This window comes from Bacillus rossius, chromosome 1 (genome assembly GCF_032445375.1).
Source record: "Bacillus rossius redtenbacheri isolate Brsri chromosome 1, Brsri_v3, whole genome shotgun sequence".
In the NCBI taxonomy this organism is placed as follows: domain Eukaryota; kingdom Metazoa; phylum Arthropoda; class Insecta; order Phasmatodea; family Bacillidae; genus Bacillus; species Bacillus rossius.
Genome location: NC_086330.1, coordinates 160,222,765 through 160,294,853, shown reverse-complemented (window position 1 = coordinate 160,294,853; position 72,089 = coordinate 160,222,765). Strand labels below are relative to the sequence as shown.

The following is a 72,089-nucleotide window of genomic DNA, read 5'->3' as shown; positions in this document are numbered from 1 at the left end:
CACGTGTTGCTTGCAGGTAAATAATATTTATTTCTTTTATACGGGATGCGGGATGCTCACTAACGATCGCAAACGAAGGATGGCTTCGCTGGACTCCAAGGAGAAGAAAGTTTGTCCTTCCTGTTAGTGTTTCTCAGATTTCTCAGAGCTTATTATTATTTGACTGAATAATGATGTTTATTTTTAATTCCACCTGATAAATATATTATAAGTGTTGATTTAGTAGTAGACATTCACTAATTAAATGTAACCTTGAATAAAATTACATGTCTCATTAAGAGTAAAACTCCTTCATGGAGAGATCGGTTTCTCAGAAATAACCAGAAGCACTTGGAGAAACCACAGGAACAATCGCGAGCACATGGAGAATACCATTACACGTTCTCTTTTATATCATTATATTACAGAAAAAATTTAAAATAATGAAAAATTAATTACAAAAAAAATGAATGAAAAAATACAAAATCAGCTTCTGATAGCTTGTGAACTTCTCAATGTTGAGGAAAGATCGAGTTCTAGTAAAAGCCAGAATTTTTTGTATTTTTTCATTCGTAACAAAAAATACAATGCTCTTGAATCTAATATGGTATGCATAACGAAAAGTGAAACGATGACATCATACTCAACCAAGATGACGGGCGTAACGAAAGATGTAACATTTATAGAATCCAAGAAGGAGGCCGTAACGATATTTGCAACGGTGTTTTTAAATATTTTTATCAAAATTAATTTAATTAATTTTTTATAAATTTTAAAATTTTTTCCCGAATTTCTAGCATTAAAATTAAGGATGTTTAAGATGGCGGACATGACGTCATACTAGCTGACGATATATATATAGCTTGACATAAGTGGTGGGGGGTCATTATGCCTGCCGCCACCATAAGGGAAGGATCGGTCGCCATTTTTTTTACCTCACTGGCTTCAAACCGAGGATTCTGAGCTACTTGTCGTAGGTGTATGTTTTTAAATTTTTTTTAAAATAATTTATCAATTGATTTTTTTATAAATTTTAATTTTTTTTTCATTAAAATTGCATATTAATAAAGATTTTCAAGATGGCCACCGTAACGTAAATTGCAATGGTGACGTCATATTCCATGATGACATATTCCATGATGACGTCAGAGGCTTATCGGAGACTGTAGACATGGATGCTTAAGCCTCAATATGGACATTTCTAGCCGCTGGTATTTTTAAGAAATAAAAACGGCAAATTTTCCCTCGAAACGGGAAATTTCCCTCGAAAACAGGACATTTGGAGTCATTTTGAGTCATTTTTGAGGAATTGTGAGGAATTTTTGAGTCCAAGATGGCCACCGTGACATAAGAGCAATCGGTCATTGACCCGGCACCAGCACCACAACCCTGAACCCTTTGCCCGGACCGGCCAATAGATACTAATCCGAGGCCCTCCTGCCCGCACACGACTGGACTGTCATGTCTAGCCAGGACTTTCTGCGGTCGCCGCCGGATGAGTCTAGGCACTTCCGGGCTTTTACGGCTGTAAACCTGTCGGACCGAGGTACGGCAGGTCGGAGGGTAGTCCGAGGAGACGAGGACATCCAGTGGAGTGATTCTGAAGAGTGGCGGTCGGCTAGCATGTTGGCGAATGGTCTTACGCCGTATAGACGCCAAGTTGGTAGTAGTACGGGAAGAATCCATGAAAGATTGAATGTGCCCCCGTTGAGGTTCCTCCAAGGCCAAGGATTCTGATTGGGTAGGACTAATACTTGGTAGTGGTGCTCCGATCGCTTTTAGCAGGCTCCAAGGGTTCTCTAGCCCGATGCGGAGTCGATGTGGTGAGTGACGACACAACTCCGGTACTAGCCTGGACAGCTAACAGAGGTTGGATAGGCCTCCACCGGACCACGGGTTCACTGGGTGTTTTGAGGGGTCCCAGTGTGATGTGGGAGATCGGCGTAGGCGCCAGAAGTGCTGATAAATGCTTAGGGCTCAGGACACAGCCAACTGTCTGGTTAGCTGAGTGTGGTACGGGGCTGAGGCGGTGACTATGCTGGGTTGGTGGCCCTAGCCATTGGTCATTGTCGAAGCTCTAATACCTTCTCGATCAAAAAGAGGGAATGATCCCTAACTGTTCGGTTTAATCTATATAGCTCTGGATTGTATCAAAAACGAACTGAAAATTTTTCCCACCCTACCCTGATAGGGCGCATATGTGGGAGGGGACCGTGAGAATGCCGGCCGTTGGTCGGAACAATCTGCCAGCAAAGCTACATAGACTCGCAGTCACCGCACAGCTTCATGTCCCCAGAGCGGGGTCCCTGGATCAGTGGGACAAACCCTCACACTGGAGACGTCTTAAAGGTGCAGAGCCCAAGCTCAGAACATTCCATTCTGCCCTCCTCGCCACCTGCTGTTCCATTACTTCCGCCGGACAACGAGCAACTTTGCTAGGAGGAACGATGGAAGAACCTCGGCTGCCTACTTGGCGAGTGGATAAAATACTGGAGACTGTTATAATGTGCACTGGCACAACAAAGCAGGAAACGGAATATTAAATCTTTAGTATGATATAGGTACAGCAAAGACAAAATAAATCCCAATAAAAATAACATATTAACTGTTATGATTTAACCTTGGGTCGTCCTTCATGCGGAAACTCAGTACTTAAACACATGAAAACGATAGTTTAACATATTTACAGATAAAATACACATATGGCGCTGAAAAAATAATTAAGTTAAACATGTTTACAACACCAATTATTACTTCACAGGGAAAACGATTTGTAGCAGTCGGTCACTATCAATAACAAGAAATTCCATAAATTTATGTGATATGCTCAAAAGAGTAAAGTTTTTTAAATATAAAATATGTAATTTTTTGACAGTAACATTTGAAGCCAAGATGGCGTCTTTAAATCAAGTCTCCTAAGAAAAAATTGAATTTTATCGATGATGCTCTTGATGAAATACAACAAGAAAATCGATTTCCAAAAATCTCATACAAAATTTTCCTTGAAAATATACAATGTTTCAGATACATTTCAAAAAACTGTTCATTACACTACAAAATTGTGCCTAAATCGTTTGTACTCTATGACGTATGTATGGAAACAGAGCACAGGGAAATAAGGACAGCGCGAATGGCAGAAATTGTGCATTGGAAATATAGAGTAAATGCCCATTTAAATGCACACTGCAATCTAAGCATGAGATTCTCTATAGAAGTTAATTTTCTGTGTTACAACAGCGGGGAAATGGATGCCATTTTACTTCTATAAATATCAGTATGGTGCAATGGGTAGAACATGCGCCTCCCGCACTACTCTTGCGGGTGCAGAACCAGAAGTTTTCGTAAATGGAAAACTCTTACGTCACACAGTGGGGATTTCTGTGAGTTTTCCTGTCCTTCACATTACTTCGCACTCCATCTCTGCTTAATCATAGGGATACCATCTCTTTGGCGAGTGTTCCTTCCTGCATAAAGTGGATTCTCCTACAAATTTCTTAAATTGACTGGAAATCAATACTTAAGTTTAATTAAAATTAAAAAAAATACATAAATTTAACCACATGTTTATGGTGACAGCGAGGGTAAAGATTTCCCGCAACTGAATTATTAATAAATTGGAAGAAGCAATTTAATGGAACACTGGGAAGAATGTACCTTTTAATAAAGAGGGAAATGTGAGAGATGTTTAAGTGTGAAGAGGGGAGGGAGAGAAAAGTAAACACCACAGTTGGCGGGACAATACCGAAGCTGAAAGAAACCGACAAGCTGCGCAGTAATAAGTACATAAATAATGGACTCGAATTTGGACTTAATACACTGGAGACTCTAGTGTATTTGCTTGAACAGCTTATTCGCCAATAGAACTGTCAAAAACACCTGTCATGGTGGACGTAGTTAGCCCAATTTTGAGGTTATATAATTACACACCACATCGTACACCTGAGTTTGAACACCGTAAGCTGGAAGTCTAAAATATGAACTGCGTCATAACAAGAGCACTAGGTTTTTAGAGAACAATTTGTAAACTATCGTCAGTGTTTGCATCAGGAGATTTTGATAATTATATTGGCAAAACCTAGACAATTAGGTGTTATTGCGCAGATGATAAGAATAAATCTATGTACATAATCATCAGTCCATGGTGATGACTACCGGGAAAGTTGGAGGTATACATACAACGAGAAGTTCTGCCAAACAGATGGAGTAACATAACTCAATGTTTCAATTCTAGAAAACCTAAAGTGAAAAATAAGTGACATAGGTAAATTTTCATGTCTTTAAGTGTTTACCGAACCCCTTCTGCTATCGCCTCTCTGTTCGTATGTCAGGGAAACTCTCAAGAGAGGTAAGCAAAAAGGTTCCAATTTCATCAGATCAATCAATGCTTTGAATACAATCGGGAAATATATGTATTTTTTTTGCAGACGTATTTTCAAGGAAAAGTTATATTCCTCCCTAGACATGTAGCCTTTAGTTATCTACAGCTCAAGTAGAAAATGACATCCGCATTTTTTTTAGGATGACGTATACAGACGTAAAAAGGATTACTAGTTTTCAATTTTAAATGTTCCTTGTTTTGTATTTAACTAAAGAGGCGATAGCTAGGAATATGTGATTCATGTTTACTATAGGACATATTCTATATATGAACAATTAATACGAATATAACTTACTGTACATCATAAATATTAAAAAGTTCATAACAAATACATTTTGGTACGGAAGCCTTGAAGCGTTAGTAACACTTGCAATTGGATAATTTCCCCCCCCCCCCCAACCTGGCCAGTTTATTATTCATTTTTCCTTTTTCTGTGTGTTAGTTCTTTTTCTTTCCCCCCCAGTGATCCAATAAACAGCGTGCTATGAGCCGGCGAGCACACGGGGGAAAACATCTCACAACCTCAGACAATTTCAAACTCGTTCCGGGAAAGCACGCGGTAATTGAACTTCTGCAGTTCGCAGAGTTTTGCGGGTACTGAGTTAATAACTGTAAAATCCCATGTGTGCACCTTGATACGTAACGGTGCAATTCGTTCATCCTAGATAGCCACTCCTCGTTGTGAACAAGCTCATAAAACTTTACTGATGATTATAGCATATTTTACAAATGAGTCCCTTGGAAACCAGTTGCCAAGAAATAGTTTGTAATACCACAAGATACGGTTATTTTTGCATATATGAAATAAGTTTATCGAGATAATACTGATTATTTCTCACGAAATTTGGCGCATAATTTTGTATTTTAATAGATGTTACATTCAAGCATAATATTTTTAAACGATGGAATAGAAAATCGAATATTCAATAATTTGACTTTTTATTTTATTTTACTTAGTAATGTACGCAGTTAATGCTGGAAAGCTATTCCAGGAATGGTTTACAAATAATTTTAACTATTGGAGGTACTGGAACAACACAAAGTATGAAATACTGGGCAAGAATCCGAACCCAGCATTACTGCGGACAGTATTTTGCAGTGACAGAGTTGTTCTCGCGTAAATCTTCACATTTACAAGTATCTTTAATTTTAACGAATTTTTTGTTCCATTTACAAAAAAAAATAGTGTATCAATTGCCAGTATTGAGTTTTGTTACAGTGTTTGGAGACATGGGTAGTACAGAATGTTAAGGTGATGGTATCTCCAAAATAGCCGAGAGCTCTAAATGACTAAGTGCTTATACACTTAAGTAATGCCGGGATGTTGGCATTGAACCCACACCCCTAGCGACAAGGGCATGACACGCCAGCGATCACAACCACAGAGCAACATTGCTTAGTGCCAACTTCAACTCGGGATGGAAGCACGGAGGTAGTCGTCTACTGAGTGAGTGAGAGATGTACATGGTGACGTCACTCTGGTTAGACATTGGTCAGCAGAACAAGCCGTATCTACATAAAGACTAATGTCAGATGTTTGAAGGAAGAATCGTATAAAAAGTCACTATCTAGTGAGTGGTGATAGACAAACATGATACTCTTGCCCAATGTTGTACCCTGGGAGGCGCAACACTAGACGTAGTTTTTTTTAATAACGAACGAGTTCTAAACGTGAATACTGTTTTATTTTCAATATTTCATTTGAAAACATAAATAATGTAAATGTTCTCTTATTCCTAAAACTTGGTCTTGTGCTCATATTTGTACTCATAAACAACTAACGCCCTGTGAACATAATATTAAATTACAAAACCTGCAATACTAAGATTTTACAACAGTTATTTAAGAAGGCCTTCACTCAAAATGTTACAAACAAGATTCTGAAAACAGAACTAAGGCCACATAATATTATATTTTAGTTCAACTGGACTCAAACAAAGTTGATCATTAAAAATACTATGGCTACCATTCATTCATAAACAGATAAATATATTATTTGACAGCACAAGCAATCAATTTCTTACAAATATAATCCATTATAAACAAAATTACAAGATTAGACTATCAGTTATTTTTCTTGCAATCTGCAATTTGAGAAAACTATTATTTCCAGATTCCAATATCAATATTATTACTTGAACTCTGACAAAATTATCAGTAATATTTATAATTAAATTTCTCACGACGTGAATGTCTTTAAGCGTAAATAGTGCGCCTAAGTAAGAAGTCACTCGCTTTCGATTCTCGCGTCACAGTTGCGGGACTTCGTTAGCGAGTCCTCGCAGCAAATGAAGCCCTCGGTCGCCTTCTGTGCAGCGATGGTCTCGCTGTCTTCGTCCCACTCGCCGGCACACCACGACACCACCCAGGTACTCGTTCTGGTTCTCAGCTGACGACTGCACAATCTTCAACTAATCCACGTAAATAACCTTTTACAAGACGCTCGTGTTCAGTATGGCAATGAACACAATTCTTAGGATAGCGATCCTGTCCTTTCTTCACTTGTCCTTTATCAATCTGATCGTACACAGCATAAACAAATAATTTAGCTGTCCACACCTAACGTCTGCCGACCTTTATTTAATTGACAGCCTTAAACTTTAATGTTATTTAATTCGTTAACGAGTTACATGTAGATTAAAAAAGCCACATTGTCCTGTAGCAACAAACTTCACTACTCATTAGTTGCTAATGATGCTCCCACTCTGTTATTTTGGCTTATTTGTTACCATCTTCCCAACATTTAGTCATACTGCACATGTCCCGTGTAGACATAGCTAATACGACTCCACACTGACGTTACTCGTTACGTTTTCGATATCGAAATATTCGCTCCAGGTTCTGCACTCGTCCTCTGCGAAGATGGGCTAAGACGGTGTTTGCAAATTAAAATTGGTATCTTACCAGAGGAAAAAAAGGTTAAGTCCAGCGGAATTCTCGACAGCCCTCCGTCGGGCAGCGTCACGTTCTGCGGCAGCGGTCGGGCGGCAGTCGGTGCGGTGTGTAAGTAGCTTCTCTCGAGGCGTCGCTACAGCAGCTGGTGCTCGGGCAGTAGGCACTCTCTCCTTCTGCTGGGGCCTCCTATTTATACCAGCAAGCCTTGTGACAAACATTTCTTTCTGGAATGTCCCATACTGTAGTCGCCACAGGGTCACGAGACCATGACGTCAGGACTTACGCAGGCAGCCAACTTCTGAAAGTGACGGCGATATGAAATTTGGAGGGGAAGAAAGGCAGGCGGCCCGCCACCAGGCGGCGAAGATCGGTGCACACCAAAATTTCTTACGCAAACATTTGTGCAGTACGTCACATACGTAACAATACGAAACAACAAATCAGCATGGATTAAACTGAGTTAAATATAATTAAAATGCATTATAAACACAATTGTTTTGCTATCCTTAATTATATGTTGTCATTATGGTTTAAATTATTAACATGACAAAGATTGCAGACACTTATTCCCTAGCTGAATACCTACATGGATTGAAGTGAATAATCCAAATAGAAAATATATTCTATTTATTATTCTAGGACTGGATTGAATCAGGTGTGTTTATATATATATATATATATATATATATATATATATATATATATATATAGCAACTGGATATTTCGTTCCACCTATTTTCATATTCCCTAGGTTGAGAAAGTCAACCCTCGTACAAAAAACAGGATTGTAATTCTGCTTTGATATCAAAACTAATCAAAACGGAGATTAGAATCATGAACAATATTTTTGTTAACCACTGTTAAGGATTGGACTAAGATCGAAATAAAAATTTAATTTTTATGTTATTTTAACTACTTTTTAAAATTGAGATGCAAGTGATAAAGTATATGTAGATTAATAAAAAAGAGAAAATAAATTTTGGTCTCCTAAGGAATTAGAAATACCTATTTGGCATTTTATTATATGCACACGTTTCTAGATATTTTCAGGGCAGTTTGTTCTACAGTTTGACCTCCGCGTCGGTTTCACCGCGTAATTACTATTGATTATACTTAAGTCTAATTTAAATATTATTTTTGCAACACTTCAGGAACTTTCACACTCACGACATTATTTTTAAGTACATTCCCAGCTAAGTTCAACTTGTCTGTATTTATTTGCCTGTATGTGATCAATTTGTTTGTCGGTAAGTACTGTTTTTTAATGCAACTGCCTCGACGTTGTCAGTCCATCGTGATCGTCAGTGCTGTGATATTATCACTAATTCCTCCACGGAATGCTCTGTGGCTTTACTTTGACATTAGCTGATTTAGTCTTATTTTTCTGTGTGTTTGTGCGCTCATCTTTCTGTGTCCGTTCTTCGGATATTCTATTTGAAAAAAAGTTCATCCAGCAATTTTGCGTGAGTCCAAAAGAATTATTTAAATCAATCTTCTCTATTGCATGAATCATTTAAAGAACGTATTCAAAGAAAGCTGAGATCAGTCCAGTCATTAATTTTACTACTCTGCTAATGAAGCTCCCACTCTGTTATTTTGGCTTATTTGTTACCATCTTCCCAACATTTAGTCATACTGCACATGCCCCGTGTAGACATAGCTAATACGACTCCACACTGACGTTACTCGTTACGTTTTCGATATCGAAAGATATCGATAGTACGAAACTATTGATTCGTCCGATTTTCTTGACCAATGAGCCATGTCGCCTCGCACCAACGTGATCCAGCGGGGCAACTGTAAGTGGGAAACGTGGCGGACGTTTCTGTGTCTCTCATAATTGTAGTCCGTTGCTGCTGCATCTCAAACCTAAACCCTCATACGTCTGTAATGACCTCGATGGCATCGATACTTTAAACCCGAAATTAATTAATTAATCCATTCAGTCATTGCTATCGCGAGAGTGCTGTCACGATAGTGATAGAGTGAATGTTGTGCGGGTTACAGGATGTAACCGTTCTCGTAGGCTCCTTTCACAATGTCACATTATCCGGATGCACTGAAGGGAATGAGCGCGTCCACACTACGAACACCCGTCTGCCTCGTGATTCGCCGGACTGCCGCTGCAACGGTCCGGTCGCCGGACGGCGAAATAGCCGGATAATAGCACAGTAGTACCTACACTGCGCAGCATTGGTGCGTTCTCACTTCCCGGCGGCCTTCAGCACGAGTGAAGTGTTGTTCCACAGTGAACTTGACACTCATGTCGACAAGTTAATCTCTTTTAGTTCAAGAAAGGCCTGTTTTTAAGGGATAAAACATTGGAAATTTACAAGATTTTCAAGTTCTTTAGACAGTAGAAACGCTCCTATTTCAACCTTTTTCATTAAAAGAAGCGGTACCCAAAACAGTCTCTTTCGCTTTCTTTTTACGACTTTGGACAAAACTTAGAACACGCTATAACTCTACTGGGTCTATGTCCATGGCTGCAACAACCAATGAAATTAAAGGACGAATGAAGTGTAGTGTGAAAGTGACGAAAATTGTTCTTTGTCCGGCAATATCGTCGTCCAGTTCCCGGACGGTAAAAAACCCTGATTGTGTGAAAGAAAATTCTGACGTTCACGTTATATACACATACATATATATTACGGCAGGGAAGTAGGTAAGTTTTTTGGTATGTTCTGCGAAACCGGGTTCTGGGTCGGGAGCCAAGAAGCCATGGCGGCCATCTTGGATTACGTCGCTTCCGGTGGCCATTGTTGATTACGTCACTGCCGGCGGCAAAAACACCTAAAAAGACCTCATTTTGGACCATGACTTTCCTTTTTCAAGGGGAAATTTCCCTTTTCGAGAGTAACTTTCCCTTTTTAAGAAAATATTTCCCTTTTCCCCACAGAAAAATATCCGGAGGTGCAAGCTCATGAGGGGGGGGGGGGGGGGGGGGGGTCGCAAGATCCTCAGAGGGGGTTGCAAGATCCTCAGAGCAGATGGCGGGACGCAAGCCCTCAAAGAGGTTCTATTCTCCTCATTTGTATAGTGCTAGTTTAACCTGTAAATCCCTATACCTATCATTTAGCCTATTTATTCGGGCTCGGATTTAGGGAGTCACGACGGGCATCTTAGATTACAATTCCGGCCACCATTGTGGATTACGTCACTCCCGGCGGCAAAAAAAGAACTCAAAACACCTCATTATGCACCAAAGTTCCCCTTTTTGAATCACGTCTCCACGTTCAACATTTTGTTGTCTAGAACTTTCCGCCCTTTTAAATCGAATGCCCAACTCCTGTGCGTTGCACTTCATTAAATCATCGAACATTCCACTCATATTCGTTACACTTTTCGTTATGTCCACCAGCTTAAGAACATATTCATTACCAAAATAAAATAGATAATTAATAAAATTATACAGGCACCATATGCTGGAGGCAACCAACTTGTTTTCTTCTGCTGCATATGGTCATCTTGTACAAGGTCACTTCTGGCAGCCATCTTTGAATCCACCATCTTGTTTTCTAGAACTTTCCGCCTCTTCCATCGAACGCCCCACTCCTATGGTTAAACTTTTCGTTACCATGACAGTATAGAACACCCCACTCCTATGCGTTACACTTTTCGTTACCATGACATCATCGAACACCCCACTCCGTTTCGTTGCACTTTTCGTTACATCCGCCATCATTAAAGAATTATTATTTTCAAAATAAAAAAAATTATACCATTATAGTCTGCTGTAGGCAGCCATCCGGATTAGCGGTGACTGCTATGTTGATTTCAACTGATGTATGTCGTCATTGAGTGTTGGTTTCTAATGTACGCCAATGTAGGGAATAGTTTAAAATTCCTAACAGTGTTTTATGAGCCTTATAGACAAAAAAAAACACATAATCGAAGTATTTTTGTTTAAGACAGCCATTTTTCTTAAAGGCATAATAATGTATAGGTTCAAACGATCTATGTTATATATCAAGTTAATCGTACAATCATTTATTTTTAAGTAATGATAATTTAAAAGACAATAATAAATTAATTTAATTTATTTAATCCATCCTACACCGTTTAGGACCAGAAATTTCTTCAGAGTCCTTACTCACAAGTAATAATCTCTTATAAACCACCCCATGTTTCCGTATCTGAGTTTATAAAGCTGCATGGGTGCAGATATTTTAAATGCTCGCGTATATATTTTCATTTCTCAGAGAGCAATTTAAGTGCGATTAGCTTGAGTAATGCAAGTGTAATGTAAAACTAATGAACAATTTGTATTTAAAATATTATTTATTGAAATAAAGTCTGACTTTATGCAACATACAATCTTTAAGAAAACGAAAACTATATCCAAGAAAAGGTAAATTATATACAAAAAACGGAAACTATACAACAAAAAACCGGAAACTATATGTAACAAGGTCATAGCGTTCCGGATGCGATAGTTGTAGTAATAATACTAAATACATTTTCTTCAACAAATATTAATTGATTTGCTCCATCATAGTCGTCACAGGAACCAGAAATTTTTCCGAGTCCTAACCCACAAGTAAATATCTCTTCTAAGCAGGAACATATTCGCATATCCGTGTTTAAAAAGCTGCATGGAAGCAGATGTTTTAAATGTTAGTGTATCTTTTTAATGAAAATTAAAAAAAACATGCAGCCTTAATCGTGACGATAATATTATGCTATAAACTAATATGTCCATTCACATTTGTACAAAATTAGATGTGCCTCCCTCTTCAAGAGAGAGACCATATCCAACACTTATAATTATACATTTCAACTTGATGTCTGTTCGCTATAGTGTATATGAGCCAGTTACAACACTCACATCAGCCATTACTGCCGCTACGAGATACCATCATAACGAATGAAAATAGTATATTTTTTAAAGCCGTGACAAGAATACGAAGTAAATAAATAATGAGAAAAATTTAAAACTATTTAATAAAAAACATACACCCACCTTCACACCATCTTCAACCCTCGCTAACACAATACAAAACAGAGGGCGTTACCGACCCCCTTCACAACAGCCCGTACCGCAGTACTTTCCATACCAGCCATCAAATACTCAGTACACAAAACTATTCGCAAAGTCGATAGTTTGGGTACGTGCCCTAATATTCCCCCACACAGCAGCAATATACTCACCAGTCAGAGTGGAGATGTTCGCAGGTACATCTGTGATGTCTTCCCTGGACTCGTCGTCTTCGTCCATCGCAAGAGCTTCTTCCCGGCCGCTAGCCTCTTGTCAGCACGCATAGAACTCCTCCTAAACAATCTTCTCTAGCTGGTGCGACACATCTTACCAGCTCTGTTGATTACTACGAATGATACGTCCTAGGGGTGCAATGGTTCAACTCACCCCAACCCTCTACCTTTTCTATTTCAGTCCTGTTCATGCATGCCAATCACACGCACCACTGACGCATTGACTTTGATGTAAGCAGACCTACCCCCTCCCCTCTCACAATGCCCTTACCGACCCAAATAGCTGCATCATTTAGACCTGCCACCACACCTCCTCATTCTCCTAATACCATTTTAAGCACATTTCTACGAGCATCCCGGCCTCGTAACTAGTGAAAAGTTTCAAACAGTACACGAATAAATAAATTTATTTATTTATTTCAGACCTGAATTTATTAAAATCAAAATTTATAACATTACAAAACATTAAATTGTATCTGTCATCAGTAGATTTTAGCCAACTGTTGTTCACATTTATCGAATCCTAGCCACTTCACAAACAAGGGATCATCTTTCTGATGTATCACTTTTTCTACTTAATAATCGCTTGGGTACTTGGTAGGCTGAATTTTTCGGCCATAGAATGCATCACGTATCCCGGAACCACATAAATCTTCCGAATAATAACCTCTCGGACGGTAATTACGTATTTTACTTACACGGAATAATTCTGTCGACCATTTAGAAATATGTACAAAATCTTCAATTTTAGCTCTAAGTTTTATCACGCATAGTTTATTAGCTTCTAAATAAACAGTTTGCAGTAATGAATTATCTGTTACATTAGCAGGCACCATGTCAATTTTTCGGTGTTTTCTGTAACACATCAATTCACTTATAACTCCCTTTTTTTTGTGAACCCCCTACACATGGCTTCCTTTAGAGTACGAGTAAATCGTTCAAACACCCATCATTTTATCTCTGTGAACATAGAAACTATATTCATTCCGAACATGGCTACAAGGCTAAATGGTTACCTACAAGGTTACGTCAACCACATAAAAAAATCTCTTTGTTTAATAAATATAGTTTAAAAAACTAAAGAAACATGCTTTTAAGGATTATCAAACTAAAAAGTAAAAAATAATTTTAAAATTTAATTTATGACAATAGTATATAAGCAATACTAGTATAAATGAGAAAAAAGCTTGAGGCGCTTTGTGCCATATTTTTTGTATATTAAGCGCCCCATGCTTTTTTCTCATTTATACTAGTATTGCTTATATAGGCTACTATTGTCATAAATTAAATTTTAAAATTATTTTTTTACTTTTTAGTTTGATAATCTTTAAAAGCATGTTTCTTTAGTTTTTTAAACTATATTTATTTTTAACTTTTTATTTTTTATTCTTTAAAAGCATGTTTTTTTAGTTTTTTAAACTATATTTATTTTTAACTTTTTAGTTTGATATTCTTTAAAAGCATGTTTTTTTAGTTTTTTAAACTATATTTATGTATAATTATCATAGGGAAATGAGTTACCGACACTACCTATTAGCATCTGAGATAACTATTTGGAGTTGCAACGTCACAAAGAAATGGTAAAGTCTCTCTGAATCATTTACAGTTAGATGTATGGATATAATCTTAGAATTAACCGAAAAAAAAAACCATTTTTTTTCGGCGTGGCCGGGAGTAGAACCCACGATAGCTGAATCCGAAAGCTTACGTCACAGAAGACCGCTCGGCTAACGAACGTAATGAAAGTGGTGGGACATTTTACAGTGATTAGTCACTCACTTCTAGTCGAAAGAGTTACAGACGGACAGACAAACATACAGGTGAAGCTAATATAAAGCATGTAAAAATACCAACTTAGCCCTGAAATATGTATTTTATGCTTACTACAAGACCAAATGGTTTTGAATAATATAGTATTCAGTCCCTGGCTACAGACTTGACTACGAACATTCATTGAAAGGGACACACATTTGGACAAACATTCAACTCGGTAGTATACGATCACTAGAATACATTCGCTAAAATACGAAAGAAAACGATAGGACCTAGCTCAACCTGGCCACAATGTCTCCATCCCCATTAGGCTCCAAATGATTTCAGTTACAATGTTGCACGAACACATCGCGATTGCAGGAAAGACGTTATTATTACTCCATTTTGTTGGTCTTTGATTACGATTTTTACATCTTTATGTTAGATACTGCATTACGAGAAACCAACCTTAGCTAGAAATTAGATTACACTTAATAAAACAAACTTTATTTATAGAAGTATATAAAAGGTGCTCCTGCACCAGGCTTCACGCTGTGGAGCCAGTGGAGCCGACCGCCATATTGGATTGTGACATCACGGCGGCCATCTTGGACTCAAAATTTCTCCAGAAATCCTCAAAAATGACTCAAAATGACTCAAAAATTTCCGTTTCAAGGGAAATATTCTCGTTTTATTCCTCCAAAATTCAAAAATTAAGATTTCGAAAACCTCATAATACTTTTGCCTTAGAAAGAACACTAATTCCTAAAAACTGTTTAAGCATCTATGTCTGCAGCCTCCTATAAGCCGTTTCTAGTAATTAGGATACCATGACCACCATCTGGGATTATGCCGTCATCGTGACAATTTCCATTACGTCCGCAATCTTGAAAAACTTTATTTATTATCCGATTTTAATGAAAAAACTGTATAATATTTTAAATAATTAATTAAATTTTAATAAAAAAATCTTTAAAAACACTGTTGCAAATCGTTACGGCTGTCATCTTGGAGTCTATAAATGTTGCATTTTTTGTTACGCCCACCATCTTGGTTGAGTACGATGTCATCGTACTCTTTTCGTTACGCCCGCCATATTGGATTCTTGATCATTGCACTTTTCGTTACGGCCGCCATTTCGGAAAACTGTAATTTTTATGCTAGAAATTTGGAAATAATTTCCTAAATTATAACCTGCACATGAGATAAGTTGTTTGCTGATATTTTAACGCTTTTTAGGTTTGGTTGGTTTCATCAAGGGGCTACTTTGTTATATTGAGGGGTAGTATGATTAGTTGTAGTTTGTGGGTTTAATTTATGGATTACATGTAAATGAGTAGATTTGAGGCTGTGTATTCATTTTTCCTCTTGTAGATAGCTATATAAATGATCTTTTAAATAATTTTGTTAGCTATCAGAACTTTCAATATTTTTTTTCCTGCTAACTTCTTCGGTGTAGTTAAACTTTTGTGTGAAAATGTAACTATGTGGGCTTTGAATATTTTCAGCTAAATGCTTCTCTGTACTTTAACATTTGTGTGGGGAAGGGGTTGTGTGGACTTTGAATATTTTTCAGGTAAATGCTTCTCTGTCCTGAAGCATTTGTAAAGGTTACCAGTTACCAGGACTTTGAATATTTTTGACTACTTCTGTGTAACTTGTCAGTTACAGTACTTTAACATTTTAGTGATTTTGTAGGTTAATTTCGGGCAAGGTAGTGCTAACTTAAGGATTGGTTTGTTGAAGCTGTAGTTTGTAGGTTTGAAGTTATGTATGCAAACATTTTCATGTAATGGCTAGCTACATTGTTTTCTTAAGTATTCTGTTAAAGTTCTCCGTACGTCGGGCTTCTTTCGCGTGATCCGTGCATTTAATGCAGGCTACCGATTGTTGTGATGACATCAACTATGTATAAATGTCGTTTCTGCCCTGCTACCTTTACGGCAGCTAATAACTGCTACCGGCATGAACGCCAGTGTGCTGATAACCTGCAGCATGACCTCAAGCAGTGTCATCTGTGAGGCAAGATGGTTGCTCACAGTGATAAAATGCGGTTACATCTTACAACATGTACTGGTGCTGTCCTCACGACTTCAGACACCTGGTGTAGCTTCTGCTTCAAAACCTTCAAAAACTCCAGCCATGCCACACATCATGAAAAGACCGCTTGCGGTCTAAACCCTAGCCATAAAATTTATTCGTGTGGGAACTATGCTAAAGTGTTCGCCAGGGCTGGCAAGTTGAAAGCACATACCAAAGTGTGCTAGGGTCCTGCTCCACCATCAACTAAGAAGCAGAGGATGGCCGCGCTTAAGTCTGCAGTTACACCTAAGCCAAGCACCAGCCGAAAATAGCTGGTGACAGAGGCGGGTTTTGGCCAACATTCACAGCTTCATCATTGCAGAAGTGGGGATTCTGGGGCAAATTGAAGACTTATGTGATATAAAATAATGCCAAGGACACATCTACATACTTGGACTCTATCAAGGTTAAACTAATAAGCCAACTCTTAGAGGTAATTGAAGAGAATGGTTCGCTCAACTACATCATCGTGCTTGAGTGCAATTATGAAAAGCAAATGGGTATGTGTGAAGAAAAGAGGACCTTCAAAACCACGAATGTTCCAATCTTTGCAGTTCACGAGGGGTTAGGATGCCATTACTGAATCCATATCTAAGATATGTAAAGAGATGGAAGACTACACGTGAAATGAGTCCGGATGGTGTTAAGCGACTACAACTACTTACACTTTAAGAAGCTTGATCCACTTCGAACTAGCTTTTACATCGAACTACCTACCTGCATCAAAGAAAAATATGCGGTAGTAAATCTAAACACTTATATGACCACACACGTTTTAAGTGTGCTATACTGGTTAAATTAGAGGAGGGTGAGCATCTCAGCGTGTTAATCAGTGCTACAATGGCTTGGAGGGGAAGTTTCACTTCACTAACATTGAGTTTCTTACTCCACTTCGTCAGATACCTCTGTTCGAGAAACATAATCCTGGTGCCTACATAAACATCTACAGCATCGACGAAAAGCAGATGATTTACTATCACGAGTCGCTCTACTAGAGAAAAAAACATCACTTCAAAGTTCTGTTCTTGGTCTTGAAATATGCGGTTTTTGTGGACTGTGTCAATTATTGTTTGAAATATGTTTATTTGTGTTTGAAATATGTAGGATGGGTGTGATCATTAGTAATAAACACATCGATATTCGTATAGAGGTATGATTCTGAGTTAAAAAATAATAATTAAATGTAATGTGCTTCCAGTTTTTCTTGAGTCATATATATTTTATTGAGTTTTTTATATTGGTCTTGGAATATATATATGAGAGATATCAGTTTGTTTTGTGAATTCCTGACACCAAATAAGAAATTTCCACATATTAATCAGGTCGACTTGAATAAAAATATATATTACTCATTCAATAACTAGGTTAAGTACAGGTGATTAACACTTGCTTGTAAGATATTTCTACTCCCACTTGAGGTCTAGCACAGCCCTCTATCTGTAAACCAAGGCTGGTTGATAAAAAGGGTGTATATATAAAATCTAGGAAGTGAGATAATAGCAAAATATTGGATGACTATAATGGTCACGTAAATTTGAAGATGTTGATTATAACTGTACTATCCCAGGTCCTGTTAATTATTTGGAACTGAAAGTTAATGATGAAAGTAGCATTTTCATGGGAAATTAAAAAAAAATATTTACACCAAGTTCTAGTCGCCTCAATGAAATTGAGAATGCTGTAGAACAGCCTGAAGCGGAAAAGGTCGAAGACTGCGATAAAGCACCTGAATATCCACAAGAATGATGAATATGATGAAGAACTTGAAGTTCACACGATCAAAGATTGTGATAAAGTGCTGAAAACAAAATAATGGAAACGAATCGTTGAAATACATTATTCTGATTAGGCTTATGATTGTTAGTGGGGCTATGACAATTTTAATGACTTTGAGGTTGGTATTAAAACAGGAGACTTCAAAGATCTTAAAAGAATTAGTAATAAAAATTTAAGTATGATAGTAGGAGCTGAAGAGATTTATTACCCCACGTGATAATATTCTAACATATTGGCCGGTAGGTTAAGACTTAAAATTGCCTCGTAAAACTGATGAAATTTTATCCAATACCAAACAAAATGGTATATACTTGGTGAAACAAAAAATGCGTGCTACATACAATAATAACTGGTTTTGTCTGCATGTGTAAAAAAGTGAAAAAAAAAAATTCTATTTTAGATAAATAAATTTTGTTTTACTAAGTGTAATCTAATTTCTAGCTAAGGTTGGTTTTCATAATACAACTCCTAACATAAAGGTGTGAAAATTGTAATCAATGACTAGCAAAATTGAGTGTAATAATAACGCCTTTCCTGCAATTGTGATGTGTTCGTTCAACATTGTAACTGATATCATTAGGAGCCTAATGGGGATGGAGACATTGTGGCCAGGTTGAGCAAGGTCCTATCGTTTTCTTTCGTATTTTCGCGAATGTATTCTAGTGATCGTATACTATTGAGTTGAATGTTTGTCCAAATGTGTGTCTCTTTCATTGCATGTTCGTAGTCAAGTCTGTAGTCAGGGACTGAATACTATATTATTCAAAACCATTTGGTCTTGTAGTAAGCATAAAATACATATTTCAGGGCTAAGTTGGTATTTTTAAACAAAGAGATTTTTTTATGTGGTTGACGTAACCTTGTAGGTAACCATTTAGCCTTGTAGCCATGTTCGGAATGAATATAGTTTCTATGTTCACAGAGATAAAATGATGGGTGTTTGAACGATTTACTCGTACTCTAAAGGAAGCCATGTGTAGGGGGTTCACAAAAAAAGGGGAGTTATAAGTGAATTGATGTGTTACAGAAAACACCGAAAAATTGACATGGTGCCTGCTAATGTAACAGATAATTCATTACTGCAAACTGTTTATTTAGAAGCTAATAAACTATGCGTGATAAAACTTAGAGCTAAAATTGAAGATTTTGTACATATTTCTAAATGGTCGACAGAATTATTCCGTGTAAGTAAAATACGTAATTACCGCCCGAGAGGTTATCATTCGGAAGATTTATGTGGTTCCGAGATACGTGATGCATTCTATGGCCGAAAAATTCAGCCTACCAAGTACCCAAGCGATTATTAAGTAGAAAAAGTGATACATCAGAAAGATGATCCCTTTTTTGGGAAGTGGCCAGGATTCGATAAATGTGAACAACAGTTGGCTAAAATCTACTGATGACAGATACAATTTAATGTTTTGTAATGTTATAAATTTTGATTTTAATAAATTCAGGTCTGAAATAAATAAATAAATTTATTTATTCGTGTACTGTTTGAAACTTTTCACTAGTTACGAGGCCGGGATGCTCGTAGAAATGTGCTTAAAATGGTATTAGGAGAATGAGGAGGTGTGGTGGCAGGTCTAAATGATGCAGCTATTTGGGTCGGTAAGGGCATTGTGAGAGGGGAGGGGGTAGGTCTGCTTACATCAAAGTCAATGCGTCAGTGGTGCGTGTGATTGGCATGCATGAACAGGACTGAAATAGAAAAGGTAGAGGGGTGGGGTGAGTTGAACCATTGCACCCCTAGGACGTATCATTCGTAGTAATCAACAGAGCTGGTAAGATGTGTCGCACCAGCTAGAGAAGATTGTTTAGGAGGAGTTCTATGCGTGCTGACAAGAGGCTAGCGGCCGGGAAGAAGCTCTTGCGATGGACGAAGACGACGAGTCCAGGGAAGACATCACAGATGTACCTGCGAACATCTCCACTCTGACTGGCAAGTACCCAAACTATCGACTTTAGAGCTGTGTGCGCGAATAGTTTTGTGTACTGAGTATTTGATGGCTGGTATGGAAAGTACTGCGGTACGGGCTGTTGTGATAGGGGTCGGTAACGCCCTCTTAATGGTATTGTGTTAGCGAGGGGAGAAGATGGTGTGAAGGTGTGTTTGTTTTTTTTATTAAATATTTTAAATTTTTTTCCATAATTTATTTACTTTGTATCCTTGTTACGGCTTTAAAAAATATACTATTTTCATTCGTTATGATGGTATCTCGTAGCGGCAGTAATGGCTGAGGTGAGTGTTGTAACTGCATCATATACACTATAGCGATCAGAAATCACGTTGAAAATTTAAATGTTGTGTATTGGATATGGTCTCTCTCTCTTGAAGAGGGAGGCTTATCTAATTTTGTACAAATACGAATGGACATATTAGTTTATAGCATAATATTATCGTCACGATTAAGGCTGCATGTGTTTTTACTTTCATTAAAAATATACACAAACATTTAAAATACCTGATTCCATGCAGCTTTTTAAACACGGATATGCGAACATGTTCCTGCTTAGAAGAGATACTGACTTGTGAGTTAGGACTCGGAAAAATTTCTGGTTCCTGTGACGACTATGATGGAGTAAATGAATTAATATTTGTTGGAAGAAAATGTATTAAGTATTATTACTACAACTCTACAACCATCGCATCCGGAACGCTGAGAATTTGATGCATATAGTTTCCGTTTTTTGTATATAATTTACCTTTTCTTGCATATAGTTTCCGTTTTTTGTATATTGTATCTGTTTTCTTAAGGATTGTATGTTGCATAAAGTCAGACTTTATTTTAATAAATAAGATTTTAACTACAAATTGTTTATTAGTTTTACATAACACTTGCATTACTCAAGCTAATCGTACTTAAATTGCTCTCTGAGAAATGAAAATATATACGCGAGCATTTAAAATATCTGCACCCATGCAGCTTTATAAACTCTGATACGCAAACATGGGGTGGTTTATAAGAGATAAGAGATTATTATTTGTGAGCGAGGACTCTGAAGAAATGTCTGGTCCTGAACGGTGTAGGATGGATTAAATATATTAAATTAACTTATTGTTGCAATTAAATTATCATTACTGAAAAAAAGGTTGTACGATTAGCTTGATATATAACATATAATGTTTAAACATATAAATTATTATGTCTTTAAGAAAAATGGTGGTCTTAAACAAAAATTTTTCTATTATGTGGATCTTTTGGTCAATAAGGCTCATAAAAAACACTGTTAGGTAATTTAATCACATCCCTATATACATTGGCGTACATTAGGAACCAACACTCAATGAAGACATACATCAGATGAAATCAAGATGGCAGTCACCACTAAACCGGATGGCTGCCTACAGCAGACTATAATGGTATATATTTTTTATTTTGAAAATAATAATATTTTAATGATGGCAGATGTAACGAAAAGTGCAACGAAACGGAGTGGGGTGTGCGATGATGTCATGGTAACGAAAATGGTAACGCATAGGAGTAGGGCGTTCGATCGGAGAGGCGGAAAGTTCTAGAAAACAAAATGGTGGAATCCAAGATGGCTGCTAGAAGTGACCTTGTACAAGATGACCATCTCCAGCAGAAGAAAACAAGATGGGTGCCTCCAGCAGATGGTGCCTGTATGATATTATAAATTTTCTATTTTTTCTATTGGTAATAAATATGTTTTTAAGCTGGTGGACATAACGAAAAGGGTAACGAATATGAGTAGGATGTTCGATTATTTAATGATTTGCAACGTACAGGAGTTGGGCATTCGATTTATAAGGGCGGAAAGTTCTAGAAAACAAAATGTTGGACGTGATGTAATTCAAAAAGGGGATCTTTGGTGCATAATGAGGTGTTTTGATTTTTTTTGCCGCCGGGAGTGACGTAATCCACAATGGTTGCCGGAATTTTCGTAATCTAAGATGCCCTTCGTGACTCCCTAAATCCGAGCCCGAATAAATTGGCTAAATGACAGGTATAGGGATTTACAGGTTAAACTAGCACTATACAAAGAAGGAACCTCTTTGAGGAGCTTGCGACCCCCCCTCCGCCCTAAGGATCTTTCGACCCCCTCTGAGGATCTTGTGACCCCCCCTTATGAGCTTGCACCTCCGGATATTTTTCAGTGGAGAAAAGGGAAATATTTTCTTTAAATGGGAAATTTTCTCTCGAAAAGGGAAATTCCCCCTTTAAAAAGGGAAGTTATGTTCCAAATGAGGTCTTTTTAGGTGTTTTTGCCGCCGGCAGTGACCTAATCAACAATGACCGCCGGAAGCGACGTAATCGAAGATGGCCGCCATGGCTCCCCGGCTCCCGACCCAGGACCCTCTGTCTCAGAACATACCAACCTACTTATTCAGGTGGGCCGAGTTTCTGCACTGCCGGAGTATTTTTTTAGTTAGTTTTTTTTAGTTCGCTCAGAGTTTATCGTTACTGCCGTTTTTCACTTCAGTTAGATCTGAATTTTAGCGCGGTACATTTTACATTTGAGGGTGTTAGAACCAAAAGAGAAACAATTATTATTTATGTTTAGTTGAATGCTAATATGATACAATTTTTTTTTTTTTTTTTTTTTTTTTTTTTTAGAAAAAGGGACATTGTATTTTTCCAAAAAAAGATGCTTATGTACTCTTACGATTTCTGCTGCTATGAAGCAAGTTTTCGTAAACTACTTAGCAAAATGTTAATTATTTTTATGAGGAAAAAGCCTGCGAGCGTTCCAATTATCCTATATTCAATTCTACCCCTTTGCTTCGGAACGCCTCATGTCACATTTTTGCACTTGAAATTCTTGTCAAAATTATTTTAAAGTTCGACGATCCGGCCAAATAGCTAATCAGGTTTGCATGTGATCCGGAACGTGCCGGATTACAGACCCTTCAACCCTTCAAAGAGGCTGGTATGGTTGGGGAGGGGCGAGGTGGGGTCGCCGCTATCAGACCAGGGCCGCGGCCGCGCTGCAGATAACTCCGCGCATGGCCGCCGCGTGGCGCTGCCCTCCACTCTTATCACGTGCTCCGGCGCTGATTGTCTCCCCTAACACTCTTCCCCTTCAACTTGTACTGCGTTCAAGGTGGATTATTTCCAGTCCTGTCTGGTAGGCCACACCACCTACGAGTAGCTGCTGACCGCCTGCAACCAGCGCTCACTGCAATGCACTGCGGCACACGCCATGGCGAATAAAGATAAACACTACAGAATCGCCGGTTGTACTGTAGGCCACGAATAACTCTGTTTGGAGAGCACATTCCCCATGAGGATGTCGCGAAATACATCGGGGTCCTAATGGGTCGCAAACTATTGTCGCAGTCCCACATAGACAGGCACACGGCAGAATGTGTGCACTCTACCCAGTAATGAGCAGGCGCTTCGGCAGCAGAGTACAAAATGGAATGCTGCTCTACTGCTCATCCGAGCAGTTAATTACGTATGCAGCCCCAGTGTGGGCTATTGCAGCCAAAACGCACCTCTTGATACTACAGAGAATACAAAACATAATTATGTATTCGCATTACCACAGACGCCCCCAGATGCTTCCTTGTAGAGGCGCTACATCACGAGACGAACACATGCCTGAAAAAAAAAATGCGAAACAGATCAAAACCCACTGGTTTTATACATAAATAATTACGATCCCGACGAGATACAAAATTTAAACGCCCTAAAACCACCGTGGTGCTTTGTGGTTGGTTCGGCCGTGAGTCCTTGGCCAATCACAGTGCAGCTTCCCACGAGCCGACCCCAACCCTGGCGTTGAGGACGGGTGACAGAACTCTTTCCTATGCTTTAACATCGAGCTGGGCAGTGCATGCACATATTGTTCATTAATATACCAGCGCACTTAATTTAAGTATGCTGGCAGTTCATAAGCTTAGATTAAGCTCTTCTTCAGCCCGTAGATACACGGGCTGATCACCGTTCATCACAATGCGTGGAAGTTGAGACTAGGGCCTCGCGATGAAGGACTGGATAGTTTCTCTAACCAACCGACTGCCCACTCGCGACAAGTCAACCTGCAGCTCGATCCCTTCCTGAGTGTGGCCTGATACACCAAATCGCGGCTAAGCAACTTAATTTAATTACTTAATTCGTAGCTCCTGAAACTAGAAGCTGGAGCTAGGGTTTTGCAATGACAGAATGGATAATTTTGCTAACTGCCGACAGCCTTCTACTGGTGACAGGTGACCTGCTTCTCCATCCCTTTTGGAGTGAGGTCCGATAAGCCAGTTCGCGATTAAATAACGTCTATTTAAACTAATACAATTGTTTTCTTTATATGAGTTAAACACCACCTTCTTTCCTAACGCGTGCTGACTGGCAGCCCTTAGGGCGACGAATGCTGTCGCCTGCCACCAGGGCGCATGCGTCACTGGTACACATCCAGACGCGCACAAACACCAATGCGCGTCACAATCTCCAAGCTCCTCACCTCAGCAGGTTGAAACTTTCATCCACGAACAACTCTTCTTCCTGGACCATCCTTCTTGTCCGTTATTGCAATATTTAACACCGCATGAATGAGACCAGGGTTTTCCCTGTGTCTATGCGGGTTTTACCTTGGTCTAACTTAACTAGCCTTAATTGAATGAAGCAAAATTAGAAAATACTCATCAGTACACCCCTTCAACAGTGTTTGAACAAACTTCAACATCACATTCATACTACTTAAATTGGGAATTTTTTCAGGCTGCCATTGGATGACTTTTATGTTCTTATTGGTGCAAATTATGTTATGCGTGACAAATAGTAGGCTCGCATAAGAAAAATAAATAACATTTTAATAAACTTAAGCATATGCATATACATGAAACAAACTCTAAATGAGTCTTCCAAAAGGTTTATTAATATTTACAAAAAATACAACGAAAAAATAGAATAAATACGTATTTTTGAGACTGTGATAAACTACGCTTCATTGATTTTGCATACATTAGGTTTATTAAGTTTTTTAATATAATGTGGATAGTAACATGTTCTAATTTCAAACAACTAGCACTACCTTTTTTGTGTTATGCCCAAACACATATATGTAAGCACGCATTAACTGTTTTATAAAGAACACAAATAATTAAAGAGTTTAAAAATAATTTTAATTTATTGTTTTACTTAAATCTTAAAAAAAGATTTATGTCCATATTGACGAGTTACACTTCAGAAACTGCGCGTAAGGTTACCCTTAGAAATTATGTAATGAAAAATGATAAAAATTACACATTCCTTAGATTTTGACATTAAAAGCTGCGATGGTCTATCAGCGTTACCGCCGACGACGAGAAGTTACATCCGTAGAACTCTGAGCATAGAAGAGCAATAAGACCTTTATGTTGGAAAGGTCTGAATTTAAGTTCCTAAAAAAAGGGTTAGGGTCAATAACTATTAAGAAAAATATGATGGGTCAAAAAATATAGAAATTAATACTAAGGGGGTTAATTTTATACGTAGATTTCCGTTCACCACTGTGGGAGCAGTACTTTAAAATATAGCAGACGGAGTGCAAATGTAGTAATAGCCGTGACGAGAGTTTAACAAATTATGTCCAACAGAGTGCCCTAGCGGTGAACCGATGTATAAGCTAGGGCGTTTCAGGGGAAGGGAGGAGGAGAGACCGCAGGTGCCTGAGTGATTTTTTTTCTTTTCCTAGCCTAAGTTAATTCTAAGTGTGTAGGGGAGGGTCCAGGTTAGGGGAGGACCTAGGTTTGTCTCAGGCCGAAGCCTATACACTCTACCATGCGGGTTTTTAACCATGCGGGAGAAGGGCGCGTGCATCGTGTGCTTATTGGGGTTTACTGGCCAGCCATGGCTGCGATAGGCGCCATGACTGACGCCCCATTGGTCGCCTAGCTTAAAAGCTAGCTAATGTGACCCAGGTAAAACCTGCATAGGCACAGGGAAAACCCTGGGCCGGTTCATGCGGGGATCAAATATCATGCATTAAGCAAGCAGGTAACTACTGGACAAGAGGGAAGAAGGGTCCAGGTAAGAAGAGTTGGAGGGGCTGAAAAATCAACCATGCTGGAGTTGGGTGCCTGGGCCTTGCGGCCCGCATTTAAATGTTGGTAACTCATGGGTTATTATTAACCAGGGGCGCATGCGCCCCCAGGGGCGGGCGACTTCACTCGTCGGCCCAGCCACAGCTGCCCAGGCAGCCACAGTTAAAACAGAAGTGGGCAGACGAGCCAGTAAACCGGCTCGAACTGCTGGCGCACGGAGCGAAAGGCAGCCTGACGTTGCGCCATCTTCATCTTCCTTCTTCAGGTCAACAGCAGAACTTTTCAAGCCAGGGTGGGGGGAGGGAACCAACCTCGCCGCCCAAAATCCCCGAGACAGTTGAAGGTCGCGCCGCTCGAGGCTACTACTGCCAGACCTACAGTAGCCCCAGCTGAAGGTTCCTGATGTCTTCCTTCAGAGTTACGATGCATTTCAATTCCGTTGCGCGCGCAGCAGTTCACAGCTCCGTAAGTTCCAGCCCGCAGTTCGTCTACACTTCGCTACTATGGCACATCGAGCTCCCCTGCGGTGCCTTCGCCGACGAAGCTGCTTCCTGCCACGCGCCGAGCTACATTCAGGCTACCTTTCACACCGACAGCCGTAATAACGACTCCACAGGCCGGCCATTGGTCCGCGGACTGCTATTGGTTATTCACAGCCACCCCAACGAGATTGCAACTCTCGAGCTGGGCTCCCGTATCCGCCACCCGCGGGACGCGGTCGGTAGCAGTAGGCACTGCTAGGCCGCCCCCAGTACGCACACGAATCCCACACGCACTGCCAGCCTTCGGTTACCCAATAGGGTGCAGGGAACTCCCAGCCAACAGCCCGCGAGAGAGATGCGCACGCCCCGAGAGACGACCGCCGACTGCCTGAGTGGTGGGCAAAGTTTTGACCAGGGGAAGGGGGTAGAAACTTAGCTGGCCACGCTCAGGAAACTTAAAAAGTAGGAAGGGAACAGGTAGTATTATAAAGCTGTGAGAGCTGAGTATTGTAAGCTTGTCATGTCGACAGGGCGCACATGAGCGCTGTGCACCATACACTGGAACATGCTTCCAGCAGCACCAACTGAGCTGCGGTACGTGTCTAACCGGCGATATCAGGCGTCCACCATCCCGCATTCCTTCCTGTGTCTTCGGCGTGTCTAGGAGATAACACAGTTATCCACATCACCTTAGACTCAGAAGGTACAGCGTGAGATGGGTTACACTTTTTTATTACATGGTGAGCTACCTCTTGATGCCCATACAGCTATTTTAAAATTAAAAAGACATTGCTAAGAAACATTTACCTCGACTAGTTTTAAGTTACCCCATAAATATGTTCTTACAAGAGGCTTAAGTACAACAATTGCATCTCCTCCACCAGCCTCACTGCTTGTATTTCTTGAGCTCGCCTCTTGTGGCAAGGTGCCTCTCTTCAGCCTCTACCGACCTCTCTGTCTCAGTGCAGCCTCTGGTGCAGGGACTGTAGACGGTTCTTCTACTAGCTCTCTGCAGCTGTTACAGCAGACCCCAGATGTTTTTTTTGTGCGGTGTTACAAATATAATAACATGTTTGTTAGGAATGCAAAGTTAAAGACATTTTACATTTTTGTATTTTACTATAACACATTCTAAAAAATAAGAATTTTTTTCTACATTTAAACAAAAAATTTGTATTTAGTAGCATTAGATAACAATATATTAACACGAATTATTAACTTTTATAAAAAATTACAATATTGAATGAAAGTAGACAATATTCATATTATTACTTCACGTGCACACATTATCCGAATAAAATATTATTGTTAAAATAATAAATTCAACTTATACACTTACTACATAGGCTAATGAATGATGCTGGGGTCGAGGTCTGCAATAGTGTTGTTGACACTGCTTTAGTAGATGAGACGGCTCGTATAACCTTATGTGCTGCCTCCAGCAGACGAAAACAAGATGGCTGATATATATACCTTGGCATAAGTGGTGGGAGGTCAGTGTGTCGGCGGCTTACGAGGAGGAAGGATCTGTCATATTTTTTTTTAATTTTTGCCCTCACCTGGTTAGAACCAAGGACATAAGTGTGTTTTGAAAGTAATATTTTATTAAAATTTCAATAATAAATTTTCTATAAGTTTTAAATTATTTCCCATTAAAATATAATAATTACGGATTTTCAAGATGGCGGCTGTAACGATAATTGCCGCGGTTAGGTTAAAATTGAAGAAAGCGGGTATGACGTTAGAAATTTTTATTAATTTGTAAAAAATTTATTTAGAATTTTTTAAAATATATTAATAAATTACTCTCGCAGGGAATCGAACTGAGGACGTAAATAGATTAAGTAACTAAACATTTGAAGAAAGCAAGTTTTTTAAATATTAATGGGAACTTTTTTTCGAATTTCTAGGTCAAAAATTAAAGAATTTGAATTTTACGGTCAAGGTCAAGGGCATCCAAGATGGCAAACAGAGGCTGAGGGTGACTTGTCGTTGAGGAATTGAAGCCTCATCATGGAATTTGTGTTCTTTCTAAGGCAAATGTCTTTTGAGGTTTTTGGAATACCGAATTTTTGAATTTTGGTGGAATAAAACTGGTAATTTTCCCTCAAAACAGGGATTTTCCCCTCGAAATAGGGACATTGTTAGAAATTTTGATTTATTTTGAGTCATTTTTGAGTCCAAGATGGCCACTCTGAAGACACAATCAGAGATGACGGTCAGCACCAAGCACCGCACACTGCAACCCTGTGCCAGTATGCCCTATTATATACTACTACCGGCTTTTAGTGCGAGGGGTACAGGGGTGGACTAGGGTAATGCATGGGTGTAAATTTGTATTTGTCTTAATTAGTCACAACTCTTATTATGCACTCAATCAATTGTAAAATAAAAATTATGTTACATGATTGTCAAATTAAGTCATTATTAATTCAATATTAAATATTTTAAAATAATATATAGCTTTATAATTATGTCTTGAGACAGGAAAGTGAATTCCACCTTCAACGGGACTCTGCTTAAGTCGATAATGTGCTAACTTAAGAGTCCGCACTCCTGGTGACTAGGGCCCTGCCTGCCCGACTTAGCCGCTTTATGCATGTAACTGGAAAAGCGTGTTTAGTTTCGGTAGCCCCCTCACAGAGTGATAACTGATATCGCTAATTGGCAGCCTATCTGCCGTTTTGTGATTGGCTGTCAACAAGGAGGCAAGGTGGATAAAGTTTGAGGGAGTGGGAGACACCATCCGCCGCTCAAATCGCGGAGAGATGGATGCTCGAAGAAGTGGTCACTCGGTAAAGTGGTCCTTCGAACAAAAGGAGCTCGGAGAAAAGGTTATAAGGACAAGTGGACATTCAGACGAATACTAGGCCACCGAAATTTTGCACACTTGAACCTTCGAAACACGAGGAAGATCACTGTCTAGGTGACATTTCGAGAAAACCACCCCTAATCAGAAATTAATTATTCTTGTTGAAATTTTGCCATTTAATTATTGATGCTTTCTTAGTTTCCATGGCTACGCGCTTTTGCATTGTTGATATTCTGCGTATCTATGGCAACAACTCTTGCAACCCACGAGGAGGGGCAGGTATAATGAGTTGCGCGAGTGTTTTTTCTCTATAGACTGCCGTAGAAAAGCGCTAGTAGCACATAGGCCTATACGTTTAAAATATGCATATAAATACAACTTATAAAGATATTCTAAGGATATTAATAACCATGGCTTATATTGAAGAACCATCTTAGCTTTTACCTAGAGTAATTTCCGGGAAACCAGGGAAAACAGAAACTAGAATGACCGGACAGTAATTGGAGCCAAAGTCCTCTGGAATGCAACTCTGGTTTCTTATCACTTTTTGATATGTTTGGCAATCATGAATTTTTATCGACATTCATTTGTGTCAGTTGAAAATTTTATTGTATTTGACTATTATTTCGACAAATTTAGAGGATGAGAACATATACACATGTACATTTCAGGGACTCGAACCAAGAACCCTTCGTACCGAGAGCCGAACTGCAGCCGACTGCGCTACGGGAGGTTCGTGCCACTGCGCAGTGAAAATATTGCGACTCTTGTGGGAATAAGCAGTGACAATGCTGACTAGATTGTACACGCACGTAACTACGTAACACTGCGTTTGCATGTAAGTTGCACCAGAGGCTCACTAACTGATGGACGTGCGGTATATGATGGTGTATCGTGCACCGCTTCAAGAAACATATAACGTCTCTGTTCGTTATTAAACACTGCCTCACCAGACACATACTCAGACGCGACGGGGAGAAGGCGGGGACAACCATCGCGACGTAAGCACTCCCCGAGCGTGGTCACGTGACCTCGCCCGAGGTCAGGGGCGCGCGCGTCCGCTGCGCAGTAGGCCCGAGCGGCGCGCGGAACCGCCTAGCGCCGGCTGCTGGCTCCTGCCGGCGCGGCGTGGTCAGAGGTCAGGAGGGTCGCTCGCCGCTCACATATATACCCCTGGCCGTCGTCCGCCGCGGCTAGAACCTCGCTCCTGGTCTGTTGTCCCGAAGACATGCCGTGGTCCAACACCGACAAGTAAGTCTCGACCTCCGTGGCGACATCCTTGGAGGTGTTACAGGCTTAGCGCAGCGCTCTTAGCACGAGGCCTTATGGGTCGAGGGAACTTATACGTATACACATATACTCCCTAACCAGTCATTTGCCTCGGGCTCGAAGCACTAGCTCGCGCCTAACAACCCCTACCATCTGTCAGGCTGGTGCTGGAGATGTGTCGCCTCTCACCGCGCCCGTCCTTCGTTGGCCTGGGGTCCCCGTCGGGCTCGCTCAGTGGTTGTAGGTTTGTGGCGTCCCAACTCACGCCATACAATCCTCAAAAGTCCGATCAAATGAAAGACTGATATTAATTTATTTGGCAATATACGTCGTTCTGATTGTCTTTAAACTATATACCTAAGTACATAAACATATTTTGTTTGATACTAATTAATATTAATATAATTAAATATAAAAAATAACTTATTTATGAATATTTAGTAGACGTATTTAAGTAGGCTGAAGTATTTAAGATATAAATACAAAATAAATTAAGGAAAAACAAACACATTTCAAATAAATAAAATATGAGCACACTGTTAAGTTTTAATGTATATGGATGTTAAATAAATTTACAAAAAAATGTAGACATATAACCCATCATACACTGACATGTTCCAGGTTCAATTACCGATGATGTAAAACGCGGATACGTTGTTTGTTTTGGCAAAGAAATATTACGACCGAAACTTCCACGCAACGGCTTGTCTTATTTATTTAAATGTAACGAAACTGAGTTCTCCGAGTTGGCGAGTTTTCTGCGACTGCTGCCGGAAACGCGCGGATGTTCAGCTGAGCCACCGGTACAGCATTGGCGGTCTTATGGAGCGGACGATGGGGGAATACATCTCTCTCTCCCCCCTCAGTAACCCTTATAGTTGGAAAAGTATCTGGAGGTTAAAGAAAAATCACACTTTTCAGGAAGTTCGAATAGCGTTTAATAGCTAAACAGGCAATTACTTTTCAAAATGCCTGATTGCCCGTGTGACTGTAAGGTATGCAGGTCTCGGCAGGGTCAGCGCAGGTCGCGGCGCAGCGCTGGCGGCGGCCCGGCCGTGAACTAGCGCAGGGGGGCGCTCCCCGCCGCGTGAGTCACACGACCACGACAGCTGACCTTCAGCTCACCGAGGTTACTGCTTGCGAATTGTCTCAGGATCTTCATGCATTTACCGACACTTACTTGGCTGAGTTACTTCGGAACAGAACCCGCGGGAAATGTCTGCAAGTGTTAAAGAAATTTCAAAAGTTAGCTAAGGCCCCCGCCTACATGAGCACGCGCACAGTGTGCAGAGCTTCAGGAAAACTACGCGATTTGAAAACTGTTCAAGATATCAGAGTGTTGTGAGTTTACAAATAAACATTAAGATACGTTGAGGGCGGATGAGTAGTTATGTTTCCGTATTTCGTTTTGATTATTCTTAGAAGAGTGAAAATGACTGAAAATCTTGTTTTCAGAATAATTTATAGACATAAAAATTCGGTGTAGATTGTTGAAAGCACTTAAGAAAATTGCATTAAACCTTTATCTTCATTTCATCGCCATATGTCACCACTCTAATCTCATGGTTGCCCTGAAGAATGCGCGCCAGTCACACAGCCTTGCTCTTGGAGGCGATACCGCGCTAGAAGCACCAGCGAGCGTCGCACTTATCATCCCGTCACACTAACACAAGTATACCCCTGGCTGAGCGGGCTTCCTCAGTTCACTTGCGTTTTTAACTTGTATGTAACGAAACAGAACACTTGGAAGGTGGAATCCAGGTATTTTTCTACGACTTTCCAGTTATCTAGAACTTCGAAGAAGCCTGTCTATTGGATGCGCAGTCCTTCATTGATAAGTCAGTAAATCTAATTTTCTTTCTAACAGAAACATAAATTTGTTAATTTATACTACATATTCCAAGCAAATAGTAACATATTCGCGCGTTGTTTCTTTATTGGCTGGAGAGGCTCTCTATTTGAATCTGACTGGTCAAATGAGAATATATTTGCTGTAATAAGGAACGCCCCTAATTCGCCCGAGGAAAACTGAAACTCTAATAAAAACAGTTATGTCTGCCAAATTAGTAAGAATGATCGAAAGTAAATTTATAAATCACAATGGAAAGAAACAATCTCGTGATTGAAACATGTTTAAATTAATGCTATGTTATTATGGCAAGTGTCATTCCAGTAGATAATTCCTCCTATGAGAAATAAAAATTACAATTCAACTATAAAAGTATTATTTCTAACAGAAATTAAAACATCTTATAAGCAAGAATCAATATAGCAATTAATTAAATCAATAATAAAAAAAGTAATTTTTATAGAAATCTGTAATTTTCACCTTTGATTCTTATATGAGACTGTTTACGTACCAACTTACTAAAAAAAAGAAACTTACCGTCTAGAAGCTGGTTACAATCATTTACTGTTCACCGAGCTAGTCTGCGCGCCTGATTTTGGGCTTAATCCCGCTCAACTGATGGTCGTAAACCCATTTTTTAAAACGATATTCCTGCTTGTTTGTATTTACTATAAAATATAATTTCCGGATATGGAACGTTTATTATAAATTGTCATCCTTCATACATATCTCGAAGAAAAGAGTATAAACCAAGAGAGTGGCTGGCTACTCTTACAGACATTGAAATTTTCATAAAAACTTTTGTTGTAAACATGATTTTGTAACTTCATGTAGAACAGAAATAAATAAACAAAAAGAAACACGTTTTCCTTGTGCAAGGATTTCTGAAATGCCTGATGACGTAACTTGCCAACACATTTGTCTTCCAACACGATCTGTTATCTGTCGTCTGTTAACCGCACTTGTAGACGAGGAAGAAACAAACGAACCGGACCCAGTGTTTCCAAGAGAGACACTTTCCTCCAGTAATCGCAGGGTGCGACGGAAGAGCAAACGAAGGTGCGGCGCGTGTCGACTCGCTTTCCCTTCGGCGCGCCGGCGTGTACTCAGCGGTGCCAACCTAACTCGTCGAGCTCTCCCGAGTTCCCTACACAACCCTTCACGAAGTACTGGCAGTAGGGGCGACGTGGCATTCACTGTGCTTTTCCTCTTATTGATCACGCGAAATAATTTAAAGTGTATGACCACTGAAATTGTATAGTTAGGATAAATATTACTTACTGTTTTCAATTAGTGGACCTATTTATGGCGAGAAGTAAAGGCGTGCTACATTATTTAATTTCTTAAAAATGTTTGTTTTAAATCACTAAACGATTAAAAACACAAATAACATTATTAAGCCAACCAAAAATACATACTATATACAACATAAAAAAACTAATACAACATACAAAACACCTTTAAAAGACTACAGCACGGTGCGAACTAAGTAAAATAATTACTAACTGGTCAACTAAACTCATTTGTAACTTATATAAAAGACCAGACATAAATTATGAATTTTAAACAAAATAAATAAAAAATAATAAAATATTATTACAAATATCTCAAGAATTACATTGTAATATATAAATAAAATCTGCTATACACCATAATGTTAATCGTAGTATAGCATGGCAGGTTCTAGCGATAGTGCCGGTGCGTGGTGTGTGGTGGGTTCTATAACCGACCAACCTCTGACGTCACGGCGGCCATCTTGGATGACCTTGACCTTTAAAATTCCTCAAAAGTGACTAAAAAATCTCAAAATTCCTAGAAATTTCCCTATTTCGAGATATAAAATTCTTTTTTAGGGAAAATTTCACGTTGTATACATCAAAAATTCAAAGTTCAAAATGCCTCAAAATACATTTGCCTTCGAAATAACCAAAATTCCTAAAAACAGCTTAAGACTCTAAGCCGAGGTCATGACCTAGAACTTGACTGTAAACTTTAAATTATTTAATTTTTGACAAAAAAATTTCGAAAATTTCCCAAAAATATAAAAAAAAGAGTTAAAATGTCTGCGGTAGTTACACAGTAGGCGCATGGACTTTGCCTTTACAGTTTTCCGCGTCTAGTGTCAAACTGCCAATACGCGTGAACAAAACATGACACTTATCGCAGCGAAACTTCATACGAGATGGATTCTTCGTACATTTACTCCTCTCATGTCCTCGTGCATCATGAGAAAATGCGAAATACATATCGCAGTAGCCGCAAGGATGTCTAGTCGTCGAAGACGAAACTTTCAGACCCAAACCAGATGTTGTTACTGCAGTTGTACCAATTCCTGGTGTACTCTTATGCACATCGATGCTTTGTTGTTGCAGCGAAACCTTTACTTCCTGCCGTGCAACACGACCTCTGCATATCTTCAAGTGCGTTCTAATATTTATTTTTTCCGGCAAACTGCTTATGGCATTTCTCACAGCCAAACATTTTGCGAGGAGGATTCTTAGCACATTCTCTCTTCTCATGTCGACGATCATTACTGTTCGAGAATATCTTGTCACAGTACCAGCATCATTGCTCGTTAGTTGTGGACAAATCACCAGCCATTGAAGTCTCCTTCGCTGGCGAAACATCACTTATCGAGGTTTCCTCTGCACCCAACACTACAGGTATTTAAGTGTCTTCTGCTGGTGGAACCACACCTATTAAAGTCTCCTTTAATATCGTAGGGGACGATGGTACACATTACATCGAGTTCTGGGTCACCATCGGCGTCACTGCTATGAGGTTCTGGTCCATCGATGTTACAACTTCCATCGTTCTGGCCTTTAAAGATGTCATCAGATACCGGACTTATGTATCAGACGAGTCAAAATAGGTCATCTATACAACGTCGTAGCCAGTAACAAACTGAAAGCCCTGTCGTCTGGGACTCGCTTATATACCCGGGGCCCCTCGAATAATATGCTAGTCAAAACACAATACATTTACATTAATACGCAAGTCAAAACAACTTTAAAAAATGGAGCACAATACGATGCACATTCATTGAAAAGAAAACACATTAAAAAAAAGCACATTTTACAAAAGAATAGCATAAAATACACGCACAGGACATGCAATGGACCCACAATACACACACAGTACTCACAGTGGATACGCAAGGTACACACAGTACACACAGAACACGCAATGAACACGCAATACACACACAGGCGACGGTGGGTGGGGTGGCTAGCTTTTAGGAGTCTTAAGTTGCTTTTAGGAATTTTGGTTCTTTCAAATACAATTGTATTTTTAGGCATTTCGAACTTAGAATTTTTGAATTTGTTAGGAATAAAACGGGAAATTTTCTCTAGAGAGGAAAATTTTTCTCAAGAAATAGGTAAATTTTGAGGAATTTTGAGGAATTTTGAGTAGGTTTTGAGTAATTTTGAAGGTCAAGATCATCCAAGAAGGCTGACGTGACGTCAGAGGTTGGTCGGTCATTCACCCCACCATACACCACGCACCGTCACTATCGCCAGAACCGGGCAAGCTATACTAATGTTAGTATTAAAACCTTTTGTTTCAAATAATTTTAGATAAAATAGTGTAGATACACCAGGTATCCTACAAAACACTAACAAAATCTTTAGTGCTAATAATAATTCACACACACACTTACACATCTTAAATCACACATTAATAATATCACAGCTCTCGGAGAGCGTACACAGGAACATTTTGCTCAATATTTGTTAGTACTTACAACCAGAATGCAGAAATTAGTTTTGCCTATGATCTCGCAATTGGAAAAAGTTACGAATTTTTCTTTTTTGAGGAATAAAAGCACCCAAGCGAATTCCCCTAATCATTAAATTGCTCTGAAAATTAGGTTTACATTGAAATACAATTGATAACATAATTCGTTCTTCCTTTCTGTAATGACTCTACATACAAGCTATTTTGTATATATTTTTTTGTAAAAATATGTATAAAAATAAAATGTAGGTAATTTATTTATGAAGCTCTAGTAAATGTAATAAATAAATTGTGGTATTTGATAAATAGATATAAAAATTAACATAAACAATCAAACATATTAAAAATAATTGAATTTTGTACACAATGTTAATTATCAATGTCTATACATGTTCAAAGGAACTGTTGATCAACCTTAGTGACGGTCTGTCAAACCTAACAAACGCACACACATTGAACGGGGAATGTCCCAGTGTGTGCTTGGGACATTTTGATTTGGAAAATAGCTGTGCAAAGAACTCGTTATCGTGTCCCTTTGTCCGCTCGAAAGCAGATTCAAATGGTTCGGCTCCGGTGTCGCCCACAGCGCGCTCTGCCGCAACTGCCTGCCGCTGACAGACGCGCAGCTGCGCAGGTCAGGCAGTTGAGCCAGCGAGCGAGAGTTCCTGCACTACACCTTCTTTTTTTTGTAGATTTCGAAGAAATACTGCATATTGTAGCCGTTACCATGGTGTGACTTTCGGAAAATGTTTACATAGTTTTTCGTTTCAAGGTCCATAGACCCCAGAACCACTGTCAACTTGAAAGTTTATTCACACACACACACACACACACACACACACACACACACACACACACACACACATATATATATATATATATATTTTGTGAACACGATAACTGTTGCAAATTTCACGAATCTCTTCCCAACTGATTGATAATTCTTCTAATGGAATATCTCGTCGGTCGAGTTCGTTAACAAGCAATATCCGACCAATGGGGTAGCAATGGGGAAGTTTTTTTGAAAAAAAAAAAAAAAAACCAGAAAAATCACTGTAATTCCCACAATATAGAAAATATCACATCTGTTTGAACGTATTATAATTCGTAGGAGTAATACCAAAATCGTTTGTATGAATAAGTTTTTGATAAGACGAGCCGTTGTTGTAGAGTGTTGAGAAAATAAAGGGTATAATTAAAAAAATATATATATTTCGTACCATGTTGTATTTATTGTGAAACCTTAAATTGTTATCTACAACTTTAGTCTGAAATAATTTTGTATATAAAGAACCATTACTACAAGGGTTGGAGGATAAAAATTAAATAATAACTCTCTTCATAGGCACACCATAAAATTCCTTCCAAATGTTTGTAAATATTAAATTTTTATCTAAAACTTTTGTCTGAAAATATTTTTGATTAGACCAACAATTGCTGCAAGGGGTTGAAAAAGTGTGGGGTTAGAATAAAAAAAAATCAATAACTCCCTTAGTAGGTACACTATCAAATCCGTTTTGAATGTCCAAAATCTTTGATTTTTATCGTAATATTTTGTCTGAAATAATTTTTGACAATACAAACCATTACTGAAAGAGGTTGAAAAAGTCTGTGCTTAAAATAATAAAATAAATAACAATTCCCTACCACGTACTCTATCGAATTAATGTTTATTTTTGTTTAAGTTTTTTAATATTGTTGAAAACTTTTATATGAAATAAATTTTTGTAACAAATCATTGTTGCAAGGGGTGGAAATAACATGTGTATAAAAACAATAAAAGTCACTACATTTTTAAATATATGCTATCAAAACCGTTTTAATTTATTGTAAAACTCCTAAAATTTATCTGAATCTTTTGCTGAAACTATTTTCGATAAAAAGAACTATTACCTTAAAACAGGAGTTGTAATTAAAAAAATATATAACTTTCTTGTATGAAATACGCCAGAATTTATTAATATCCATCTTAATATTACCTTAAACCTTTGTACAAAAAAATTTACACGATCATGTATTATTGCAAGGAATGATGAACAGTGCTTGGATGACAATAATAATTGCATAGATATTTAAATAGGCATACTATGAAATACGTTAAGACATTCAATGCTGGATGCATTAAGTTAAAAACATTCAATATATTTACGCTGCATGGAATATGAGAAAATGTTAACTCGTTTTTTTTTTTTTAATATTGGTGAACATATAGATTGATATGTACATTAAGATTTTAAAATGTTCCAGGAAGTTATAGACATTTCCAAAACCTTTCCGGAAGAAAAATAGATACTTCGAAATCTACCTACGTCTCTAGGCTTTGCCGAAAGTGTTTTTTTAAGTTACATTTCTTTAGGCGCGTTATAGAAAAATGATGCGTGCGCACCATGCAACGAAATTTTCACAGGAAGATGATGAACCAACGTGTATGAACATAAACCCAAATATTGTCACTTTCATAAAAAAAAGCGTACATACCAAACGTATTGGTGTGCCAAATGAAACTTAATGATAGTGAAACTACACTGGAATATATTTGGTAAACTAAAGTAGTCATAGTAATCCCAAGTTTTAAATTACTTTAAAAATGGCTTTACAGAGATTATATTTTTAATTCTCCTTATATTCTTCTGTTAGGCTTCGTTAAGCAGTGGTTAAAAATGCATGGTTAATACTAACGGCTCGTTGTTTAAAACTCGGTAGTGGAATCTTTTTTAAAATTACGTATTACTGGATTATACAAATTTTGGTTTAAGCAAATAAACATGAAAACATTTTATTTGTTTATCGTTTTAATATGAAATTATTCTATACGCATGATTATATTAGCTAATATTGAACACGAAGTATTTACTGAATAAATTTTTGATACAATTAATTTCAAAATAGTTCTGTCTCTTCAATCAGAGAGAAGTATAACTTCTAACGCGCTTACATAAGTATACACATCTTTTTTTTGTAAATGGAATATACATATTCGTGCAAAATTACATCTATATCACTATAAAATATTGTTCGCAGTAATACTGGGTTCGGATTCTTAACCCGGGCATTTATGCTTTGTGTTGTCCCAGTACCTCCAATAGTTAAATCGTGTTAACTGTGTACAAAATAATCATGAAATAACAAAATAAAGTCAATTAGTTGAATATTCGATCATCATTTCCATGTTTTGAAGAAATTATGCTAGAATGAAATATCATTAAAATATAAAATTATGCTACAATTTTCGTAAGAAATACTAAGTTTTATCTTTAAAAACGTATTACATATATGCAAAAATAACCATAGGCAGTTTACAAAGTTACACTATATTTAATGTCGTGTTACAAACTACTAGCTGCAGTACCCGGCGTTGACCGGGCTGAACACAGGGTGATATATTGTCCACGAGTTAAAGCAAAATGATAACGTAGTGGACATAGAGAAATTACACACAATAGTTGTTTGTATGTCTATGACCTTTGATTTTCTCTTCAACCATGACGATCAGTTGAACGGTTTAGGAGTTGTTGCGATACAGTATCATCTAGTGACGAGTTATAGGAAAATGGATATCGCGAAAATATTCTCCATGTACAAATATCAATGTATACAAACTTTTATGGTGATTGGTTGAACGGTTTAGAAGTTTTGCGCTGAAGCGCCATCATGCGGCGAGTTACAAAAAAAATGGATAGCATAAAAACCTTCTTCATGAAAAAAAACACTTCGATGTGCCAACTTTCATGGCGATGGGTCAAACAGTGTCGGAGTTTATGATCCAACACCCAATCATATATAATATATCTTGGCAACTGTTTTCCAAAGGTACATTTTGTTAAAGTACAGAAAATTATTTTCCGTGAGCGAAGCCGGGAGCTCTGCAAACTGGTTTCCGGACAGAACACCCGTGTCGAGTGACTGCAACAGGCGAGGTTCATTTGCTGAAGTGGCCACGGTGTTCCAGAAACGATATCAAAGTTATTTTAACTATGCCTTTTTTTAAATAAAAAATAATATTTTTTAGTTCCTTAGCATTCTTTACTTGCAAAAAGAATATTTAAAGAACTAAACCAGTGTCGTTTTCTTATCTAAATATCTGATAAGAAAATTGAAGACATAGCGATTGCATTACTACAGTACAGCTGTCCATAGTGTTCGAATTTCGACATGTTTATTTTTAATGGTCAAAACCATTTATTTGAAAGAAGGTGTTTAATTTTTTGTCTCTTTTTTTACATTTACCAGAGTTACAGAACTCAAGTTACATTATTAGCATACGTTGAAAATCACCGCAGTGACGGATGAACAGTCAAGAGTAGTCAGAAATAGTATCAACAGCCTAGTTATCATTCTACTACTGTTGATTTGTCAACATTGTTTTATAAACAGCTCAGTGTTCGTTAAAAAGAATTAAAAAATAATATATTATGCATTGTGCTACAAATGTCATTTGGGAAATGGGTACACTAATGGTACTACTCTAAATAACTATTCAATTTGAGAAAATTTAGATGATGCCCACCATAACAGTTCCTAATTTAATATTGTTAACTAATGGTATCATAGACAGTATTGAGAATAATTTCGTAAAATGTGAATGGGGTGTGAATAAAAATGGAAGTAATGGGAAGTTCAGCTTGTATGGAAGGCAATTCCAGGTTTAAAATTGAGGTCCTTCACAGTAGACCTAAATTTAATGAATATACACTCTGGCGTCGAAGTCTTTTAATGAGCCACACTGTTTGTTGCACACTACAGGGTAACTTATTTTCCTTCCAGTCATCTCATTACGAAGTAATATCACAGCCAATCTCCATCCTATCTCTTCCTGACAGCGTTTATAAACTAGTCGTGGCTCGCTCGCTGCGCTTTACGGGACTGCAACTGACTGCTGGCTATGTTAGGCTTGCAAGACACGTGACGTTAACCTTCTGTAAACTGTTCTGAAAAATGTTTGAAACTAGCCAATAGTAGTTACAGCTTGCGCGTGCAAAGTTGATTTGGCCTCGAGCCAGTACGTGGAAAGTTTTAAAGACTTCCTGCAATGAGAAGTTTGGATCGGCAGTCTCTGTTATACAAAAATAAAAATAAGAACTGACGTATTAATCACATATTTTTAATGTTAGCATAATGTTACAGATTCACGTGATTGACACATGAATGTTGAATTAGACGGAAGACTAACCCAATGAGAGTTAAAGTTTCACATGCCAGTCAACTCTGTGTTTTACTCGTCTGTAAATCGGCTCATTCATAGGTGGTCACATGAAAAAAAAAAAAAGGTACATATATATTGTCAAACATTAATTACTAATTTAATTGAAATTTAAATAAAATGTAGATTATTTTTACATCAGTTCTGTCTCACTGGGAATTACTTCTGTTAAGCAATAAAATATATTTTCATTTTTTCCCCTTCCTACGCTTCCAATACAAGATATAACACACGGGGTGCCAGAATATTGTAGGCATGTATCAAATTGCTGTGTGCATCATAAGAAGCGATATACAGCTTAATATCGGAACAGAAAGTACGGTAATTAAGCTTGGATAACTTTATTCCGTTTCCACGAGCTAGTTCTAGGGGAGGGGAGACAGAGAAACAGACAGCGGGAATTGAGCTGGGCCTGCTATGAAGCTGCCTTGTACCGGGGAAGGTCAACCTATAAGCTTTCGCATCTTCGACTTTGTGAATGACTAGCGCAACACTTTCACTATAAACCGATAACTTCCGAAATAGATTTTTGATAATGAGGGTAATAAGCGTGCACTTAAATTGCAGCTGAGCACATAAGGGTCATTTTGTTTCAGATTTCTCAAATACATCTTCGAGACGCTTCGCAAAACGTTTAAAAACACTCTTTTAGCGTTTTTTCTTAAAAATATATATATAAAAAAATTTAGAATAAAGGAATAATCTGATACTTGAGTTATTTTTTCCGAAGGAACTGGATATTATATCTCAGTAAACCCACAAAGGTCTGCTAAAATAAAGTGGCGAACTCCAACTAACTCTTAAGAAAGATAAACTTAAAATGTACCAAATCTTGATTAGTTCCTGAACATATCCGAAATCTACCGCTTGCTCTTTCGGGAGACTTTATACATTTTCATGATTTTAGATTATTTTCAAAGTCGTTGACCTAACATAAACAATGTTTCATTTTATTAGGGGTTCACCTAGGCGATTGAAAAAGTATTCGCTTGACAAAAATAAAAGGGTGCGTGTACATAATGTACGCGCGTTAGTAGTTAGTACCTGGGCGACCGAGCTTCGCTCAACATTTTTTTTTTGTAAAATCGTTGTTTTTCAGGGAAGACACTTAGTTGGATAAAAGTAAAAAGCAAAACGTTAACTAAATTTAAATTTTCCTTTTAAATTAGCCCTTTCCGAGATATGAGCTATATTTTTTATTTCATTAAAAAAATATTTGTTATGTATGTATTTATTAATACGAGCAATTTAAAGTTTAAGGTTTTATACAGTGATCAGAATAGGTAGAGTTTACTTATTAGAGTTTACCTATAACTCTACCTATTACAATCACTGGATATAAGACATATATAACATATATAGACAATATACGTTATATATATGCATATTTTGCTATCCTCACTACACTTTATACCTACCTACAGAAGACCTGCCGTAGGTGAAATAAAATAAATCACTAATGTAGGATAGTCCAACATTTTATTTAAAAAATTCAGCTATAATATGGTTTTTATTCATTTTATTTTTCACAGTTATCATTAACTATCTGTGCCCGCGACTTCGTCCGCGTGGAAAAGTGTCTTTGGGTAGCATTTTTAATTAATTAGGATAATTATTTTACAAATAAGGCACTTACGTGTCTGCCCGTTCGGGTAAGCACACTTAGGCATATTTCCCCAAATACACCGCGCCGTACCACGCCGCGCTCCGCCTCCCCCCCCCCCCCCCCCCCCTCGGTGGCTGCACAGCGCTCATTGTGTACGGCGCGGTGCTTGGCAAGTTTCTTACTCGCGTTAATTTCAGTTTCACATTTTGTAACGACTCCGAAAATGTTACGTCAGAATAGCTCTAATATTTTGTCTCTTGTCGCAAACTTATAAAACATTCACATAAACCTTACATATTTCCATACAAACTATCATCCCCTGTTCCCTATTGTTATTTTACACCCTTGAGAGTAAAACTTTTAATGTCATATTTATTTATATCGAATCAACAGCCTAAAAAATAAGTTTCAAGCTTCTAGCTCTAAAAATTACGATACTTCCATACAACTTTTCATCCCCCCCTTTCAACCCCTTACATCCCTTTTTTGGCATTAAAAAGTAGCCTATATCCTTTATCAGGCTCTAGACTATCTCTGTACCAAATTTAATTTAAATCGGTTCAGTAGTTTTGGCGTGAAAGCGTGACAAACAGACAGACAGATTTACTTTCGCATTATAATATTAGTAAGGATTATAAGTTTTTGAACTTAACTCAATACTTGCTTTCATACTATGTTGCGGTTATGTCCAGGATTTTCATTTGGGAGGAGTATATACTTTTAACACAATAAAATTGTATTGCTATTGGATGGGATTGCCATCTGTTGTTGAGTATCTAATTTATAAACTACAAGTTGAGTTGAGTAGCTATTTAAAAAGCTAAAAACAAATGGCGTTAGTGAAATATAAAGAAACGTTTAGAAAAATATTCTTTTTTGTTTATAATCGCGTTTTTCCAGGGAAGACACACACACACACACATATAAATATATATATATATATATATATATATATATATAAAACTTGAAAAGCAAAACGATATATAAGTACAAATTTTCATTCAAATTGTTAGAGCCGTTTCCGACATGCTAATGTAGATATAAATAAGAATTGTATATTTAATAGTATTAGATACTTAATTGGCGTAATAAAAACTATTTTTACTTTACATGCAAATAATTAATATAAATAAACCAATTAAATGACTGGAGTAATATAAATATGGCTGGTAAATAATAAGTAATTTAAATTTAAAAAAAATTAAAACATACTTAGTATTCAATATTATTATAAACACGCGTTCAAGATAAGTTATTTAATTTAGTAAAATAATGACAATACATGTAAATTAATAATGAATAACAACAAATAACCCAAATGTTTATTCAAATTAATTAATTAAAAAAATTAATTAAAAATAATGAAATAATTAATAATGAAAATAAATAATACATATGGAAACATAACCTCACTTATATAAATACACTATCACTAATATTCACAAAAAAAAATATGTTTTGAAATATCATCAATCACTAAAGTATATGATTTAAAAGCACATATATAATATTTATTTTTTGTTTTTTATTCAGTAATTATTTGTTGCACGCTGCGCGCGTATGTAAACAATGGAAGGCGCCTGGGGAAGGCTACAGGTAGACGTGGCGCGGTGTGTGCAGGGTGCTGATGCGGGGCCTGCCCGCTGGCAAGAGGACGCGGGGCGGGCCGCAGCTGCGCACCCACGCGGCGGGCGGCGGGCTCCCGGCCGAGGTGCCGGCGCCCCCGGAGCCCCCGCGCGACGAGGCCCCCCACCGCCTCGCCGACCACGGCTACGGCAAGGACAGCGTGAAGCTGCTGCACGTGCGGCGCGACGGCGCGCGACACACCATCCGCGAGTACGAGGTGGACACGCGGCTGCGGCTGCACTCGCAGCGCGACTTCCTCACCGGCGACAACCGCGACATCATCGCCACCGACACGCAGAAGAACACCGTGCACGTGCTGGCCAAGAAGCACGGGGTGAGTGCCTCTGCGTTTCTTTTCCCCTGTCCTCGGTACCCCGGCAATTATTGCTTATTCCTATAACACATATTTGGAAACATTTGTTTCTTCTGTCACGCGATATGTTGACTTTATTTATGATTGCAACCAGGGGCGCAACAACTAAATTTACAAAGAGGGGGGGGGGCAATATACCTTTTTATAAAGAATCATCGATCCCCCCCTATTGAAGCGGGTGGTCCGGGGGCCCTCCCCCGGGAAAATTTGTAAGTCAAGGTGGAAAATGGTGCTATTTAAGCAGTTTTATTATCTAAAATTGATTACACAGCACTTTCTTTGCCCCCGTTTGCCCCCACTTCAAGGTTTAAGAGGGGGGGGGGGAATACCCTTGCCTCCCCCCCTGTTGTTGCACCCCTGATTGCAACAACAGTTAGTCACCGTCACAATTGCTATCTGTAGTCTTTTAAGTTAATCTGGGAAACTTCTGGGCCTGGCAGCGCTACCAAAATGACGGAACCTATACACTACTTAAAGAGCGAAGCCATTTCACTGATTCAACGAAAGTATGGTAAAACTCCCGTTGGTCCTTTTACCTAATGGTACTTTTCCCCTGTTTCGAGGAGGCCAGGGGGAAAAGTTCAATTATGGTAATTTCTCAGGAGGTACCTTTTCCCCGCCGCTCTGTTTTACCCAAAATGAGTGCTCGACACCGTAAATGCAGAATATGGGTTTGCTTATTTCAATATTAAAATTATTTGTGAGTATATGTTTTGTGAATTTGTTGGTTACGTGAGCTATTTCTCACTAATTGGAAAATAAATCTCGTGCTACGTTGCATATCATGCGCGCTTGAACACGAATGGACAAAACGCGCATGCGCTTTGGACTTTATCCTTGTTGAAATTTCCGTTGCATGCTGAGCGCGCATTTCGCTGCATGCTAAAATTGCACCCTTAATGATTCTTAATCAGGCATAACTTCAGAAATTATGTAAGAGCATGATTGTTTGTGATGATTTTTTCAACGAGAAGTGACAACCGAACAGCTCTCCAAACACTCCCCCCCCCTCCCTCATTTCCATACACCATGCTGGCGAGGTAATTCTGAAAACAAACCAATTTTCTGTAAAAATTATGATAACAATTCCAAATTGCTTTATACCATGTTACTTCATGACATTTTTTACCATCATTAGCTAAGAGGACATTGTGATAAATCAATTAGTTTACTAGTAATTAACCATTTTATAGAGTGATTATTTTAATTTAAGTACATTATAAATAGTCTAAATTCGTGGGAATGACAGGTTAGGTTAGCTACATTCAAAATCTTTTATAATCGTGAGGCAGGTTCTAACCGAGGACTTAAAATTCCATGTCATTAATGCGGTTTTTATTAAAATTTTATTGGTATTTTTATAAAATATTTTTTTAAAAACTATTTAAAATTTATTTTCTATTTTTTTTTAATAATGATTACGGAATTACAAGACAGCGGAATTCAAGACTGCAGAAGGTTCTAGATCACAAAATGGCGGATGGCTATAGGCTGTACAGGCCTGATAGGCACAGCACTGACGTGGCGTGGGGGGCAGGTGCAGTCGCCCGAGGACTTCGCGCTGCTGCTGTGCGCGCACTTCCTGTACACGTACCGCCACGTGGACGAGGCGTCGGCGCACGTGCAGGAGTCCCCCTGGGAGCGACTCAGCGTGGACGCCGCAGAGCACAACCACGCCTTCATCTTCTCGCCCAAGGCCATGCGCGTCTGCACCGTCACGCAGAGGCGCAACGGTGAGCACTCCGTCAACTGCTTGGCATGGTGTAAAGAAAACAGTTACTTTTAAATATTGTTACTATTAACATATTTCTCTTACCTCTATACACCTGATTCACTGATTTTATAACAAAAGTACCTGGGTGAAATTAAATATAAACCAACGTCGAACATCCTCGTGCTGTTAGAAGTTCACCACCTGTCTGGAACTGATTGGGTTGTCTTCCGCTATGTAGCAGCACTGCGCAGTGCTCGTTACTCCCTCTAGGGGGTTGGAAAAAGCGATGCACGTTATTACCCCGCTCTCCCCGACAAATACTTTGCTGTCAACAAACAGACAAAAGTTTATTGCAAAAACGTATTAATTTCAGAAATATCCACAATAAATCTTTTTTGCACTTCCTGTCTTCCTCTGGGCATAGAAACCTTTCTCTTCTCTTTGATTGTTATAAGACACCAGATGTCAGAAACTGGAGATATAGAGATATAGAGACACGATCATTTCACTGATTTGTTGGGTAGAAAAGCAAGCTTGAAACACACACCCATATCATCTTCATGTTGGCGATTGGACTACAGTGCTCTTGATACGCCCTTGACGATTCTGAGCTAGTGATTACCCAACCTTGTGTAATCCATAGGATGATGTGTCCTATGAGCAATCTAAAAAAGTTTGATTATGTGTATGCAAACAAGATCATAGTATTTCGTGACCAGAGTCACAAACTACTTCTTGAGGCTACGTCCTTATAAATAATGATGTGCCCGAAATTTAGGTGGGCCTTATTGCAGCCACTATCAAGACTGATTAACAACTGAGCCCAGATTCTCCTAGCCTAAGTAAATCTTAAAGTGCGAGGGAATGGTCCAGGTTAGGTGAGGAACTAGGCGTGTCTCAGGTCGAAGCCTGTACACCCTTCCATGCTGGGAAATAGATACGTGCATCTTGTGCTTACATGGGGATTTTGGCCAGTCATAGCAGCAAATAAGGTCATGGGTGACGCCTCTTTGGTCATCCTAGCCAAAGATAATCTCTGTGACTCAGGCAAAACCTGCAATGACACAGGGAAAACCCTGAGCCGGGTCATGTGGGGATTAAATTAACATTCATTAAGCAAGCAAAGTCACTACTAGATTAGGAGAGAAAGGTCCAAGTCTTGGAAGTGGGCAGCCGAGTCAGTAAACCGGATCAAACTACTGGCACACGAGGATTCAGGCTGCCCGGCGTCACTCCATCATCGTCATTTGCAGTCCACAATCGGCTTCCTTTCGTGCCTGGGAGGGGGAGGGGCCTGAACCCTCGATTCCCCAAACTCCTCGAGACAACTGAAGGTTACACCGCTCGTGGCTACCACCGTAGACTGCAGTCCCCTCCCAGTTTCTACGCTGTTCTGTTCCGTTGCGCACCTAGCATTCTACAGCCCCGCTAGTTTCAGTCCACGTGATCCCCTGCGGTGCCTTCGCCGACGAGACTTGCTTCTTGCTGCGGGCCGATCTTCATCCGGGCTGCTTTTCACAGTCGATTGCCGTGATAACGACCCCACCGAGCCAGCCAGTGGTCCGCGGTCTGCTATTGGTTATTCACAGTCATCCCATTATGTTAACACTGGAACCCTGAAATTCTGCCAACCTCGGGACGCCCTTGGGTAGCTCACAAAGCACCCATGCGCTGCCAGCCTTTGGTGGTCCAAAAGGTCGCTGGGTACATTCCGGCCCTTAGACCGCGGAAGCGATGCTTACACCCCGGGACACAACAGCCAACAACTGAAGCCTGGTGTTCTGGCGCAGTATTTGTATAGCGGCCCATCGCAGCTGATTACTACGGCTTCTCTGATTAACCCGTGATTGTAGTTGATAATATTTATAATTTGTTAGGCTTGGTTGAAGTGGATTGTATGTCTTATTCCAATGCTGTGCTGAACTATGGCTGCACGGTTTCTGTTGTATTTGATGTTTGATATGTGTTCTTTTAAGCGAATATAGAGCCTTCTGCCAGATTGTCCTACAATCAAGCTTGTTGCTCCAACAAAGTAGATGCTTCCTGATTCCTGATATTCCAATTAGAGCCGACCGAAGTAACCAATCACAGCTCAGCGGCTATCGGTCCCTACGTAAATACTGCACCAGGACACAAGGTCTCAGTCGTGAAGTAGTTTATGTGTTGAGTATAGCCTTGAGGGAAATGCATCGTGGCACTCCCAGTGACCGCGCGAAGTGACGAGAGCTTGCTGGTGCGCAGAGCCGCCGCGCATCGAGGGCGGGCTGAAGAACCTGCGCGTGCTCAAGACCACGCAGTCCGCCTTCACGGACTTCGTGCAGGACGAGTACCGCACGCTGCCCGACGCCAACGACCGCATCTTCAGCACCGTCGTGTCGGCCACCTGGGAGTACTCCACCGCCACCGGCGTCGACTTCGACCACGTGTGGTGAGTCGCGCTCGGCCCACGCCCGCCGTCTGCTCCAGCTCCCAGCACACTGCTTCCCAGCTGGTGTGGGCGGGGCATCGCACACACAGCATGGGTGCAGCACATTCGCACACGCACAGCACACAAGTCGAAGCAACATTCGCAGAGCGGTTGGAAACATTCCAACTGTTTGTCCCCATTTAATTTACTTGTGCTGAAATTCTCAGTTTTGAAAATTAGATTTTTTAAATCATATATAAAGAAATGAAGAAGTGGTTTACCGAAGTACAACATTGAATTGAACCATTTTGTTTTAACGACTAGAAATGGTTAACTACAAAGCATTACCTCACAAATAAAATCCATAAAGAAATATGTTTTTTAAATCTTAGATATGCACATATTAAAACAATCGTTAGCTAGTAAATGACACCTACCAAATGTTTGCTGATTGGCAGCGAAGAGAAGTTGGAACACAGAGCAGAAATAATTAGCAATTAAAATGTTTGTGTTCCGTGCGCGTGCTGTTTTCATGTGTGTGTGTACTATATTCCAATGTTGTGGCTGCTATATGTTTTATGTTCATTCAACTTCAATACGTATGCGCTGCAGCTAACCAAACAAATAACACTCCAACAGACACACACATGTTTGGTTAAAATTATTAAGTTCAAAGTTGAAATTTGAAGCAGAACGTATAAAAACGCCCTATTACCGAACATGAAAAATAAAACTGAATTAAAGACACCATGGTATATACTTTGAAAGTTCTGTTGACTAATAAACTGTCCACTTAATCTGCACGTAACCTTGTTAACATCAGCACATATGACCGCTCTGTTTGTCGAATCGTAGTCGAGTAGCACTAACGACAACCAATTCGACCACGTGAGTTGAGTCTGGGCTTCTGAGGGCCGTAAGGCGATGCGCCAAACGATTGCTGTCTCCGAATACCTCCTAAAATGACCATTTTACCTAAAAGGACCCTTGAAAAGTGCATCATAAAGGATTTCAATTCTTATCTTTTTGTTGACCTTCCAAATAGTAACTTTCACAATCGCCGATGCAACTTTTCGTGAAAGGACGAATCGCTTGTGTTCTTACAAGCATCCTTATGGCATTTGAGGGATTTATGGCACTAACTGTTAGTAAAAAATGTGAATATAGTGTGTTTTATTAGCGAACCAACTGCTCTTATATTATCTATTAATGTACAATGATTAACTTTAATGTGTAAAATTTAAAATTATTTGAAAAATAGAGTGAAAAAAATTGTAATCGCAACATTTGACTGCTGAAATGATATTTCTTTGTTGAGATACCAAGGGTAGGTAATGTTAAGGCAGAAAGGACTAGGATATCATTTATAATTATACGGCTAGTTTATCACTGAATATAGCCTGGAAATCAAAGTATTCTTTGGTATAGAGCTGATTGCTATATTTGCCACTTAGTAGAATAATCTGAGATAGCTCGTTTATAGATTTGAATGCCAAGTTGGAAATCGAATATCATTGACGTCAGAGCAATTATATCGACAGTGTCTTGGGATTTTACACGAGTTTAAGGAAGCAAACAACATTTCCTTCTTCAAGTGATTTGTATCATAAGGAAAATAGCTGTTTATGAGGACATATTTAAAGCACAATTGTAGTTCAAAATCACCCAGATTGAATTTCAGATCATTTATTGACATGTGCAAATCAAAATAATTTTAAAAAAATTGCGGCGTTTCATGCTGTTGATTATCCGTGCTAGATTAGATTATTGGCGTCAGAGTTCAACAGCTATTTTATTTTGAAAGGTGGCAGTCACATGGTGTTGGACTTCAGCCATCACAAAGATACAAATATGTACTAATAAACCATCGTAAATTCAGTATAAATCTGATAATATTATTTGAAACATATTTCTTCATCCAGAGTGATCTAAACTTAGAACTTTGATGCGAGATAACTTGAAGTTCAGAAGTTCGTTTCCTTTCGACGTGTCTGATACTCGTTCGAGAACCTCACTGCGCAGAGTGAAAACGAGAATAAAAATATCTCAGCTTGTTTAATATGACTAACAGATTGTGGTTTAGAGCCCCATCTCGAGCTTAGTTACTTCTGCAATCAGTAACTTTTCTAGCCATCCATCAGTATTCTTTCTGGAATTACGAGAAAATGATCATATTCCACCGAAATTTACAATTTCTTATTAGCCACATTTATGTTAGCAACACGCATTTTTTTTGTTCATTCACGTTATAATTCAACCCTCAACTGTTTCACAACTGGTGTCTGGCCAAATGTTTGCGTTATGAACACATCACTGCATGGGCGTGGCAGATAGCACAAACCAAACCACTTGCTCTTAATTTCTGATTCCGAGGACACGACAGTGAACGGGGACTGCGCGCGGTTGCGTAGTTGCGTAGTTGCGTAGTTGCGTAGTTGCGTAGTTGCATAGTGCGCTGCGCTGTTCGTGGCGGGTGCTGCCATTCTGCTCGCACGCAACGTTTGATTCGCTCACGTCGGATCGAAGGAAGCGTGCGCTATACCGTGTCTCATCCTTAGACTGCAGTGTGCGATTTAATGGGAATTTACTTTTTTTTTAATGCACCATATCTGCTAGTAGTGCTGTCCATATTTCAGTGGGCTCTGTTACCAGATATACCCAAATCGCATAAAAATTTTGACTGAACTTTATAATGCAATTACAATATTTTTAAAGATACTTAAGAATTTTTATTTTTTAAAGGAAAGATTGGAATGGTAATTTTGGAAATACATTTTATTGTTGTATTTCTCCAAGAGTATCATATGATAATATTAAATTCTTACTTCTAAAGAAATGTAATTGAAATACGCCTTTTTGGTGTCGACGGTTTTTGTCATTTACTTTTTATATCTTTTAATTAAAAATTTGGGTTGTTTGACCATTTCACAAAATTAATATAATGTCTTGTTTTTACCAATGACCAACTGCTATAAACAGTTTCTCATATGAAATAGTAATTGGATTACAGAATTAATATTTTTCTTTTCAGAATTTATACAACTGTAATAATACTGTCACAATACACTTTTTAATGGTCTCTGATAAAAGTAAAAAAAAATTAAAACTTACCACAATTATTATCAATAGTAGGCGAAATTAGAATTTTAATGTTAACAGGCCGGGTGGTATCGATATGACAACAGTGGATACCATTTCTGTACTGCATCTAAGAGCAAAACAGACTATAGGCGTTAAAATGGATCAAAAGAGTCTACTATAGTCTGTGTAGTGTAACTTGACTCTACTCAAAAGTATTACAAGAGGTACCCTTTTACCAATAGCCACTTGCAAAGCATCGCGTAATGTTTGTTTACGAACGATAACCACCGAGTGAATTTGTTTATAATATACAGAATAACAGTGGCAATCGGGTACTTAGGCCATCGGTAGGTACTTCCATTGAAAACTGTCAAATTTGAGAAAAATCACTCTACAAATGTGAAACTCTCATGCATTGCAGGTTGTATTCGCTCTCGGCATTTTCGGTGGTAGCCTATTTGTAAGAAATAAATAATTATAGGACAGTAATTTCAGGAAGGTTTGTGTTCAGTTTCCGCAGACATGGCAGTGTAATGCTGTTGTAAATGGCACCAACACGTTTACAATGCCAGTTTATTTACTGTGATATGCAGTGAAACATTTAATCTGAACAGATAGAGCTGCAACCAATGTTCGATGGTTTACACTTAATTTAGTCACTTATTTGTAAATTGCATATCTTTAGAGGCAACACTTTTACGAAACTTGAGATACAGGTAATTAGGTGGTAATATATTTTGTCTATTTCTAGAGAACTTTTATATATTATTGTTTACTTTTCAAAACATTTAATGAACGTTAATTACCTATTGAATTATATTGTTAACTGTCTGTTAATCCATGATATATCTAATAAATTGTCCAGGAAAAAGTGTATAAGTTTGTTAATTTAAATTTTCCACACATTATTTTTAGGTTAATAACTTTCGTATATTTCATGTTCAAAAACATTACCGTAAAATCTTCATATATCATTTATAAAAATAATTTCATTAGACATTTTCGGAAGGTTAAGGTGCTATCAAAATGTTCATAAATGTGCATATGGTCTGTTTCTAAAACTAAGTAACAAGTGTTGATAGGTATTGCTGTACGGCGAGCAGTGACAGTTGGACACAGTGACAGCGGAGTGACGTGTGCTTGCTCCGCAGGGACGTGGTCAAGGAGTGCGTGCTGGACAGGTTCGCCGGGCCTCCAGACGAGGGCATATTCTCTCCGTCCGTGCAGAACACGCTGTACCTCACGGAGAAGATGATCCTCGACCAGGTGCCCCAGGTGAGCCGGCCGTCGCCCTGCGCGATTCCCGGGCTTCGGTGGGCCAGCGCACAATCATCTCGCCTGGTCTGCCAAGCCCAAGTCCCCAATGTGATCATTAGAGTACCGGAAATTTCACGGATTCCTCTGGCCTCAGGATAGAATTCTAAGTTATAGGTGTGCTCGACCCATGTTTACTTTCCCATTGGTTGATTTCTTAGCATCCTTGTAATTTGGCACTACCTGATTCGCTTACTTCTCTCCTAGCTGGACATCGTTGGCTCACGGTCGTAGAGGGGCGTGTCCAAGTAACTGCGGTCCAATCATGAACACAGTGCGACAGTGTGGAGGTTTGCATTCTAGCTTGCGACTAAATGAATCCGCGAAATTTCCGTGGCTCTAATGATCGTTGATCACTCCAGCATTCCATATTGCACGATTCCTTTCAGTTTCTTTGCCGAATACATACTTACGTTAACGACTATTCAATGCGTGAACATTGTAAACAGCAATGCCAATTCCGCCTAAAACATATTTTTTGTTTAGTTATGTCTGAATACTATTGAAATATAATAAGTTATTGCAATATATATTTTTATTTAATGTATATACCTAACATATTAAGTAGTTTACATGCCGGTTTCAGTTTTTGATCTCACAATAATTTACTTCCGCAGAGTAAATAGTACACCAAATTGAAAACATAAAATTTTTTTGGGTATTCTTTATCAACTTTTAAATTTCTTTAAGTACCTATGCAAGAAGTAATATTTGATGAATTTAAAGTTATTAAATATATACATTACTACTTGTGTAGAATTTAAGATTTTATTTTTGATGGTTCTAGCAATAACTATAGTATTTTTTTTAATATTTGACCATGCATGGTCTTGTGAATAGCAGATATAGAAGAAGGCAATTCACTCTATTTTCACTTAAACGGTCGGGCCATACCTGAAGACTATACTAGGTGCATAAGTAGGATTTACATGCTGTTATGCAAGTTTCAGTCACCTTAAGGTTTTAAACAAGAAAAACGTTCAGCATTGCGAAGAGAGGTTCATTTCTGTAGAAGGAAAAAAATAATAATACAAAAATGCTCTTATAGGATTATGTTTGTGAGTGTTTTGTGTGTTTCAAAGGTTTGAAAATTAAAACAAACCAAAAAATCTAAGTTTTTATTTTATTTTGCATATGATATCATCTTACTCGTAATGCACTGTGCTGTTTTTGTTTGAAAACGACATAGTTATAAGGGGCTGAATAATTTCCAAATATATCAAAGGTGTAAACTCATTTTTTAGAGCTTGGCTGAAACCTCAGGGCTGCATTCCCTTTTTTACCGACAACGCCGAAGTTAATGGGCAGAATGTAACAATTTGATCATTTGAGAAAACCTTTCACCTTTCGCGGGTTTCAGCTACTGGCAGCAGGAAACGAGGTAGAAAGGGGGTGTTTGGGGAGGAGGGAATAAAAACAGAAGAGAAAATATTTCTTCTGGGAGTTAACCACTTTTAGGGAATATTATTTATAAAATCCACTATTCTAATTTTGCATCGTTAAGGCAAGGATACATATTAGAGTTTTTTTTTTTTAATCGTTAGGGAGCGACAACTAGTTAGTAATTTTAATAGATGAAGTGATTATTTGAAATAAATGGATTTTTAGGGTAGGTAAACTATTATTTTGCAGCAAATTCTTGTCAACTTGAGGCATGCCTGAACGAGATAAAACCAGGATCTTATGGTTACGATTATAAATAAAGGTACGTAGCTAGCTGTTCGGTTGGCAACCCTCCGGCCTCGCGTGTCGGGGCGAGGCAGTGACGCGCGCGTGCCCCGCAGATACGGCGCGTGGAGATGCAGATGCCCAACAAGCACTACTTCACGCTGGACATGTCCAAGTTCCCGGCGGGGCTGGTGCGCGGCGAGAACAAGGAGGTGTACGAGCCCGTGGACAAGCCCTCGGGCATCATCCACGCCGCGCTGGTGCGCCGGGAGACGAGCCGGCTGTGACCCGCTGCTTCCGACTCCTTTGTAATTGGAACACGACTGTCCGTATACAATAACATATGTTTGTACATTTGTACATTCACACGAAAACAACTGTATCGCTACAAAATAATGTTCGCTGTAATACTGGGTTCGGATTCTTTTCCTGGCATATATGCTTTGTGTTGTCCCTGTACCTCCAACAGTTAAAGTTATTTGTAAACAGTTCCCTGAATAGCTTTCCAGTATTAACTGCACGTATTAATAAGCACGGTACATTCAAGTAAAGTCCATTTACTTCATTTTAGATTTTACTTTCCACGGTTTAAAAAAAAGTTTGATTGAAACATCAATTAAAATATAATATTATGCTCCAATTTTCGTAAGAAATACTCAGTATTACTTCGAAAAAAACATTTTTCATATATAACCATAGTCATGTGTTGTACAAAGTTAAATATCTTCCTTGTAGTGTTACAAACTATTTGTTGGCAACTTGTTTCTACAGAAATGTTTTGTGAAAGTACAGAATTTTTTTTCCTGTGTAATCCACACTCACCGACCATCACCAGCGGAGTTCAAGCAACATTTCCGTCGCAATATGGCGATGGCGTAGTGAGAAAGTGACCTCGATCACGTCACAGCATGCCGTGTCCTGACGATATCCTTAAAGGCGAATCAACTCGGATAGACGCAAGGAGGCGCTAGTGCCGGGTTTATAAACCACGTGAGTGACGCAAGAACGCAAGAAACGCTAGATGCCAAAATTTCCACGACGAAGTTTTCAAATACCCGCATGTTATGACTCGGTCTCACACGCCATGTTAATTTTGTCTTTTTCCTTTTTTCAATAGTCTCATTTATGGGCTAGTTGTAACATTTAACTAGATATCTCCCTTGCATTTACGTTCTGCCGCAAATATTTTCAAACAGATATTCATTTAGTGTAGCTAATATCGTGTGTTTAAAATGGCGCGCAAGTCTTTGTAATGATAATTACTTGCTAGACGAAGTAAATATCTGTTGAAAATATTTGTGGCAGAACAACAAATGCAAGGGAGGTATGAAGCTAATATCTTAGAAATATCACGTGAATAAAAGTGATAACGAAAAAACAAAACAAAAATCAACAAATGAGTGATACTGAGTCTTAAGTACACAAGACAAATAAAAAAAAAACACAACGCAAGCAATGGTCAATTTTCAACTTCTTGTGTTTAGGCTTGTGTTTACGCTTTACACATTTGAGATGAAGTGTTATAAACTTTTCAAGACGCAGACGTCATGTTCTTGAATGGTCACGATGTTATTCATCACGTTTTCACTTGTTAAACATTCGTACAGTAAAATAAAATAAAACTTTTTAATGAAATTATAGTCAGTTTTATATGTTTTTATTTAAAAAAATGGAATTATTAAAAGAATCCCAAGGAAGAAATATTTTTCAGTTTTTCTATTGCTTCACGCTTTCAAGTTGTAAGGCTGGTGATGGTATTGCAAATGTCGCACTTTATAAACTACTGTGGTTTTCTCGCGTTCTTTGCTAGTTGCGTTCCTTGCACGTACCCGTTCTAAGGACGACACCATCACGGGCTCCAAGCGGTAAATCGCCTCTACGCGCGAGGTGGGCGTGCAGTCGTTTTCCGTCGCGTTGCGCACACATGCGAGATACTAAGCGGTGATACCAAAGCTCCATCGTTGCAAAGTTCGTGACAAAGTTCAATTCACACTCATTTAGTTGGTTACCGTTCGCACGCATTTGGAAATATTGCCCATCTCTTTTCTTAATCTTCACTCATTTTAAAATTTGGGAATTATTTAATTCACGCAAGGAATACAAAACGAAAAGATAGAGGTAGGAAAAGTTTAAGAAATTTTTACGCAGCGTTCTTCCATTACGACTGTCACATAGTTTAGCAACCACTAAAGAGAATGGTTCACCAATACAAATTGTGAAATTTTATGATAAAAAACAAAATATTCCTAAGCAAAAATGCCTGAACTGAAAAATCCGAGTGCATTTACACACAATGATGATCAATGTTTACCTTATAAATGCTTTATTTTGATACATGATAATTTGATATTGTATTTTACGTTAAGAAAATTTTTCTGTGTTGTATTTTTATTACCAAATAGTATTTAGTTCTAATAATATTCACTTTTTTAAAGACAAAAAATTAAAAACACTACCTATTTTAATTAATAAATCTGGTTAACTGTGGAAAATATTAATTGTTAAGTTTTAAAAACAAATGTCAACAAAAATTGTACAGCTCGTTAAAATATTAATTATTCGTTAATTTATTGAAATTTGTGATGTACTTTTATGTGTGTGACGTTATATTAAATATTATTTTTGTTAACTTTTCTTTTAAAATGGCATTTTTTGTAAATAATTTTTCATATTGGATGTGGTAGAAAAATTTAAAAATTGTAAAGGAAAACCGAAACTTTATACTAGTCTATGATTTTTTATTTAATAAATATTTTTAATGGTGTAAAATAGTTACTATATATTTTTTTTAAATTGTACATATTATATTTTAGTTAATAAGACCTTAGATTACAGAATTTTATCATACAAGATAAAATTATCAAATATATGAAATTTTTATAAAGTTATTTTTGTATATATTCATCTTTATATGTTTATTTTTGATTAAATATGTGGTCAAATATTTATACTTATTTTTATTTTACATACAACTCCCATTGTCTTTTGTTTCTTAAAGATTTTAAATTACGACGTAGATATTTAAACAATATACAAATATATATGTTATACTTTGAGAAAACTAGGAAATGAATTAATAAAATATTGTTGTTTTAATTAAGTTCATTTAGATGCTATCTATTTACATAAAAGTGAAATAACACTCACTGACTCACTCACCACGAGTTCTTCGAAACTGTAAGACCCAGAGACTTGACCTAAAAACGGATTTTACGAAAATCACCTTCCAGCAGAGGCATTTAAGATTAAAATTCTCAGAAATATTCGGTAACTTCTGCGCAAAAGCAAGGCGATAAATTAGTTATTAAGTTTATAAGAAGTTTATTTATTTTACTTGTTATAGATGTCATTTATCATAAAATGTGTGCATAAAAATTTGACTAAAACCCTAAATTTAACTTTATTGAGTCCATGCTTTAATCAACCACTGGTGGAAAGTAAAGAAATATACCTGCTATGAAAGCTCATTGTGATATCGTACAGTCACATTGACAAGCATACTTTCTAAAATCTCTATTTCAACTTTCAGCAAAGCCATTTTACAGCATGTACACAATGTAAATACATCAGCAGAATCCAATGTAAAATAGTGAAACATTGTGAGAAGTTGAGAATAAATTGTGTTCCTATTTATATGATTTACTGTATTACAAACAATACCACGTTTAAAAATGAAACATAACTTTGGTTTTATCATTATACGTTGAAATATATTTAAAATATATGATGTATTCGTTTAGATTATTTCCTGTCTTATTAAGTATACCCGATAAGCATTTATTTGAAATTACAAAAGGAAACTCAGCAAAGTTATTATGCTTTATTGGTAACACTACAGTGAAAAAAAAAATCGAATAAACCTTTTTCATATAATTTCACTAATTTTAACGACATTGCGTTTATTTAAAACTGATTTTCCAACATATGTGTTCATACGAAAATTATTAAATGTATCTTTAGTAAAAAATACTACATATGTAGGTATGTAGGTAGGTACATGCCAAGTGTTATATGCCAAGTTTAAGCTTAGTCACGTGGATCCACCATGAAACACATTTTTGACACTTCAACTGTCAAGAAAGCCACTCAAAGTTGGGGTCAAAAATTTTATTACTGAGCACATTGTGGATGTGATCTACATAATCATTAGTCTGTGGACGCACAGACGTGATGGTATTGTTCCTTTATGTAGGGCTGCTGTGTTTCGTTTCTTGGTTTTAAAACATGTAGAAAACAAGAATTTTCACTGTAATCATCTCAGTATTCTTGAAATGCTAGCAATTAGAATAGCGTAAAATTGAATGCCCTTCATTTATTAAAGTGTCAAATTTGAATTTGGATTTCTAACAATACTCGAGTGCCTATAGATACAGTAATTCAAATTATTATTATTAAAAGATAAAAACTAATTCTTCCTTCGATAATATATAACACATGCCGCATGTGAACAGGGCTAAATAAAGATAACCAGAATACGTCACACTTTATGAAGCTTAATAGATAAACTACAAGTTCATCATGCACAGGGCTCAAATAATCTAATATCCACTGCTATCCTAACATTAGTGAATCCAAAGTAATTTTTGTCTAAGAAACACCCTGAAACTAAATCGATGCTCGTAAATTGGGTCATACCAGTCTAGGACGTAACCATGGTAAGGGGGATGGGGAAAAATAAATAAGAAGCGTTAAGCTATATTTGAATAAATTTTGTAAGTAATTATCATAAACCAGTGTTTAATTTTTTAATAAATTAAATATTTTTATTATTTTATATATATTGCATTATATATTTAATTATAACTGTTTTTTATTGTATGATATCACGAACCCTTCTCTTCATAAAATATGTTGAATTCCGAAAATGTCCCCACGCCACTCATGTTTTGAGCTGGATACGCCGTTATTACAAGTGAAAGTCTTAAAATGTATCCCAGCCTCTTATAACCATTTACTCGTGTAGAATTAATTTTTATGTGAATATCAGTCTGCCGCAGGTGAAATCTTCAGACGAGAAAGAACAGGTGGTTGTGTGACTGACACCGACGCAAGTCAGGAATGGAATGAAGCTCGTCTGAGGAATTTATTACTCAGATGAGTATTCACGTTCTTCAGTAAAGGCCCGTATAACAACCCCCCCCCCCTTTTTTTAACCAAAATTACGCATTGTGTAATCTACGGTGTTGTATACAAACTGAAAAATAGTTTAATATAAGTTTATGAACTGCCAGCACACTTCTTTTAAGTGCGCCTGTATATTAAAGAACAAATATGTGCGCACACTGCCTGGCTCGATGTTATATCATAGGTAGAGACCAAGAAAATTCGCGGGTTCATTTCGTGTTATGCTAAAATTCAAATAATTATACCTTAGTGCTGCTTCTGTCATTGGTTCACTGTTAATCTGGAGGACTGAGGGCCAATTAGAGACCCTCACTCATAGAAGTGTCGAATCACAGGCCACCCAGTCGAGACGACTCACAAGTCAGCAGCCAATGAACAGTTGGCATTTGCCCGAGTGTGTAGAGGATATTGGAGTCTATCCTGGAGGTCATTTCACCCGCGAATTTTCCGGGTCTCTAATCATAGGGTAGAGTTCTCACCCGGCCGTTTATGTGACCTGAGGGATGTTTTGGCACTGGCCGAAGTAGGTCGACTGCGGTTATCCATTGGGTCAAGTCTGCTGCCTCGGTGGGCCCTGGTGGCTCGAGGGGCTGGCGGTCTAGGGGGAAGGGGGGGAGGGAGGGTGTGTCCACGAGGCTTGTGCAGACTGAGCCTGGACTGCTGCTCCCTTGGCTTGACGACATGCGCTCGTGCCTCTATGCAGTTCCAGCATTTTACAAACTCGTGATTGCTGCCGTTCGGGCATTCGACGGCTCGGTGTGGTCCGCTGCATCCCCGGCCCACAGGTTCAGCGCTGCAGTGCCCACCGACATGGCTGGAGCGCTGGGAAGGACCCGCAGGGTCTACTCGCACAACTCCTGGATCGCGGGCTCTTGTTGCGTGTGGAAGGTCCGGTGGACCTCGCAGACTAGCTTGGCGCATCTCTGCCTGGTCCGGCGGTTGTCCAGGAACCAGAACGCCTGGACTGGAAGGCGTTGAATTCGGCGGGTGTGTAACGCTGCACGCCTCTGAAAACGAGTTTCCTAGGTGTCTCGTTACTCTGAAGGAGGATGGTCTGAAGGCCCTTAATAACTGCATGGTACTCGGCAGTGCTGGCCGTCTGCACCTGGAGCTAGTCGCGGTCGCGGTTATAGTCATGGGGTAATTGTGCCCCCGGTACAGAGCAAAAACATGGAGTGGTTTAATTTGTTGCTTCTTGTTATCTTTGAAAGATTTGTGCAATGGGAGTGCATGACTTGATGTAAGTTTTTGGACATACGCCATTGCTAAGAACTTTTTCTGTTGAAGAAAAACTAATAAATAAAATAAATAAATAAAAATAAAAATACTCAAAAAAAAAAAAAAAAAGATACGAAAAACACACAAAATTAAGCAAACAATTGCTGTTGTCAACAAGGATATGAACACCACAAAATATTCCGAAACAGGAATATGGTCAGCAAACAAAGAAAAAACAAAGAAAAATGTACTAAGAGAACGAAAAAATCCCCACAAATGATGACAACACAAAAATATTGAAACCCAAAATAAGAGTCGCACCTGTGTTTCCGTACCATGTGCGTCTCTGCCTGAGGACGGGAGCAGATAGCAGTTCCCGAAACGTCGCTTGTTTCTGTTTAGGTAAAACTATTGTATTTGTTTGTTTTTTCGTTTTGTCATGTTTTTTGTCTCGCTTCAACTGTTGTGCTGAATTATTTTGGGTTTCAATATTTTTGTGTTGTCATCATTTGTGGGGATTTTTTCGTTCTCTTAGTACAATTTTCTTTGTTTTTTCTTTGTTTGCTGACCATATTCCTGTTTCGGAATATTTTGTGGTGTTCATATCCTTGTTGACAACAGCAATTGTTTGCTTAATTTTGTGTGTTTTTTGTATCTTTTTTTTTGAGTATTTTTATTTTTATTTATTTATTTTATTTATTAGTTTTTCTTCAACAGAAAAAGTTCTTAGCAATGGCGTATGTCCAAAAACTTACATCAAGTCTTGTTGCTTCTTGGCGCAGATTGGGTGAGGGGGGGGGGGAGGGGGAGGGAAGCCTGTGGCTATCCCGTAGTGGTCGTTGCCGTTGTTACTGTATTGTTGTCGTTGTATCGTGCGCCTGAGCGCGCAGAGAACACAACCCGCTCTGCAGAGAGAGAGCAGCCTCAAGTCACGGTGCGGGAAGGCCTCGGCACTCCTCGGAGCCGTCCGGCCGACCTCGTGTTTGGCGGGCAGCTGTTCCGGTTCCACGAGCCTCTGGAAGCTTCTGGCGACTGGGAGAAGCTCGCCCAATAAGTATAAATAGGGCCGCCTTTGGACGAGCCCGGGGGAGACCAAGTGGGTGTGAGAGAGAGAGTCATCAGGTGAGGCGTAGGAGGCTATGCTGCTCTACTGAACAAGTCACCGTCAACACCGCTACGCTGTCAAACCGTTGGCTGCCGTCACTCGGACTGAAATCGTAACCAACTGGACTTAGAAAATTTCGGTTGAGTCCCTCAAGTGTGTTTTAACAGCGAAATTAGATATAACACTTTGTGGTAGAGTGTGTTGTAGCAGTAGTCAAATGGAAGTCAAGTAGTGCGGGACTTGTACTTTGTCTTGGAGAAACTATACGCGATAATAGTAAGGGACCGAAGTTAAGACTGCAGACATGCAAGCGAGTGACGATGGCGTAGTGAGACCTGAATGACGTTAACTGTACTTGGACTTTGTTAACTTGTAACTTCTAGAGATTACGGATAGAGGTGTTCGGACTTAGTTTTTTCGTCGGCCAATGCAAACTGTACGTATGCGAGCTGCTATGCATACGTTCTTGAGTAGCAACTGTGGTACATTGGAAAGTGTGACGAAAATAGAGACTCGTGCAGACTCACGAATACCTGGCAGCTTTAGACATACGAGCTACCGCCAGCTTGGATAACAACTGCAAGGCTTAAACGCAATTTGACAGTCAAATCGTTGTCATCTTAGAGCCTCTCGTTGCAATGTACAGACGAGGGGCGAGTGCAACGACGAGTAGACCTGGACTGGCGGTAAGACGAGGAGTGGATCCAGTCGCGTCAGCGGGCCCCTGGTGCTGTTCCTGTCGGGGAGCTGCTCCTCCGACAGGTGAAACATCGCGGACGTTGCGGTGCGAAGCGGAAGAGTACGCGTGGACTGGACGAGGCCTCTGTCGGAGGGATATTGGTGCGAGTAAACACGACGTCCCAGCCCGCAGTAACCCGCGCAGAATACTCTTTCTAGCTTTCCTGGAATAGACCTTTTAATTTAAAATATTTTTTTCTGTACCGCTAGTACATACTGGTGTTAACATAATTTTTTAATTATTTTGATGAGCAGAGGTCATCTTGTAAATATTTATTTTATATTTCATTTCGCATATAATACTTTGTTTATATTTATAAATAATTATGCATAGCATATATTTTATTCATAAGGCCTGCAATATTTATTGGTATGAATATTTTGTGAGTTAAGCTTCAATATTTTTGAGAATATGTTAATATTTAACAATTAGGCTTTTACTGATAGCAAGAGCCATTGAGTAACGTAAAGTTTTTGAAGCTTTTGCTTTTGAGACTGTTTAGTAAGTTTTCTGCCTTTCTTACTCTTGACGGTGTAGGTATACATGCACTGCCGCGTAACCAACGCGTGCTGTGTTGAGCTCAGTGCAAAAGAGGCCTTACAGAGTAGTTGATTAATCGTCAAGGGTATTGTAAAATTTGTACTAAGGCTATAATAAATTGTTGGCGTTTTTGTTCGCAGATGCGTACGAGCACACATCTAGTCTATGCAAGAGTATTATTATTATTATTATTATTATTATTATTATTATTATTGTATTTAGTGCTTGCCAGAGATTAGCATTTGTGATTCAAAGGGGTCATAATAAATAACAGACACTTGGTACTCACTGCTTCTAACCCAACCCCTCTTGTCATCACTACCTGTCTATGGTGGGGGATGTAACACCGTGCTTTCTTTTCTTCTGACAACCTAAAAAAATATATGGTCATCTGAAGATATTACAGCTAATCTAACTTTAAGAAGTGACAGCCCAAAGGCGTACTGATATTTGCGAAATAAGCTTAAGTATCCGCTTCCAAAAGTAAAAACTTTGAGTTTAAACGTAATTATACACGTTTTTTCGCTCCATTACAGAGAATATCTTAAACAACAGAAAAAATGCACATGTTTCTTTTTAATGTAGACTATGCCCATTTTTACATTCCCACTTTCGTTAGATTTCAGGTAAATTTCAAAGAAATACTACCTATTGTAGCAGTTACCATAGTGTAACTTTCGGATTTTTTTTATATAGTTTTTTGTTTCATGGTCCATAGACCCCAAAAACTATCGTCAACTGAAAAGTTTGTATATAATATATATAACCAAAATTTTGCGGACACGTTAACTGTCGCAAGTTTTCACAAATCACTACCAAACTGATACACAAAATATTGTAGTGGAATATATCGGTCGAGTTCGTTAATAGGCAATACCTTTAACTGAGGTCTGAAAAATTTGTGGATTTATTTGACGTCAAATTAGAAATTACTATAAGATATGTTTATTTCTGCGTCACTTTCATGATTGGATCACAAATTATTTGTCACGCCCCGGATAATTTTGAGACAGTAATAAATAGTTTTCAGAAGAGCGATAGAATCACTTCTATCTAATCCATGTACAACGTAAAACAGCCAATAAACATTACAGAGCGTTCTGAGTCTACAAACAACTTCAATCTTAAGCCTGATGTTCAATGAATCTGCAGTATTTCTGGGCCTGTAATAATGCCTACATGTGTTATAAGTAGAGACCTGAAAAATTCGCGGTTTCAATGGTCTTCAGGATAGACTGCACATACCCCTGTACACTCGGGCAAATAACGCAAGTTCATTGGCTGCCGACTTGTAAGTCGTCTCAGCTGGTTTGTCTGTGATTCGATCCTTCTTTGGTTGAGGATTTATAACTTGTTGAGATTCGTCCAGATGAACAGTAAGCCAATAGCAAAATTATCTAAGAGGTATATGTGTTTGAATTCTATCTTATCACCGAATGAATCCACGAATTTTGCAGGTCTCTAGTTATAAGTTAGGTAATATTAATTGCAGGCGATATGACCAAAACAATGGGGAAGAAGTTGCGGGATGCCTACCGAAGTAGTGTAAAGCGTTTGAAAGTTAATTTGAAAAGTGGGAACAAAGCTGCTTCTTCCAGGCCATGAAAATATTCACAATAAATGTCATTTCTACATACATATATGAAAGATAGGCCCAGACACACACACGAGGATACATGCCACCACTCTGAGGAAGATAATACAGAAGATTTATCGGATGAACTTGAAAACAGTATGCAGCCACGCAAATGAGCAAAAAGTAAAGAAAAATTAAAGGTTTCCGAATCTACCTTTAATTTTCTTCGAGAACAAGCAAGAATTACAAAGGCAAGGGCTCAAGGAAGAGACACGTGGTGACGTGAATTAATGCAACCTCCTGATGGTCTCAAACAGTTTTTAGACTCTATGTACGCGGCAACAAAAACACACCAAACATTCAGAGGGTTGTTAGGCGTGAGTTGTTTGCGGCTGTCTCTGAAGCTGAAGACCAGATTGAGAGCCTGTTTTCGTCGACAGTTCCTCAAGATGTAACATCCCCGTGTACACGTAGCTGTACAAAATTTGTAAATGTCACTCCTACCAGTGAAAGTATGAGTGGACTACTAAAAAGTAACATATTTAGAAGTTAAAAGAAACTGTACAGAGTAGTAGTATGTGAATGTATGTCCGAGATCAGTCTTCAGGCTGTGGAGCCGAGAGCAGGCTCCGCCATCTTGGATTTGTGACGTCACGGCGGCAAAAATTCCTCAAAATTCCTCAAAAATGACTCAAAATGACTCAAAATTTCCCGTTTTAAGAAAAAATTTCCCGTTTTCGAGGGAAAAATTCCCGTTTCGAGGGAAAATTTCCCGATTTAGTCCTTAAAAATCCCAACGGCTAGAAATGTCCTGATAGAGGCTTAAGCATCCTTAACTCAAGCCTCAGTTAAGCCTCTATCAGGATGTGACCTTGACCTTTGAACTTGACCCCGACGGCCATCTTGGATCCACCATCTTGGATGACGTCATTTCGTTTTATCGAACATTCCGGCATTGTGTTATCGGCCATTTTGAATTATGACGTCACCGTTGCAATTTACGTTACGGCCGCCATCTTTAAATTTATTATCCGATTTTAATGAAAAAAAATTTAAAAATTATAAAAAAAATTAAATAATAAAATTTTTAATAAAATATTTAAAAAACAAACATTTACAACACGGAGCTCGGAGTCCTCGGTTCAAACCCGACGAGTGCAAAAAAATAAAAATGGCGACCGATCCTTCCCCCGAGGTGGCTGCAGGCATACTGACTCCCTCCACTTTTTTTTTCAAAGCATATATATCGTCAGGTAGTATGACATCATGTCCGCCATCTTGTCTTCATCCACTGGAGACCACCATCTTGTTTTCGTCTGCTAGAGTGTGCCGATATCATGTAGTATAATTATCTGGTCACCACACCTTTGACCTTGACCTTGAACTTTGACCTTGACCTTGAAATTTGACCTTGAACTTTGACCTTGACCTTGAAATTTGACCTTGACCTTGAACTTTGACTTTGACCTTGAACTTTGACCTTGACCTTGAAATTTGACATTGACCTTGAAATTTGACCTTGACCTTAAAATTTGACCTTGACCTTGAAATTTGACCTTGACCTTGAAATTTGACCTTGACCTTGAAATTTGACCTTGACCTAGAAATTTGACGTTGACCTTGAAATTTTACTTTGTCCTTGAAATTTGACTTTGTCCTTGATGTCCATCACGGATCCATCATTTTATGTTCAGTACATGCTACCAGGAGCGACCACCTGCTGGAGTACACCATCTTGTGCGTGTACTCGTATTACCATCATGCTAGTTTTATTCTAACATGCTACAGTGCAGTAATCATTTATTATTACTGAGGTACCCACCATCTTGAAATTTGACCGCCATCTTGAAATCATGTAATTATTTAGCTAGAAATGCGGGAAAAATTCCAATAGTCTCCGAAAAAATCATTTATTAATTTACAAATCGAATCGATGGATCCCTGTCCACGGTTCGATTCTTGACCAGAGACAGTTGTAACTAATTATTAAATAAATGTTAGGTTCTGTTTTCCATTACCTTTCGCGGAGTTTATTAATCATTCACTCTACGAAAATCAACTCAAGTCAATATACCGGACCAACGAATTAAATCAGTGCCGATTAGCCTATTATGAAAGTCTAATTTTTCAATAATCTGAATAACATATAAGCCGTTCATGTACAAAGCCACACATATAGATCAATTGCCTTCAGTCCATGAGACCGAGTCATGTCATTATCAGACGTATAGGCTAGTCATTTCGGGACCACATGACCTTCGTAATCCATCGTGACATTTTTATACATTCTAAAGGACCAAGTAACCTTGTAAAATATTTTAGTAACACCAAGAGGTGATAAACTAGTAAATATTCAATCACTACATTTTGTACTACGCGCAATCAACAAAAAAGGAAGCACCAATAACGAAAAGACAGCACCACCAACGAAAAGGCAGCACATTTGGAAGCACCGACTACGAAAAGGCAGCACATTTGGAAGCACCGACAACGAAAAGGCAGCACATTTGGAAGCACCGACAACGAAAAGGCAGCACATTTGGAAGCACCGACAACGAAAAGGCAGCACATTTGGAAGCACCGACTACGAAAAGGCAGCACATTTGGAAGCACCGACTACGAAAAGGCAGCACATTTGGAAGCACCGACAACGAAAAGGCAGCACATTTGGAAGCACCGACAACGAAAAGGCAGCACATTTGGAAGCACCGACAACGAAAAGGCAGCACATTTGGAAGCACCGACTACGAAAAGGCAGCACATTTGGAAGCACCGACAACGAAAAGGCAGCACATTTGGAAGCACCGACAACGAAAAGGCAGCACATTTGGTATATTGACTTGAGTTGATTTTCGTAGAGTGAATGATTAATAAACTCCGCGAAAGGTAATGGAAAACAGAACCTAACATTTATTTAATAATTAGTTACAACTGTCTCTGGTCAAGAATCGAACCGTGGACAGGGATCCATCGATTCGATTTGTAAATTAATAAATGATTTTTTCGGAGACTATTGGAATTTTTCCCGCATTTCTAGCTAAATAATTACATGATTTCAAGATGGCGGTCAAATTTCAAGATGGTGGGTACCTCAGTAATAATAAATGATTACTGCACTGTAGCATGTTAGAATAAAACTAGCATGATGGTAATACGAGTACACGCACAAGATGGTGTACTCCAGCAGGTGGTCGCTCCTGGTAGCATGTACTGAACATAAAATGATGGATCCGTGATGGACATCAAGGACAAAGTCAAATTTCAAGGACAAAGTAAAATTTCAAGGTCAACGTCAAATTTCTAGGTCAAGGTCAAATTTCTAGGTCAAGGTCAAATTTCAAGGTCAAGGTCAAAGTTCAAGGTCAAGGTCAAATTTCAAGGTCAAGGTCAAAGTTCAAGGTCAAGGTCAAAGTTCAAGGTCAAGGTCAAAGTTCAAGGTCAAGGTCAAATTTCAAGGTCAAGGTCAAAGTTCAAGGTCAAATTTCAAGGTCAAGGTCAAAGTTCTTGGTCAAGGTCAAAGGTGTGGTGACCAGATAATTATACTACATGATATCGGCACACTCTAGCAGACGAAAACAAGATGGTGGTCTCCAGTGGATGAAGACAAGATGGCGGACATGATGTCATACTACCTGACGATATATATGCTTTGAAAAAAAAGTGGAGGGAATCAGTATGCCTGCAGCCACCTCGGGGGAAGGATCGGTCGCCATTTTTATTTTTTTGCACTCGTCGGGTTTGAACCGAGGACTCCGAGCTCCGTGTTGTAAATGTTTGTTTTTTAAATATTTTATTAAAAATTTTATTATTTAATTTTTTTTATAATTTTTAAATTTTTTTTCATTAAAATCGGATAATAAATTTAAAGATGGCGGCCGTAACATAAATTGCAACGGTGACGTCATAATTCAAAATGGCCGATAACACAATGCCGGAATGTTCGAGAAAACGAAATGATGTCATCCAAGATGGTGGATCCAAGATGGCCGTCGGGGTCAAGGTCAAAGGTCAAGGTCACATCCTGATAGAGGCTTAACTGAGGCTTGAGTTAAGGATGCTTAAGCCTCTATCAGGACATTTCTAGCCGTTGGGATTTTTAAGGACTAAATCGGGAAATTTTCCCTCGAAACGGGAATTTTTCCCTCGAAAACGGGAAATTTTTTCTTAAAACGGGAAATTTTGAGTCATTTTGAGTCATTTTTGAGGAATTTTGAGGAATTTTTGCCGCCGGGACGTCACAAATCCAAGATGGCGGAGCCGGCTCTCGGCTCCACAGCCTGAAGCCTGATCTCGGACATACATTCACATACTACTCAGAGTAATGTTCAGTTATGTCTTCCCTACCTCAAAATATATTATGGTCGTATTAATTACTAAGGTTTGCATGTGTCATTTCAATAGATATCTATTACAACAATGTATGGTGAAAATTTAATTTTTATTATTACAGAGCCGTGTATCGTTATATATTTTATTCTCTTAGTTTAGGATTAAATTATTTTTATTCTTGATAGTTTTAGTACTATTATTTTCAAAGCAAAAATAAGTTCCATTTTAGATGTTTTACAGTTCTCACTCGAGCAGCTACTTCGTCACCAACAGTTCTGCAGATACGGTTCTTTCTAAATACGTAATATTTTCATCTGTAAATACACCCATGTTGGCATTAAATTAAATAGTTATGTGACTTTTTGTGTTGTTGCATATCATAAAATTATAATTATTATAAGAACAGTAAAAATTAAATTCGTACTATTAACCATATTTAAACTACTTTCCACTGCCACGGTACTTCACCATGTTGCGAATTGAAATAACGCCCGAAGGAATTCATCACTTCAAATGATTCTTTCGTACTTCTTGTGGGTACCGTTCTGAGTCGTATCATATTGTCAGGCTGAACTTCATTCAGATGAACTATGTTGTCACTTGCGTCTCGGGTCACTCAGAAACTGTGGAGGATACGAGTGGCCTTCACTACCTTATCAACTAATTCCACTGATACTTTAAACGGTTTGTAGAAGACTTTCCATCGAGCAGCCAATATGACGAACGCATTTTCTACACCTATTTTTGCACGTGACAACCTATAATTATAAATTAAACGCTCTCTCCTTTCCTGGGTAAGGACGCATAACATGTTTTAACAGGGGAAATGTCTCATCTGCAACTGTTATGTAAGGCATTGCTTTTCTTCCATCATATAATGCATCGTCGAGAGGTATATTCTGTACTTACTATCTTCAACCGCTTTCCTATAAAACTACTGGAGAAAATTCTGCCATCACTGAAGCGTCCTTTAGCACCAACACCCACCATGGTAAATGTATAGTTGGCGTCTACTAAGGTCAACAATACAATCGAATATGTTTTCTTATAATTAAAATACGATGAACCTGAATTGGGAGAAGATTTGATTTGTAAATGCTTACCGTTCAACGCACCAATACACTGATCAAAGTTACACTTCTTCTTCAACCCTTCAGTTATTAATTTCGGTTGTACGTTCAAGCATTTCAGTCGGTTACAAACAGGGTGAAATTGAATAACAACTGACACACTGACAACGCGTGCTATATTTCAGTGATTTGAACTAATACCCAGTAAACATGTACCTGTCCAACAGAGACGACACATTAAAAAAAACTGTTTAGCTTTTATAAAATAAAAATAAAAAATGAGAAATAAATACATCAAAAATGTATACTGACAGAAATTTATTATGTCTACATGTAATGTAAAATCTTTAAATAACACTTTGTAGTTTTCGTATATTTAACTTCGTACCTTAAACATACAGTAAGTTTTTCTTGCGAATCTATTGGTTTGCGTCAGTTTGTACACATCTTACTTATAACAGGAGTAACAATATTGTGAAAATCTCCAAACTGGGACCTATGTGTGGAATTACCCGACGTATGCACTTAACCAAATCTTTTTATTATTCGCTAATAATACACTAAACATATTCTTCTATTTTCTGATTCAGATTCTGAACTTAGATCCGAACACACGTCTATCACACACCGTCACATTTTGCACCCATTCCTTAGAATGAAGTGCGATATCCTGTCTCATGTTCACTCAGGTCTGGTGGCTGTGGCGCATAGCCACCGTAGTGCAGTCAAGTCATGTCCTGTCAGGTCAACTCAAGTCAACTCCAGTCCACTCTCTGTGGCGCCTTAGCTTTAACCTAAACTTTTGTATATGGGATGTACAAAATTTTATAATCAAATAAATACAAAGTTAAATAAGTATTAACTTAATTTTAATATTTTCTATTGTTCAGAAATGTAGCATCGTGCGTGTACTTGCATGTACTGTCAACTTATTTGTGTTACTCTGTTAATGTCCTGATGTATTTAGATGAAAAAAGGTCAAAATCCACATGTTTTATTATATTATATTCATTTCAATACGTTCGCAAGCTACCTCGTATTTGTTTCATCTCAACCCCTCTCTATCAGAGGGATACGACCTCATCAGAGGGATACGATCTCATCAAAAGGATAAGATCTCATCTGAGAGATACGACCTCATCAGAGGGATATGATTTCACCAGAGGAATAGTCTGGTAGGATACTATGAGAA

The 72,089-nt window shown here is 38.4% G+C and overlaps 1 protein-coding gene across 1 annotated transcript; it reads left to right on the top strand.

The window, feature by feature from the left end:
* The first annotated feature begins 30,567 nt into the window (after positions 1–30,567).
* On the top strand, positions 30,568–57,714 carry LOC134546357 (uricase). The gene is made up of 6 exons (XM_063389145.1): positions 30,568–30,602; positions 44,634–44,973; positions 46,550–46,745; positions 48,968–49,154; positions 53,366–53,489; positions 55,313–57,714. Exons 1-6 carry the CDS (start codon positions 30,580–30,582, stop codon positions 55,481–55,483), a joined length of 1,041 nt encoding a protein of 346 aa, XP_063245215.1. The 5' UTR covers positions 30,568–30,579; the 3' UTR covers positions 55,484–57,714.
* The last annotated feature ends 14,375 nt before the right edge of the window (positions 57,715–72,089 follow it).

What these genes read in the sequence shown, in the direction of transcription:
- LOC134546357 (XM_063389145.1), top strand. Translation starts at nt 30,580, where the DNA reads ATGCCGTGGTCCAACACCGACAA. An exon ending in CCGTGGTCCAACACCGACAA is followed by an intron (nt 30,603 to 44,633) that starts GTAAGTCTCGAC and finishes CGGTGTGTGCAG; the next exon opens with GGTGCTGATGCGGGGCCTGC. An exon ending in TGCTGGCCAAGAAGCACGGG is followed by an intron (nt 44,974 to 46,549) that starts GTGAGTGCCTCT and finishes CGTGGGGGGCAG; the next exon opens with GTGCAGTCGCCCGAGGACTT.